This window comes from Equus caballus, chromosome 11 (genome assembly GCF_041296265.1).
Source record: "Equus caballus isolate H_3958 breed thoroughbred chromosome 11, TB-T2T, whole genome shotgun sequence".
NCBI lineage: Eukaryota > Metazoa > Chordata > Mammalia > Perissodactyla > Equidae > Equus > Equus caballus.
The window spans coordinates 57,309,832-57,377,963 of NC_091694.1; the positions used below are offsets into that span (position 1 = coordinate 57,309,832).

The following is a 68,132-nucleotide window of genomic DNA, read 5'->3' on the forward strand; positions in this document are numbered from 1 at the left end:
CCTGTTTTGCTTTATATTGCTCAGAAGGAATAAGAATCTTGTCCCTTTAAAAAGCATCACCAAAACCTCAAAAATAAGAGGCGTACTACTTTTCAAACAGAAAGAACAGACTTAATGAGAGAATTAGGAACAGCTAGAGAAGGCAGCTGTCTCTTTTCTTGTCTAAAGCTATACTAAGACATAATTCTCCTACTGTACAAGTGAGCCATGGAAAATATGCAATTTATTGGTGTTTAGTATATTCACATCCGGGAAAAGATGAGCCACCATCCGCACAGTCCACTTTAGAACGTTTTCATCAACTCAGAAGGAAATATTGTACTCATTAGCTATCACAGCTCTACATGGCCGCCTGCCCTTCCCCACTCTAAGCAACCGTCGATCTACTTTCTGTCTCTATAGATGTCCCTGGACTTTCTGGACTTTCATGGAAATTGAATTATATAATATGTAGTCTTTGTGACTGGCTTCTTTCATTTAAATGAGGTTTTCAAGGTTCATCTGTGTTGTAGCATGTAGCAGTACATCATTCCTTTTTATGGACAAATAATATACTAGCATGTGAATAGACTAGATTTTGTTTATCCATTTGTCAGTTGATGGACATTTAGGTTGTTTCCGTCTTTTGACCATTATGAATAATGCTGCTATAAATATCCATATACAACTTTCTGCGTGGACATATTTGTTCATATCTCTTGGGTATACACCTAGAAGAGGAATTGCTGGATCGTATGGTACCTCTAAGTTTAATCCTTTGAGGAACTGACAGAATGCTTTCCAAAGCAGTTGCATCATTACTTTCCCACCAGCAGCACGTGGAGATTCCAATTTCCCTACATCCTCGTCAACAAGCATTAGTATCAGACTTTTATTCTAGCTAACCTGGTGGGTGTGAACTAGTATCTTGTTGTGGTTTTGATTTGCATTTCCCTGATAACTAATAATGTTGAGCATTTTTTCAGGTGCCTTTGGCCATTTGTATATATTCCCTGGACAAATGTCTATTCAAGCCCTTTACCCACATTTTAATTGGGTTGTCTTTTTATTGTTGAGTAAGAGTTCTTTATATATATTCTGGATACAAGTCCCTTATCAGATACATGATTTGCAAATATTTTCTTCTATTTAGTGGGTTGTCATTTCACTTTCTTGATGGTGTCCTTTGAAACACAATAGTTGTTAATTCTGATAAAGTCCAATTCATTGATTTCTTCTTTTGTTGCAAGTATTTTTGGTGTTAAATCTAATAGTCCTTTGCCAAATTCAAGGTGATGAAGATTTACTCCTAAGCTTTCTTCTAAGAGTTTTTATAGTTTTTGCTCTTACTTTTAGGTCTTTGATCCATTTTGTGTTAATTTTTGCATATGCTGTTAGATAAGGGTCCAACTTCATTCTTTTGCATGTGGATATTCAGTTGTTCCAGCACCATTTGTTGAAAAGACTATTCTTCCCCCCATTAGATGGTCTTAGCACCCTTGTCAAAAATGAGTTGGCCATAGACATGTGGGTTTATTTCTGGACTTTCAATCCTATTCCATTGATCTTTCTGTCTATTGTTGTGCCATCTGAGACCACTTGCTTTCAGCCTGAAGAACTTCTTTAGTATTTTTTATAAGGCAAGTCTGCCAGCAAAAATTCTCTCAGTTTTTGTTTATCTGGGAAAATCTTTATTTTGCCTTCATTTTCTAAAGATACCTTTGCTGGATAAAGGATTCTTGGTTGACAGGCTTTTTTTTTGAGCACTTAGAATATGTTATCCCACTCCCTTCTGTCCACCATTGTTTCAGCTATGAAGTCAGCTGTTAATCTTATTGGGTTCCCTTTTAGTAAGGGGTCATTTTTCTTCCTGTTGTCAACATTTTGCCCTTGTCTTTGACTTTCAGTATTTTACCATGATGTCTCTGTTTGTGGATCTCTGTGTTTATCCTACTTGGAATTCATTGAGCTTTCTGGATGTGTAGGTTATTGTTTTTAATAAATTTGAGAAGTTTTCAGCCATCATTTCTTTGAATATTTTTTGTTGTTATTCGTTTCTCTTTCTCCTCTCCTTCTGGTATTCCCATTACATGTATGTTGGTGTGCCCACTAGTGCCCCATATTTCTCTGAGGCTCCCTTGATTTTTTTTTTTTTGAGGAAGATTAGCCCTGAGCTAATGTCCACTGCCAAGCCTCCTCTTTTTGCTGAGGAAGACTGGCCCTGAGCTAACATCTGTGCCCATCTTCCTCTACTTTATATGTGGGACACCTGCCATAGCATGGCTTGAAGAGCAGTGTGTAGGTCCACACCCAGGATCCAAACTGGTTTAACCCCAGGCCACCAAAGTGGAACATACAAACTTAACTACTATGTCACAAGGCCGGCCCCGAGGCTGTCTTGATTTTCGTTCATTCCTTTTCCTCTCTTCTTCAGCTTGCATAACCTCTATTCATCTATTTTCAAGTTCACTTATCTTTCTTCTGCCAACTTAAGTCTACTGTTGCACACCTATAGTGAATTTTTGTATTTCAATTATTGTACTTTTCAACAATGTAATTTCCATTTGGCTCTTTTTCATAATTTCTGTCTCTTTATTGATATTCTCTATTTGTTGCAGCTCTGTCATCATACCTTCATTTACTTCTTTAATCATGGCTTTTTTAGGTCCATACACGTGTTTACAATGGCTACTTGAAAGTCTTTTTTCTGATAAATCTGACATCTGGTCTCTCACATAGACAGTTTTTGTTGCCTGCTTTTATCCTGATGTATAGGTCTTATTTCTCTGTTTCTTTGCATGCTTCATAATGTTTTGTTGGAAACTGGACATTTTAGATAATATATTGTAACAACTCTGAGCATGGATTTGTCTACTCTGGGGCTTGTGATTGTTATTTGCTTGTTCATTTATTTAGTGAGTGACTGGATTAATGTAGTGAAGTCCCTTTCCTCCTCACAGTGTTCACTCTCTGATGTTGTTCCTAGGGAGGCACCACTTTGGATACGCCCATGGTCATCTGGGGATGGCAGAGCATTTGGTGAGGCTCTCTTTCTCTCCTTCCCTGACCACATCCAGTGGATAGATTCTACTAAATTTCTGCTAATTTCTCTACTGTTTTCAACAATGACCTGGGTCATAAATTGCTCTATAAATTAATCCCATCAAATTCTGACTCCTTTGAAGGAATAGTTTCTGAAATCAGTGTTTGACTTCTGTTCTGACCCCAGGAGGGTTCCTCCTAGTTTTAGAATCCCCTCGTTCTCTCTTGAAAACTAGCCAGCCTACGGTTTAGCCTGTATCTTGAGCCTCCTCCCAGTTGCCTTTCTCCAGAAACTCCACTATTCTTGAGAGCACCTTTAGGCTTAAATTTCTTCATTCTCTTTGTAAATTAAGTCCATTCCTTGGGAAGAGATTAGGAAGCAATTGTTTTATGTCCTCTTTCTCCACTGAGGCAAAAATATCTGAGGCAGGACTCTGGAGGTGGAGGCAGGACCATGGAAAACTTCTCTCTGAGTAATACTCCCACTCTAGAAGCTGAGCACTGGTGGTGAGGGGGACAGGCAGCAGCCTGAGGTCTGCTTGGCTTGCCTCTCATGATGTGGAACCACCACCTCATGAGCGAGGGCAGGAGAGAGCAGGGCCCCAGTATTCTCAGCACACTGCACCCAAGGCAGAGCCTCTGTTCCATGAGCGGGGGCTGGGCAGAAGGGAGCCCCCACCCGTGGACCACACTCACCCAAACTTACCCTCAGCAACAGGGAGCTGAGAAATTCTGACATCGTGCTCCTCCCAGGAGGAAAGGTCTTGTCCTTGGAGCTGGGGGAGAGGGGCCCTGTATTGCTGGTCTGAGGGAGAGGGGCCTGTGTTCTTGTTCTGGGGGAGAGGGGCCTGTGTTCTTGGTCTGAGGGAGAGGGGCTCTGTGTTCTTGTTCTGGGGGAGAGGGGCCTGTGTTCTTGGTCTGAGGGAGAGGGGCCCTGTGTTCTTGCTCTGGGGAAGAGGGGCCTTGTTTTCTCGGTCTGAGGAAGACAGGCCCTGTGTTCGTGGTCTGGGGGAGAGGGGCCCTGTGTTCTTGGTCTGGGGGAGAGGGGCCCAGTGTTCTTGGTCTGCGGAGAAGGGCCCTGTGTTGTTTGTCTGGGGGAGAGGGGCCCTGTATGTTGGTCTGAGGGAGAGGGGCCCTGTGTTCTTGGTCTGAGGGAGAGGGCCCAGTGTTCTTGGTCTGGGGGAGAGGGGCCCACTGTTCTTGCTCTGGGGGAGAGGGGCCCTGTATTGTTGGTCTAGGGGAGAGGGGCCCTGTGTTCTTGGTCTGAGGGAGAGGGTTTTTGTTTTCTTTGTCCAGTGTGGTGGGGCCCAGTGTTGTTTGTCTGAGGGAGACAGGCCCTGTGTTCTTGGTCTGGGGAGAAGGGCCCTGTGTTGTTTGTCTCGGGGAGAGGGGCCCTGTGTTCTTGGTCTGCGGGAGAGGGGCCCTGCATGTTGTTCTGAGGGAGAGGGGCCCTGTGTTCTTAGTCTGCGGAGAGGGCCTTGTGTTCTTGGTCTGGTGGAGTGGGGCCTTGTTTTCTTGGTCTAGTGTGGAGGGCCCCAGTGTTTTTGGTCTTGGGGAAAGGGGCCTGTGTTCTTGATCTGGGGAGAGGGGCCTTGTTTTCTTAGTCTATTGTGGAGGGGCCCAGTGTTATTGGTCTGGGGGAGAGGGGCCCTGTGTTCTCAGTCTGGGGGTGAGGGCCCTGTGTTCTTGGTCTAGGGGAGAGGGCCCTGTGTTCTTGGTCTGGGGGAGAGGGGCCCTGTGTTCTCGGTCTGGGGGAGAGGGGCCCTGTCTTCTTGGTCTGGGGCAGAGGGGCCTTCTTTTCTCGATCTAGTGTGGAGGGGCCCAGTGTTCTTGGCTACAGGAGTTGACGTGGAATCTCTGCCTCACTGAGATGAGGTCACTGAAAAGTCTTGGTTCAAATACCAGACTTTTTACCTTTCCTACCAAAATTCCGTAGATGTTCTTCAATAGATATGTATTCATTTGCTTTTTTTTTAAGACTATTTTCAGAGCATTTAAGTGGCCCCTTTTTTTTTTTTTCGGTTTCCTGCATCCTGAAAGTTGATCTCCCATCTCTTTCATTTTCACACTTAATTCAATACCGGTGATGAAGGAGAGAGCAAAGCTGGAGAACCAAGCTAGGGCCAGATTCTGTGCCAGACAAACACTGAGCATGGGTCCAGTGGTTTGTTTAGCGGCTGAAAAAACTTGAGAGCCACATAATACATAATGGCGTCTGGTGCTCAAAACATGGGTCATTATTTTATTTTATTCTTCGTTCTGGTCCGTGTTAATTTTCAATTTTTAGTTAAATGTTATAAAAGAGAGTTTACGAAATAAAAGTAGACATTTTCAAAGTACAAGCTTGTGAAGTGAAATTCCTAGTTTTTTCAATTACCTGTGTCTCACGTGCATCTCACGGGCATCTGGGCCACCTTAGCCCATCCATCCGAGTCAGACGCAGAGTGAGTTGGTCACTAGTGAAAACCTCAGAGGCGAGAAGCCCTTCCATCACAGATGTTCGAAGACACAAGAGTGTGAGGGGCCTGAAGTGGCTGCATTCTAGGCCGTTGCTACTCCAGGTGTGGCCTGTGGGCCAGCAGCATCAGCACCACTCAGGCACTACTGGAAATGCAGAACCTTCATCCCCACCCCAGACTGCCTGAGCCAGAATCTGCACTTTACAGGTGATGCATTAGCACATCAGAATCTGAGGAGACTGGGCCAGCTCAGAGGTTGTGCTCCTGGTTGCGTGCTGTGATCACCAGCAGGGTTCTTTAAACGGTTCGAGGCACGGTGGGTCCCACCACAGACACAAGGAATCCAAGTCTCTGGAAGATTCTAAGGTGCAGCCTGGTATCGAAAGTTCCCCAGAACAATCAATATTTCCTAATACCTCTTTATTGCAACATTTGTGACGAACCCTAATCTACAGATTGCTTTCTACCTACCAGTCACTATGCCAAGTGTTTTACACATATCGTCTCCTTTTATTCTCTGCAATCCTATAAACTTGGCATTGGCGTCCTCATCTTACAGATGAGGAAACAGAATCTTAGAGTTTAAGTAACGTGTCCAGCCTCACACAGCTGGTGCGGGCAGAGGACAAATTCGAATCCAAGCTGCCTCATTTGTTACCCTCTTCATTACAATGTAGTTGTTATTTGCTTGTGCCTCTCACTAAAATGTGACCTGTTGAGACTGAGAATTACGTTCTTTTTTTTTCTTGATCTCTGGTGCTCAGTTCAACAGAGGGGCTCAGTAAATATTGAAGAATACTGAGCGCATCACTAGCTTGATGTACCACAGATGCACAGTAAAAGGTCAATGGGTAAAAATGAGTATGAGCGAGACACAGCCTAGAAACCCGGAACTGGAGGACACGGTCGGCCCTTCCCTCCCTCAGGACAGTGTTAGGCACTCAGCTGATGCCAACTCATGTTTTTCCTGAAAGTCTGGCCTCAGGTCACCATCTTGTGGGCTTTCCACCATATCATGCCTCCCCTCCTTCTAAAGGTTAGGGATCTGTGCTACTTATGCTAAGATTCCCCTTTTTAGGTGACAGCATCACACGCCTCCGTGGACCCAGGCGGGTCATCAGAGAACAGAGCACAAGAGAGAGGGTTGAGAACATGAACACTCTAGTCCACTTGCAGCTTCCATTTCAGCGACACTTCCTGGCCCTCTCCAATTAGCTCTTCTGGAAGGCACAACATGCTCCCTGTAGCCTGTACAAAAGCTCTGATTTTTAGTCCCTCCACTCTGACGTGTCCCTCGCACTCACCCCCAGGTCCCCACAAAAACCCAGGAGAGATGAGTGAGTTACTCTGATGTTTATTTTAATGCATCTTAGTCCACACAGTTCTGGTATAAAATCAGAAAAAGCAAAGCGAGAGAAAAAAAAAAGGTCTGGAGTCTTAGCATCAGAAGGGCACCGTATATACATCTACAGTTGGTGGCCAATACAAGTCATTGCCAGACAGTCCTTGGAGGCAGAGAACAGTCCAGACCAGCTGAGCCCTGGGAACTCAGTCCCAGGGGGTCTAGAGGCTTGTCCCGATGCTCCGACCGTGAGAGAAATGTGGGGTGATACAGGCTGTGTTTATTATTTATTTATTATAGTAATAATAGCAGCCTAGCCAGGTACAAAAGCAGTTATAAACCATTTATATTACACAGAATTATTCAGGTCTCCATTCTACTTTATGTTGTAAAATTGTTAATTGAATTTCCAGTGAGTCGTTTAGATGATTAGTGATAATAAGGAATGGTAGATACATAGCACCATTTCATAGGTTCGTTGTCACCGATTTCTCATCTAGACAAGTGACCGGGACACCCACCCTCGAGGGCAAGTATTCCAAAGCCACAAGCCACGTTTTTGCTGAGGGCTCCAGTTCGGGGGTTTTGGCCGAGTGTGCGTAAGGATTCACACAGAGGTGCGGGCAGTGTGTGTCTCTGTGTGACGCACGGGGTGACCCACAGTAAGAGAGCTTTGGGCTGTTCGGGGTTTCTACCCACACTTTGGTTGTCTACATGAGGTGGAGTGGGAGGGAGGTATCTCCTTTCAGATGAAAGGGAAGGGGCGAGATGGAGTTATTTTATTTCTGGGCAAAACCAAAAAAACAAAAAACAAAACAAAAATACTGAGCTTGATTATACGTTAGGATGTGAAGTTCCTTAGCTACTTCTTTAAGGTTCAACACAAGGCTGATGGTCAACATATAAAGCAAACAATACTATGTACATATATGTAAAAAGTGTTATAAATAGGTTTTATAAACCATAGATATTATATACATCTTCAATCAACACTAACCCCCCTCAACTGCTTTCGGTTTGGTTTGGTTTGAGTTTGGGTTTTTTGACTAGCATTTTTTTTTTTCTGTTTTCTGGTTTCCTTCCTCCCTTCCCCGGGCTGCTCAGAGCCTCAGACAGCCTGTCTGGGCGCCTCATTCGCGTTTCCGCAAGATCACGTAGACAACGCCGCTGAGGAGAGCCAAGGGGAAGGCCACCCAGGCCAGGATGTAGGCGAAGCCATAGGAGTATGCAGAGTCAAGATGCCATTCTGGGTGCCTCACCGTGTAGATGGACGCTGCACTCATCACGCACAGACCTGCGGAAGGGGAGGACAAGTTGGGTGATGGAGAAGTCATGGTGGGGGTCCTCTCTGCACTATCCCCAATGCACCTTCCACAGGACCCCGGGCACCTGCCCACACCACTCCCTGCTCTTGACCCCACTCTCTCTCTCTCTATCTCTCTCTCTGTCTCTCTCTCCGTCTCTCTCTCTCTCACACACACACACAACAAGTCACTGATCTCTCTTTCTTATGGAGAAGGAAGTGGGCTGCAGAGAGGGCAGACAACACTGTACCACAAGAGCTTGTCTAACTCTGGAAGGAATCTGCTGCCAGATCCAATAGGAACACGGGGAGCCATCTGCTCTCTGCTTCTAATCTACGTGACCCAGGCCATCATCTCCGAGGTCCCTCGTCAACGTCTCTGCCCCATTTCTTTTCCTTTAAGTGTCACCAATTCCCTGTCAACACCAGGTAGCCAGTGAGAATTCGAGTTGCAAGATAAAGGCATCTGTCTCTTTCCAAGGATGGCTGGGTGTGGGAGCCGCTGGAAACCTGCGAACCACTCTACAAATGGGTGGCGGCGTTATCTGAAACCAGTGCAAGTGAAACGATACTTTGCCACTATCAGAGTAGGGCCCTGGCAAAAGCACCAGGTTCCGTGTAGAACGCAGGGGCAGAGCTCCACGCCAGACCTCCTGGCAGGACTGCTACATGAGAAATGGAGCAAGCAATGCCTGTGGGCACTGCCGGGCAGCACAGGAATGAACACAGAGGGAAAAGAAGGTGCGGCGGAGACAGAAGGACAGGACATGAGCGGAAGCAAAACTGCAGAGGAAGGCGACTATGGGGGCAAGCTCCACTGTACCTGGGCCCTTCCAACAGTTCTTGGTGCCCCCAAGGCTGAGTTTGAAGCCCAAAGAGGGGTGAAAGGGTATCGACTACACAGGTGGGTCAGGCCACCCCTTCCTTGCCCACAATGCAGCCCTCCGGTGTGGGATGGAGAAAAAACCCAACACCCTGGGCCTCATGAAGCAGGCAAGTTCAAGCGTGACGGCCCATGCCCACGATGGCTGTCAGCATCCCCTGCAGGGGAGGGTCCAGTGATGCTGGCAGCCCAGCCTGGGGCGGCACAAAGCCTGCTCTGTTCCCTCCTGAAAACAGGGTCATTGAGAGGCTCTGAGTGACTCTATTATAAATCCAACAGGCCATGTGGGATTCCTGTGGTTCCAAAGCTCCCAGCGCCCCGGACCACCTACAGCTAACCTCGCTGCTATTCAGGCTGCTATTTCACTGGACACTGCAACTTTGTTTGAACAAAGTGCAGAAGTAGGAATCCGTCACATTTGCCACCCTGATAAGATTGTCCGTCTGCAAATCAGAGGAGAGAACTCCCACTTGACTGGCCGCTGTTGAGAAAGCCACACAATAGTCTTGGGATTACAGTGGGATCGGATCCAGGACCTACTACCTACAGAAAGTTCAGGAGACAGTGAAGACCTCTGTGTCAGAGGGGAAACCAGAGCTGGCGAATTGTCGTTTGAGGAATACAGCAGTGTCGATCTGCTGGGAACACATTTTATTCGCTCTGAGATCTGTGACCCTCCTGTATCTTCCCCCACAGCTCCGCGGCTCACCTCTCCAAAGCGTTAATTCTTGTCTTTAAGAAATATTGAAGTTGTCTCTTTCACTGTATTGGACCTACCTAAAGAGGGCAGGATAAAAAAGAAGCTCACGCAAGGGAGAGAGTGGGGTATAAAGAGAACAGTAAAGGGCCCACGGCAAGGCTCATGGTGGTGGCAAGGCTTCCAAATGGGGCGATGTCTCACCAGCACCGGCAGGAAAGATGCCATGGTCGCCGTGTAGACCAGCTGTGCCAGATTTCACTGGCAAAGAGAACATTCCATCTATGACCAAGAGGAAGGGAGAAAGGCAGGCTACCCAAGTGAGGTGACTAACTGGATGGTTTAATTTAAACAACATTTGCCCCAGTAGAATCTCAGAAGTAAATGAATTTAAGCTTCACTTCAATAAGCAAGAAGCTTAGACACTTACAAAGCCAAGGAGAGGATACACACTTTATAATTACCGTTGTCAGAAGACTGATGTTTTAGAGAATATATCATTACAAGGCTGTCTGTATAGAACGCAATAGATGTGCCCTGGAATATAGAGTAGGTAATGCCATCCAATAGCCCCTAAAAGGTGAGCACGCCTCCCAAGAAGTGGACTGTGACTCACTTTCTCCACAGCCAGCAGGTGGAGCTGCATTTACGAAGGTCCCTCACAGGGAAGGTAAGCGAGGCTACTGACACACAGGCAGCCCTTCCGCTTCCCCACAGACGAGCAGTGTGTGCTGCGGCAGATGGGGATGCCCTGGGAGGGGCCTGAGTCTGGGAGTGGAGGCCAGCTTTAAGTGGAAGGACACTGACCCTTTCCGGACAACATAAAGGTGCTGGCCATTCAAGAGTTGACAAGAGTTTCTACCTGCCTCAGGATGGCTGAGTCTGCAACAACGCCCTGAATTTCTCCCTCAGGCCCTTTTGAAGAGGAGCCCTCGAGCCCTCTTTAGTAGTGACAATAACCACAGGTGAGCGATTGGAGCCAGATTCTTTGGAAGGGAGCAACCAAGAGGCCAAAGGCAAAGGAAGACATGGAGGGAGTTCTCAATACTTCCTTATCTCCATTCTGTTTGGTTCAGTAAACATGTAGTGAGTGCCTGCTGTGTGCAGGCACTGTTCTGGATACTGAGTATACCAAGACAAATGAGACACGGCCCCTGCCATCAAGGATGAGGGTCATCCAGAAACACACATGTCAGGAGAGACTTCCAATATAATACGATGTGATTTCAAGAAGGGGAAAGTGAAACACACCCAATGACCTCAGAGCACAGGTGGGCGCTGAATCCAAACTGGGGCCTGGAGAAGCCTGAAGGGGGAGATTGTGCTTGACCTGGGTCTAAAGGATGTGTAAGAGGTAGCCAGGTAAAGACAGGTGGGGAGGGTCTCCCAGGTAGAAGAAAGAACATGAGAGAGGCAAGGAAGCCTGAGAGAGCTTGGTGAAACCCCCAGCAAGTCATGATGAGAGTCTCCCGTAACGGGGGAGGGGAGTGTAAGAGGAACTGAGAGCTCACTGAGGCCAGGAGAGAGGGGGCCTTAAGTGGCATGATGAGGAAGTGTGGTGAGAAGAATGTCTTCAGCAGAGGAGAAACATGATCAGATGTGTGCTTTAGAAAGACCACTCCAGCAGGAGTGCAAGAAATGGATTTAGGGGTGAGGACAAGGTGGGGGCAGGAAGGTGCATGAGTTGGCTTTTGCACAGCCGCAATGGTTTTAGTGCATAAAAGAAAAGAAATGGGCACAATGTAGAGGATGCTACCCAGTGTCAGGACGCTGTAGTGGACTGGATATGGAGTGAGGGAGAGGGGACTCTGGCAGGACTGCCCTGGTGGGTTAACTCTATCCGGGAAAACGGTGATGTCTTGGAAGCCAAGGGAATAAACAGTTTCCTGGAGTGAATAGTCAACAGTATTGAAATGAGTGGAGGAATTCAGCAAAAGGCTTGAAAGAGTACATCAATGACCTTCGCAAAAGCAGTTCATTTGAGAGCCTGGAGTGGAAGCCAGAGTGAACTTGACTACAAAGTGAACATTGGATGAGACCTCTGAGACAGTCAGTGGGAGGGGCCTCTGTGGTGTTGGTCTGCTGGGTGAGAGCCTGTGTCTCACCCCAGCTCATTCTTCCAGGAATGAGGTGGGGCAGGAAGAGGCTGGAAGGTCCGGTGCCCTGAAAGCGTTGGGCTCTATGTGTGACCTACACGGAGCCTTCTCAGAACTACTGGCCCAGTTTCCATTTTCAGCATCCATGTGACCTGTGCTGCCCAGAAAGTCACCACTGCACTACTGGGTTCTGATCTGGGCACGGCCAGTGTAACATCGGGAACGACTCACTCACAGCGAGGGTTTCTAATTGTGGAATCTGACTGAAGCTATCTTTGAAGCACTCAGAACAGGGAGGGCACTGGGCTTTTATTCATCCCCCTGATTCTTTTATTCTAAATGCCCTATATCCATATCGATCCATGTAAAACAAAACAAACACGAGAAACAGAAAAAGTCAAAGTCACTCCGGCCTCTCCTTCTACCATCCTTGCTGTTCGTTTTAACCACAATAAATAGTAGCTACGCATGTGACCCGAGTTTGATTCTGCCAAGGGAACACAATCATCCAGTCATCCAACAAGTAGGTACTCAGGGCCTTCTGTGTGGCATGCACAGAGTTCGCTGCTGGGTGTATGTAGTGAAATAAACCAACACATGCGAATGTTTCTTTCAGGTCTGTATCTATGAGAATTTCTTGATGTTTTCCCATCTAGTGCAACCCAACCCAGCAGAGCTAGGGCAAGGATATCTACTCCCTGGGAAGAGATGGCTACAGGGTTCTGAAAATAAGAATGACTCCAAAATCCACATGCAGAATCAGGACGGCCCTTCTCTAAGAAGGGAGTTTAGAAGAATCAATGGCTCATGAATGGGATGAGCTGTTGGTGGGGAAATATCCTAGAGGAATTTACATGGGATTAGGAGCAGTTTAACGGCTACACCAGTGGTTCCCACCCCTGGATGAATCTCAGAGTCACCCAGGGAGTGGCCCCACCCAAGAGCTTTTAAATGGGACTCTCTAGGGATGACGCCTGAGCACTGGCATTTTTAAAAAAGCACCCCTTCATAAAACAGTGATTCTGATGGGTCAGTAAGATTGAAAAGCACTGAACTAGACGTAGGCGCCTCTCAATACATCTTCAGGAAGCAGCCAACCTGAGAAGTATGTAATCAAGGAAAGATAGCTCTTAAATGTGAGACTTGTGGCTTATTATGAAATGGAGAAGGGATGATGCAGCAGACCAGGTAGACCTGTAACCACACGCAGAGCTGTAATCTAGAGCAAGGCAGACAGGTCCTGAATCCACAGTCAGCCCCAAGAGCCCCAAATACCTTCCGCCTGCCTTTCCTGCACACTCGTGTGCGTGATCTATAAAGACCACAGCTGGGCCCTCCAAAGGGAAGCTGTGCAGAGATAATCCAGCCTGCAACAGCCACTTGGGAGACTCAGCAAATTCTGGTGGCTTCCGCTTAAAATGCCTCTGTGTTCAAAGATGCGTCTGCAGGCTCTCTCCTAGACTTTACCTCCCATGACCGTGGGGCCACTTTCTTCCTCCTTCCTCCTTTCCTCCCTCCCTCTGTCCTTTCCTTTCTGTTTTTGTTTTTCGTTTGATTGTTTTAGCTTTTCTCATTTCTCCTTGATGTTAAGCTGTCACTTTTCAAGGCTGTCATCAGCTCTCCTCTCCAACAACGCTCCCCTAATTTTCTCTCTACTTCCTGGCTGCTTAATAGGCTGTGAGGTGGGAAACACACATGACAGAGGGGTTTAGAATCGTCAGGCATTAAGAGTCAAGAAATCTCTGAGTGAAGTCCCTAACCATTTTAGTTCTCAACTTTAGTAGAAAAACCTACAGCAAGTTCAAACGCAACATTCCAGAAACCTGAGGTTCCTAAAAAGACTCTCTTTCACATCATTTTGACTGGAGTTAAGAAGCACAGAAAATTCTTAGGACTTATAAATGACATCTGCTATTTTCGCTTAACATTTCTAACTCAGGAGAACTTCCTGTTCAAATATGGACCGCTAAACTGACAAACTGATAACCAAAAGTGAGGTCTCATGAGAGATAAGAAGCTATATTTGAAGGGGGTAAGGGAAGAACAAATCATGTGCTTTTAAATTCAGAGGTTTTCATAGCAGAGTTCTTTTTCTAAAAGGCTTGTACTGAGTTCGAACGAGAGTCAAAACAGTGAAGCGAGCACGGATTAGTAAACAAGCTGTGGAAGATTAGAAAATCTCAGCGCCTAAGGGTTTTTGGCTGAACTGAAATACTGTCACACACAAGGTGCAGTGACAACATGCGTGACTTAATGGCTCTTATCTCTGGACTTTGGGTTTTGACTGAAAATGATATTGCTAAAAAGACATTTGGAGACATTTAGAGAATTTAAAGCTGAAATCTGTCACGGGAAGAAGGGAGACGCAGGTGCTCTCTGCTCCAAGAAGGCTGTCAACAGGCACTTAGCTCCTCTCAGTCCAATGGTTTCAGTCTGGCTAGTTCTGATGGTGTAGACTCCTATTCATCTCAGATGTTTAAGCCCATGAGAATAATAAATGGTGCAAATTTGCATTGATCTTCCGCTGGAAATCAGGTTCAAAGAAAGATCAGATAAAAAGCAGAGTTTCTGCCTTGGATTTTGTGTCCCTTAAAAGCTTTGCTATCTCTAACTAGAAGGAAGTACCTATCCATATTCACTCCACATGGTATGAGAGGGAGTGGAGGCAGTCAGTGGTCCGTGCATGAGCTGGGTGTTCATTTACGCTTTCCCAATTTCAGTTAATTTATCAGTAAAATAACAAGTTCGTATAGATCAAATATAAGTATTTTATGAAACTTCTGGTTGCTAAGTCTGTATTACTTTATCTTGAGGATACATTCATCGATACAATGGATTTGATTATCATTGATATGGAACTATAAACAGTAAGCCATAAAAGAAATCCAAGAATACATTCTAGTTTTCTATATTACTGCTGGAAACAGAGTGAATGATAACTCTGCTTCTAACGTACCTAGAAATCTCACTGCATTATTAGCAGTTTAACAAAGCTGGCAGCGCTCCGGGAGCCTGGCTTGCTGTAATAAAACCTGTGCAACAGGAAAGCACTATTTGGTTTTGAAATCCCCAAACTGTGCATATTGAAATGTTATATTTAAATATTTAATGAGAAGTGGCTCTCTAGCTTACTTCCTTTTTCCAGGAAAGGGCAACTCTCTGGATTCTAGAAAAGGTCATCAACATTCAACTTCAGACTGTCTTGCCACATAGCCCTGTGTAAGCCATTATTTCTGCACATCCATCCATCCATCCAGGACATATGGGCTGTTTCAACCCTCCAATGACTGCTCCTGAGCACAGGATGGTGACTCAGTACTGGGGACATTCTGACAACTAACTCAAACAAGAGACGCTACTCCCTTTGCCTACTCTGAGGGTCCGAATCCAGAACGTTTCACAGTGCCCAGGTGTTCTCTGGTACCTATGGAGCTTGTGATTTATTCACTTGGACTGTAGAATCCGCCACCACATCTGCCTCTTATTTCTCTCCAATGCCCTGCTGCCTCAGTCCACAGGCAGTCAATGGACAGAAGGACAAGAGTCAATGACATGAGACGATGGCCAGAGTCTAGAGACACAAGTTGGAAGATGCCACCCTCTGTAATAGAAGCTTCTAGGAGTCTGCACATTTTGCATACAGGTAATCTGTCCCATGGGGGAACTTGAAAGCAGTTTAGTGGGGAGATGGAGACCACTCATGTTCTCATGGCCTCATGTTTGGAAATGATGGCACATTATGCAGAGGTGCCAAAATGAAGACACCTGAGGATGACAATAGTAAATCAAAGCCAGTGGGCTCTAGGAGCTGGAGTAAAGGAGAGCAAGAATTTGTCAGCGCGGCTTCATCACCGCTTAGAGGTAGAAGACACATACCTGAGAGAAACCATGGCAGCTCTCAGCAGTACAGCAGGGTCATCTCCATGCTGAAGCAGGGCTGGCTCCTTGGGCAGACTGTAATCTACAGAAATCCGCCCTAAGACTGGCCCTTGCTCTACTGATACCCTCAGCATTTGCCTCTGATCATGTGCCCCCCTTGCAGCTTAATTCCTGGCGATAGGTCTAACTCGGTTAGGGACCTTCCTTTCAGAGCCCCTAAGTCTCGTTTCCTATACACCTCATTCCATGGAGAAGCGGAGATTTCCCAGATTCTAAGGTATATGTACACACACACACACACCCCTGTACTTTACAAAAACCATCCGATGAGCAGACTCATGAACATCAGTCATTCTAGGGCCACATCTTTCTACTTATTGACCATTTCATAACCTCAGATAGGCCCAGCTTCTACTTTATTATGTCCAACTTACCAGCAAGGATCTGGAAGATTCCAGTGATGTAAAACCGACCCCCCTTGGTGAGGGTGAAGAGCTGGCAGAAGAACAGGAACAGGGACAGGACGCTGAAGATGATGGACAGGATCATGGTGGCCTGGACAGACTGCAGCCATTCTGGGGGGAGGAGACACCAGGTTAGGAAAAGCCACCATGGCCAGGGAAGGGCTCTGCCACGAGGAGTGTGGGGCCTGGCGCACCCTAAGCCCTGAGAGCCACAGCGCTCCCAGGCAGCGGGAGCCCTCCTTGATGAGCAGAACTCAGACAATTCGCTTTTGCACTCTTAAAAGTCATTCTTTATTTCACGGCTTCTCTTGGAGAAAAAATGTATAATATATGTTTAACTGTGGACACTGTAAGAAAAGACTGTAAGAAAATATCTGGTGCCACCACCAGGAGTTAAACTCAAGTTAAAATATATCAAATTCCAGGGGCCAGCCCCCAGGTGTAGTGGGTAAGTTCTGCCTTCTCTGCTTCTGTGGCCTGGGTTTGCAGGTTCGGAATTCAGGCACGGACCTACACCACTTGCCAGCCATGCTGTGGTGGCGATCCACATATAAAGTGGCAGAAGACTGGCACAGATGTTAGCTCAGAGCTAATCTTCCTCAGCAAAAAAAAAAAGAAGAAGAAAGAAAGAAATTGAATTCCCTTCCAGTGTTTTTGCCAAATGTGTTATTTACATATATGTGTGTGTGTTAAAGAAGGTCCAAGACCCTCCCACTGCCTCTCTTTTCTTGTCCTCAGGGGTTTTTGAAGGGCTTATTGGAACCCTTACATTCCGAGAATAGTTTAAAACCACTGTTCAAAATATCAGCATCCCCAAGGAGATATAGAGATCATGGGGATGGCTAGGAAGAAGAAAATGGCATTGGAGCCAAAACTAATTTTGTAGAAAATTAGAAGAAAATGCTGATGGAGAACAGCATGCTTTATCTGGCTATTAAAATCCATTTGCTCGGCCAAACTGTATCATGTCTTGGTCAATCTTGATCCTCGTCATTAGCCTCAGCACAGAGCAGTCTGTGCTCAATCAGACCATCAGATAGGACCATGGATTACACTTCTGCATCTTTGTTGACCCCCTAGCCTTAGATCAAACCTCGAAGCTTCCAACTGAAATGCAGGCAAGAAAGAGAATTCTGCAGTTCACCATTGATTGCAAAATAATGTCACTTCAGGAAGGAAGCAGAAGAGGAAACACTGGGTTCAGCACTCAGAGCACTACGTGTCCACCTCGAGAGCCGCAGCGGGCCTTGCCCGCCTGTCACTGCGTCCTTTCTTCCAAGTGCCAAAGAATCGCTGGGGCCGGCGCCGCTCTAAACAAGAAAAAGCGACTGGAAGAGCCACAGGCTTTTACCCCCTCAGCTCAGTAACTGGCTGATGATGGCTTAGAAAAACACGTCAACGCTTAACACGTATTCAAAGGTATGAATCCTGGATGGTTTGTAATCAATAACTGAATAAGATGAACCTGGTTCGAGTTACAAATAGCTCATGGCAGAATTTTAAGGGTGCTGGTGAGAGTAACTGTTACTACTGTTTCACGTAAGACTTTTCCAGGCACCGACTGGAAGCATTTTAGAACTGGAAGAAACGCGAGAGATCCATTAATCCCACTCCTTTGTATGAAAGAGATCTCTGGGGATGTTTCGAAGAGCCCAATTGGCTCAGCCAAATCTGGGAGGCCTTTGACTCCAGTCTAGTATTCTTTCCACTATGACGGAACACGTGCTTCTTTTATTTCTCAATTTCTTTGTCAATTAAGGTAACAAAATAATGTCTGATGAGTTGTGAGCCATCTTGACTTCATTTTTATATATCCCTAATTAAATCTGCTTGACGTTATCAGACATGGTCATTTTTCTGGAGGAGCAGTCTGCAAACTAATGTTGCCATAATATTATTTTTAAAAAATAAACCAATTATCCAGCACTCTGGTAGGTGAAGTTAGCTAATTGAAAGAAATCTGAGACCCAAATCCAGAACTAAAACAAACAATGATTCAGTTTTGCTGGGAAATGTCCTTCAATGTGCCCCCTCATAAGGAGCAAGCCTGGTGCACATGACGTCCTAGATTTCCTTCTCCAATTCCAAGATCTTTACCTTAGCCTTTACCTGCACTTTCATTAACAACAGGAACTTGTATCAGACCTCATATTTACAGGAAACTCAAATCTTACATATTAAATCTACATGAATTGGAAAAGCCTCTTAGATTTAATAGAGTAACTAAATCCTTCGAGAAACTTCTTTTACCTATAATTTGAAATTTAGTACCAACCCCATAACAACTGAGTTATTTTGCCATTAGCTCTTTCTCATATCAGATCAGAATTAGGGGATCAAGGGAATTTTTATTCAGTGAGCATTTGTTGAACACCTACTGTTTTGAGCCAAGCCCTCTGGTTAGCTCTGGGTGATACAAAGTTGAAGAAGTTTTTCAACCACAAGTACAATAAATAAAACACTTACATGAAGATAGTAAGTCCAATTACTTACTATATAATCAATCACAATATATGTGAATGTGTTCAAGTCACTCATTATAAGATGCAGAATTTCATCTTGACTTATATAATTCTCACCTATAGTCTGATACAAGAGATACACCTAAAACAAACAGTCAAAAATCAAAAGATTTTAAGAGGAGGCGCCAGGCAATTATCAGAAAGAAAGCAGGTGTAATAATAATAGCATCAGACAAAACAGAATTTAAATTGAAAAGGATGAAAGCGGTCAAACAGGGATATTTGGTAGCAAAGAAAGATACAGTTTACCATGAAGAAATAACAGTCATAAAACTTTATGCATATAATAATATGGCCTGGAAAAAGCATAAGGCAAAAAATAATTGAAATATGAGAAGAAATTGATAAAGCCACAATCTTAGTGGAAGACTTTAGTGTATCTCTCAGAACAGATAAATCCAGTAAATCAAAAATACAGTAGGACATAGATTATTTCTATAACAGGATTAACCAATTCAATTAATAGATATATCAAAAATTTGTATCCAAAGAAGAAATATTATAAATCAGATTCAAACACACATGGGACAGTTTTACAAACTATGTAGTAGGCAGCAAGAAAATCTCAAAGAAAGCAGACATGATATAATCACAACTAAAGGCAAACAGAAAGTAGAAATTAAAAGCAAACTAGCCAAAATAAATTTGGAAATTTAAAAATAGTATTTAGGCAATCCCTTGGACAAAGAAATCGAGATGAGAAGTAAACATTTCTGCAGCAAGAAGGATATTGAGATTACCACATGGCCAACCTGCAGGTGGTACCCAGGCAGCCCTCAGAGGGAAATACACACCCTTACAGCATTTATGAGAAAAGCAGTGAAAAGAAATGAACTAAACTTTCAACTCAATAAGTTAGAAAAGAAAGAATTAAATCAATCTAAAATTAATTGACAATACTGATAAAAGCAGAGATTAGCGAAATAGAAAAAATGAGACAAAAATACAGTCAATTAAAGAATCTGGTCCTTTGGTGGGGGGGATCAATAAAGTAGACAAATTTTATTAAAGCACATAAAAGAGGTGCTAAAACAGATGGGGCTGGCCTGGTAGCGTAGTGGTTAAGTTTCCACCCTCCCCTTCAGCAGCCCAGAGTTTGTGGGTTCAGATCCCAGGCACGGACATACACACTACTCATCAAACCATGCTGTGGCAGTGTCTCACATACAAAGTAGAGGAAGACTGGCACAGTTGTTAGCTCAGGGTTAATCTTCCTCACCAAAAAAAAAAAGAAAGAAAGAAATGCTAAAGAAACAGAAACATACTATGTTCCTGGATAGAAATGCTCAAAGAAAGATGCCACTTTTCTCCAAAGTAATCTACAAATTCAATGCTATCCTAATTAATATCCCAACTGAAACCGGACAAAATTCTTGAAAAATTTATTTAAAAGACAACGAGCAATAATAGCCAAGAAAAATTTTGAACCAAACACAACAAGAAACAAAACCAGTGAGGCAGGACATCACCTACCAGATGTCAAACATATAGATATACAAAGCTTATATCATATTTATAATATAAAGTTTTAGCAATTCAAACAATGTAGTATTAGCTATGAAAGAAAAATAAAACAATGGGATAGAGTTAAGACTTTGGAAATATACTGTGAATTTAGTATGTAATAAACAGAGAGTAACGTAAACAGTAGGGAAAGAAGAGAACAGATAGTAAGTGGTGTTGGCTATCCATTTGTCAAAAAATGAAATGAGATCTGTAGTTCACATCATTCACAAAATTCAATTCCAGATGCATCGAAGAGCTATGTGTAGAATTAAAAAGGCATGTGATTCACAAACGAGAAATATGCATGGCCAATAAACATACCTAAAGGTGCTCAACCTCACTAGTAACCAGGAAAATTAAAGCAAAATCCACAAGGAATGTGACACCAATGTTTACCCACCAAATCGGCAAAAATCAAAAAGTTGATATCAACAGAGTCCATGTGTGACAGACACCTCTACGCGCTCTTCACAGGAACGATAATATACTAATCCTCTTGTGACCAGCAATTTGGCAGAATACATTTATATTAAATATATATGTAAATAACACAATGGCTACAATCTCACTTACCATATCCTGGATAAATACTCAAACATATACTCAAAGAGAAATGAATAAGGGTATTCATTGTAGCATCATTCCCATGAGTGAAAATAAATTAGGGTATATCCCCACAATGGAATATTTTGCAACAATTAAAAAATCATGAGTTAGAAAATGAATGACCTTTCAAAGATCTCAAAGATAATGAAAAGAATAAGGTGTACACACAACATGATGTCATTCTGTGAATATATACCAAAAAACTATATAGCTAGATATATACACACATAAGCATGCATGTGTGTGTGTTATTGAAAAAAGAGCCAAAGATGTGCCAAGCTGATATCAATGGTTACCCCGGGAACCAGAGCTGGAATGAAGGTCAGTTTGGTCAAGAGGGCCTTCCACTTGATCTATATCATTTGATTTATTTGTAATAAGGAGAATCTTTTCCTGTAATATTTGAATAATTAAAACCAAGTTAAAAGGTTACAAGGTAAAGAAGACACGGCAGTCAATAATAAGAGCCGCTGGACTCCTGGGCAGCACTGAGCTTCCACATGCAGAGAGTAATGGGACTTATCCTTTCCTCAAATGCCATTGAGTCAGAAGGTACACATGCACAGCCAGGGGAAAACAGAGTTGAGCCAAGAGGAAGCAGCCTCCATTCCAGCCCCAAAAGGCTGGCTGAAGATTCAAAATCTCTGTCGGTGTTGTTTGAAGGGAAGCCCACAATGCCCTGAGGAGATTCCGGAATTCATAGGACATTGCCCCAGAGCCAGAGTCATTCTCTGAATGGGACTAGACTAATGGCGGGCAGTAATGGAGAGCGCATAGCACACCCTCGGGCGTGGCAGGCATTTGATCCGTTGTGAAGATTCGCGAAGCCTGACTCCCCCAGCAGGCAGTCATGTGCATGGGTTACAGCAGCCCAGGGACGGCTCTCTAGACTAGCTCTGCTGACCACCTGCTTAACTTGCCACTTAACGTGCTTTTGGCCTTGAACTCCTCTTCTCTAACACGAGGTCCTAGCTATCTCATAGGGTTGTTGTAATGCTCAAACAAAAGAATGGATATAAAAGCTCTGTTAAAGGAGGATGCAAATAATCCTATTTCAAAGGCTGATGTTGAGGGTCGGGGAAAATCAGCACTGACAGACTGTTCCAGGGTATGGTTCCTGGGGCATCTCCATCCGGGTCACTCCAAGAAATGGTACAATGGGGCCCACGGTGTTCACATCAGCCATATTATTAGGGCACCAACCAGAACTCCAAAAAGTACTTTGATGCAACTTTGGGATCAGCTTGTATCTAATCTTTAGCACAAGGGTCAGCGAATTACCTGGGAAGAGTCAGACTGTAAATATTTTAGGCTTTGCAGGTCATACGGTCTCCGTGGCAACTACTCAACTTTGCCATCTTAGCACAAATCAGGCTTAGTCACTGTGTAAATGAATGGGTGTGGCCCTTTCATCCAATCCAACCTTATTTAGCCATCAAGCAATGGGCCAGATTTGGCCAGCAGGCTACCGTTTGCCAACCTTTGCTAAAGCCAAACAAGTCAGATGTACAGAAAATAATTATTAGAGTTGAGAGACCGGAGATGCAAGGGAAAAAGATGCCCATTACAGACTTGTTGTATACAGACGGAACCTAATGACGGAACCAACATTCCAGGTGGCAAACCTGAACTTCTACCCAAGCCCTAGTGCAATTATACTCTTCTTCTCAACCTGCAAATTCGCCATCATTAGCAGAGCCCCTGATGAGCGCCGCTGTCATTCTCCAGGCCTCATTCAGTGCCTGATAAGTATTTGCGGAATTCCCAATGGCAGTGTTTGATCTCCAACCTTGGTGCTGAGCACAGGAACTAAAAGCCCTAAAACTCTTTGCAGTCCTCCTGATCTAATGAGGGAGTCAAGTAAAAGGGCTGCTGACAGCTTTCTGACGTGGGCCGTGGCTGCAAGCAGACCCAGCTCCCCCAGCAGCTAAGGGGAAGCTTGAGTTGCACAATGATCAAAGCTCCCTTCAAGGTCAGATTCCAGCTGCCACAGCAGCTAAGCAATGAAGGAAATACATCTGCCCCCTCAGCTGTATTCTTAGCCCGGGGCCGACAATCTCGTGAGTTAAGGGCTCAGAAAGGATGAAGCACTTTAAATGTACCAGTTCATCTGCGTCTTTCTGCATCCTTCATTACCAGCATGGAGCCAGCCGCCTCTCTCATCCCCGGCCCCACCTCGAGTCCCACTCTGGGCAATTCATAAAAGCTTTCTGACTCAATTAAGAGAACAAATTTTCTTGAAAATGCAAGGAAGGACGGTTGCATGAAAGTCAGAGCATAAATTGGGGAGGCCATTAGGGAAAAAAGCCAGGAGGAAAGAGGCCATCAGGGGATGAATCACAAGTGGAGGAGATAGTGCCACCCGTTTGCATAATGCTGGGCTGTTTTCAAAAGGCACATGACCAACAAGGCCTGCTCCCCACCCTCAAACCTCCCAACCCACTGCCATCACACAAACTGCCATTTTCCCTACGTCTCCGTATAAATGTCATTCCAGAAATAGCTGACTTGCCAAGAGTGCTCCAGCCTAAACAATGTGGCCTTTGGCTTACGCATCGCCCACCAGCTGGAGCATGTGCAGGGCTTCACCTTTCTCCCCATCCAGACCAGCTGGTAGCTTGCAAATGGGGCTCAGGTCTCAGGCCGCCTTTGCCCGTGACCCGTGCAGAATGCAAGTCCGAATGCGGTTCCTGCCCACAGACATTGGCCCGGAGCTCTCGAAAATGAGGAAGGCCACAGGGGAGGCCCTTTCAGAGCTCAGTCATGGGGGGCATTTTAACAAGAGCAAAACCTATGGCTGGCAACTAGTGAACGCAAATGGATCAGCAGGTAGGAAGAAACTTCGTGTCAAGGTGTGCCAGCTAAACCTGATGCCATCACTCAATGGACTGCGCTCCTAATTATGAGGCTCTGTGGCGGGCACAGGAACTAGTTTATCTGAATATAATGCAGCCATCGACGCACCTGAGGTTACCTGAAAATATTAAGCTGTTTGAGGCTTCCTTTATTCACTGGTTGGAAAACTCTAGTGACAGGAGGACCAGCTTGGGCTGTGCTTCCCAAAGGATTATTGTTAGAAGACTGACTCCACCAGTTGATTAACAAACAAACAGACGGAGTGGGTTCCAGGGTCAAGTATATTGACCTTCATCCTTGGGCATTACGATACACCATGAAATAGTAAAGGCTACAAGAACATTTGCCATGAAAAAAAAAAGACAGCTTAACTTTTAAATTTTAGTGTTTTTCAAATTAATTTATCAGAGAACTTTTTGTTTTTCTTTTTGTTTTTGTTTTTAACAGACCACTTAGAAATGCTGGGTTTGGCCATAGAAATGACAATGGAGAGGAGAGAGGCATTTTTAATTGCCTGATCATGAGCTGCACTAGTGGAGAATGTACAGGGGGGATAAGGGATTGACTGGGTTGTTTTCAAGATCTTTGGGCTTAAAAGGCATTCTCCATATAAAAATAATCAGAGGCCCCCTCTCCTTTTTAGTCCTAAAGTATGAAAAAAAAAAAAAAAAAAGGCCAAGCATCATGGAAATTAAGAGCTAGGATCAATACAGACCCCAGCCCACCAGCCACAGTAAACCACCCACCCTTCCCCAAGCACAGTGCCCTTCTCGCCTCCCCTGCCCACTGAAGATCTACCCAGTTTCCAAGGACCAGCTCAAAGGCTTCCTCCACTCAGGATGCCCCGTGTCACAATTCTATCCTGAATATGAAGTGGCCCCGGGACTCACATGACATGGTGGGCCCCCACTCCACGCCCTCCTCAACGCTCAATCCATTAGACAAGCAGGGCACCTGCCCAGGTCCCCAGTGTGTCAGAGGCAGCACCGGTGCAGAAAAGCAAGGGCTCCTGAGGCCCAGTCTTCTGGGCTTTCCACTGCAACACACTAGGGTGCTGAGAAATTCAGTCATACGTTTGACATCTAGTGACGTAAAAGATCCTACTGCTTTCTTTCGGTGTTGAATCCACCAAAGATAGAAAGAGAGGAAGGATAAGGGTAGGGCAAATGGAAAGAGCTTCCCTTGTTCTCTGCTCATCAACCTCCCAAGCCAAACCACTGTGCCAGCTTCAGAGGAGCAAGAAGAGGCCCACGCCTGATATCTGGAGGCAGTACCTTACACAGCTGGCATTTCAGAGGAATCTCGGCGGCACCAGAGAAGCCACTGAAAGAAGGAAGCATCACCCAGAGGAGGGAAGACCGGAAAGATAAAGTGTAGTCTCCAAATATTTCAAGAGTCCATCCAGGAATGCTACGGAGGTTTAAACTCCTTGAGGAAGTCTCCAGCTGGTGAAACCCAAGTCTAGCACATCGGGCATGAATGAGGACAACCAGAAATGACTGCACAAAAGAGGGGACAGACTTGGCTCTAACAAGCTCATTTCTTCATGACAACATTTCCTGGCACGCCTCCCACATCACAGGCCACTCCTTCCCAATCACTTCTGCTAACTCCTTCCTGTCCCCCATTAACACCTGACGATCCCAAGACTGGATTCTGGACCCTGTTCCCTTCTTTCCACCCTGTCCTCTCATATACTCCCCAAGTAATGTTATTCAGCACCACGACATCAGATACTCTCCTGTATAGACTCAGGATCCCCCATTTGAATTTCCAGTGCAGACCTCTCCCCGAGCTACAGATTTCCAAATCTAAGCGCTCTGCTGCTGTCTCCGATGGCCAAAACACAAATCCTAATTTCTATTCCTCCCCCAAAACAGCCTCTTCCTCCCTGTCTCCCCTATCTCAGTCTAAGACCCCATTGTACACCTAGTTACTCAAGCCCAAAAACCTGGAAGTTATCCCCAACAATCCTGTCCTAACCCCCCCACATCCAATCCATCAGCATTGTCCCCTTCTCCACCCCGTCTCCCTACCCAAGCCACCTGACCCACCTCCTACAGTTCTTGTGCGGACTGAATGCAGTGCTCTTAGAAGAGTACTGGGCAGCTACATGAGCCGCTGATATTCTTACCATCATCATCACCGTCACCATCATCATCATCATCATCAATCATCATCACGCCCAGCCTGGACCACTGCCGTAGCCTCCTCACTGGTCCCCAGCCCCACCCTTGCCCCTGCCTGAAATACATTCTCCACATAACAACCAGAATGAGCTTTCAAATCACAAACCAAATCACGCCACTCTTCTGCTTAAATGCCTTCAAGGATGCCCCAGTTGTCCCCCTCAGCACCACGGCCAGTGAGGCCTCAGCGATCCAGCCCCCACCTCTCTCCTCGCCTCACCCCACACCCTTTCCTCCAGCTGGCTCACTCAGCCGCACTGGCCCCCGTCACTGGGGAGCACACCAAAGTCTTTCGTGCCTCAGGGCTTGGCCCTTTCCATCACCTTCTGGAATTTTCTTCCTGCGGTTCTTCACATGACTGGCCCCTCCCTGTCTTTTAAGTCTCAATCCACATGACTATGGAAGGAAGAGGCCTTCTGTGACCAGCTGCTTCCTCCCCAGCGGCGGCTTTCTAGTTCATCACTCTATTTGTCTCCTGCAGGGCAGTTTCGACAACTGTTGATTTATTGTGTATTCTCTGGCTCCCCCAAGGAACTGTGAGCTCCACAAGAGCAGACGCCTGGTCTTTCTGGTTCATCTCTGTGTGCTCAGTTTCTGCAACAGTGTGTGGCACATAGGACGTGGTCAACATATTTGAAGAATAAATGAATGCACCACATTGTTAACTCTTCAAAAATGAAAGGGGCTCTCTTGAAAGGGAATGAGTTCCCCATCACTGGTAGGATGAGCACACGGCGGACATATTGCAGAGTGGCGTGAAGCTGGGTGGGACAGGGAGGAGGGACGGACTTGATGACCTCCCAGGTCCCTGCCGACGTTGGAAGTCTATGTGTGTGCCGGCCACTGCACACTTAGAAGGCTTTGTGCCAGACATCCTTCTCTCAGGCACCGAAAACCAACATCTACAACCTCAGGCTGCATCCTGGCCAATCCCTGCTCCTGAAATACAACGGATGCTTTCTCAACTGTTACCAGATTCCCCCAGCATCCTGGGAATGCAACCGAAATCTTTTAAAAAGCAGAGACTGTAAGCTTCAAGGGCCATATGGTCCAAAAAGCATTCCAAATTAACTCCTGGATGCTGGCATCTGATGAGAGACGTTGAGGGTTGAAACACCAACATTATGACACCACATCCCATCCCCTGCCTCTCCTCGCCTGCCTCGGCATCCCACAAGCGCCTGTCAAATCAAGAGCCATTACTTGGGCAGATTTTGTGGGTTGGCCCGGGGAGCCGCAGAGATTTCAAATTGCAAAACATGAACCCATAAATGCAGAGGGCCTCCTGTGTTTTCTGAAATCTGACCAAAAGTTGAGCCACAGACGAGGAAGTGGTCTGATGCCCTTGCTGAAATGACAATGCCACCAAATGGATAAACAAGATACTCCGGAATCACAGAAGACGGAGACAACAGGAGACCGCCGTGCATGGAATCAGGGGCTCCTGAGACTGGCAAGATTTATTTTTTTCTAATTTTTAATCCAAAATATTGGTCTAATGCTGCCCAAAACCTACTGATTGCCACGAGTTTGTTGTTGTTATTGTTTAGAAAGGCAAGGCGATGAGTGCCCCGTTTCTTGGCTTCTGATCTTGGCTTGGATAATTTGGAGAATTCAAAACAAAATGCATTAGTTCACTCAATGCAAGGCCAATGTTTTGCTGAACCTTCTGGTCAGTAGATTTTAAACTCCCCCATGCTATGAGGGCCTCCGGGAGTGAGGTGCCTGTAGGACTTGGGGAAGAGGAGGCGTGGCACACGCCCACCCCCAGGTGCCAGCCAGAGCTGCTCAGATCTTATTAGCCTGAAAGGCAAGGCTCCAGGACCTGGCCTCATCTGTCTCTGGATGGCTGGCTGCCATGTGCATGCTACCCCACAGGCCCTGCCCTCAGGCCCTGAGACCCCACTTTCTTAATCAAGGCAGAGAGAACCTATTTGTTACTCAATGCTAATTTCCTAACGTAGTTATTTCCTGATTGTGAAAGTAAAAGATCTCAATGAGGAAAATGAGGAGGGCAGCAGAGGAAAAGAAAACCACGGAAGTGCTGAGAACCCCGCGACCCAGGATAATACTGGAAATAAATTGGTGCATTTCTACTTTGTAAGATTTCTGATATGTTCTGTCTTATAAATGCCCTGGACTGCTATTCCAACGTGGAAGAAAATAGACAGTTTAGAAACACATATAAGATAGAATAGATCTAAATGCAATTGTAAAAATGAGAGAGGCCTCCATACACACCAAACTCTGTACCAGAGTCTAGAAGGACCTATGGGATGGCTTGCTATCCTACCCCTTGCTCTCTCTGTTCCCACTATTCTGGACTGCGCTCTGCTCCTCAACTCTGCCAGGTTCCTTCCCTCCCCAGCAATCTTGTACCAAATGGTCCCTCTGCCTGGCACCTGCCACCATGTTCCTTTGGCTGACTCCTGGTCATCCTCAAGGGGTACTCCTCCAAGAGGCCTCCCCTCCCCACCCAAATCCCTCACTGCACATCACCCTGTTTTACTCTCTTAGTAGTTCCTATCACAGCCCCAAAGTATCCATGTTTGTTGACTGATTCACCCAGGAAAATGCAAGCTGTTGCTCACTCTTGTATCCTGGTGCCTACAATGGTGTCTGGTACATGGCAGGTATTCAACGAATAGCTCTGAATGAAAGAACAGAGGAAGGGAGAAGGCACAGCAAGAGGTGGAAGTTCACGATCAAGGAACTAAGAAAAGGCTGAACTTCCAGAATGAAGGGGAGGAGAGATGGGAAATGAGACAATGGGGAAACAGATCATTCAGGTAGATTCCTAGGGACCTTAGTAAAGATTTTCATCTGAAGATTGAGACCAACAAGGTGCCTCTGAAAGATTTTAAATTGGGAGTAATATAACTAGGTTTGTATTTTTTTAAATATCATGCTGGATTCAATGTGAAAAATGAGTTACAAAGAAGCAAGAAAGGCCAGGAGCTGGAAGGCTGCTGCCGCGGCTCTGACAAGTGACTGCAGGCGTGGCAACAGACAAGGACTGAGAGGGGCCTGTGGGACTTCTGATGCTTCTGGGAACGGAGGGAGAGGGAAACCGGCAGCTCGCTGGCCGGGGAGGCAGAGTTCACTAAAATTCTAGAAACTGTCAAAGGAACAGACGAAGTGGAGGAGGATGAAGACCAAGTGGCTTGGCGGTGCCTCTAAGACACCCCAGTGGAACTGTCTAGTAGGAAGCTGGGTATTTGGGTCTGGAGTTCGGAAGAGAGGTCTGGACTGGAAGAAACAGAGATTCAAGAGACATCATGAAACAGTAGATTTCGTTACTGACTGGGGAGGTGGGAGAGAAAGAAGTCTAAGGGTTCTACAGTTTCCCATAACGGGTCACTGCAAGAATGTGGCACTGCTGATGGAGCCCAGGATACAGTAGAGATGGAATATTTGAAGATTCAGAAAACACTTGGGCCTTGCTCTGAAGTAGCCTAGGGCCCAGCAGAGCTATCGTAAAAGAGTACAACTGGCTATGGTCAAAGCCGAGGAGAGAAGCACTTCAAGCCAGGCTTTCTGCGAGGTGCGTGCTATTAAAGGTCTATGAACTGAGAATGCCTGCTTCCCGCGAGGCTGAATGACTGCATTCTCAGCCTCATTATAACTAGATGTGGCTGTGTGACTAAGTTCCAATAAAAGATAGAAACAGAAGTGTGTGGTCTATCTGGAGTTGTTTCATTAAAAGGGAGAGGGACACATTCTTCTCCTTCTCCTTTCTCCATTCAATTGCTTGAAGCATGGATGAGATGGCTGGAGCTCTAGCAGCCTTTTGATCTGTGAGAATGAGGGCCAAACCCAACAGATGGCAAAGGAAGGAGCTAGAAAGTGCCTGATTCTCTGACAATTTCATGGAACTGCCACACCTATCTCGGGCTGCCTACTTCCAGACTTCCTTTAAAAGAGAGAGAAATAAACTATCTTATTTTAAAAAAAACACTGCCATTTGAAGATGTTTTGTTATAGGCAGTCAATCCGAATCCTAACTTGCACCCTAGCCCACTGGTCTACCCGGCCCCTGCACTGCTTTCCTCTTGCTTTAGGTCACGTCACTGCCTTGACAAGGAACATCCTCCTCCTTGCCTGTGTTTATTTAAATCCTGCCCATCCTTCAGAGGATGGATCAAATTCCACCTCCCACACGAGACTTGCCTTCTTCTTCCTCCCCTGAACTCTGGCCCTGCCTGCCTGCCCCCAGTCCTTGGACATCGGCCTCCGCTGCCCTCACAGTGATTCATCCCTGACTCCTCAAAGCGGCTCAGGGCCATCAAGGGCAAGGTCCACAGCTTCCAGGTCCTTGTATTCCCTGAGCCCGGGCCGCGTTCCAGAATATACCCCCGCCACACTTCTTCCTCCTCCACCTGCAGCCAGGATCAGGACGGGGCCAGAAAGTGTGTTAAGAAATTCAGAAAATGGGAAGGCAGGCAGAGTTGAGAGCAGCTGGCCAGAAATCTAAAACTGCTCCTAATATCAAGAGGCAGCTTCGGGGGAAGGTCTGATCCGCCTCCTTCAAACTGTGTAACATTGACTTGGGACTACCCTGCCGTTGACGCGGCACAGGGCACGGTTCATACGGAAAAGAGAGCGACTGGCCAGGCCTGGAGAGGTGCTGTGCCCCGGCCCCACACACACAAAAACGAGCCCCTTCAGAGAAATAGCGGGTCATGCAAACCAACGCATTTTCACAAAGCACACGCACAGTGTATTCTTCACAAATTGATACCCACAAGGAATTACTTTGGATTACTTAAATAAAAAGTATGTTGCAACCATTCTAAGAGCAAATTCAGACCAAGGTAAATCATTTCCAACTCATAGCGTTCATCTATAAAGCAGTCTAATTGTTAAAAATGATGTATTTTTTCAACACATTGTTTGTCACAGAAATTGTTAAACCCAATCGAAAAGGTATGGGGGGCCCTGAGGATTGACCCCCCTCGGATCTGCAGGTGTAACACAGCCAATCTGTCAGAAGATATCAGCAGAGATAAGGACACCTGGGGACGCTTAAATGGAAACTGCTAACTTAGAATAAGCCCACATCCAAATTAACGCAGCTTGCTAAAAGCATATCCAGATTTCCTCAAAATGCCCTTCCCGTGGGCACCGAGAAGACAGATGCAGAGGGACAACACTCAGGGATCCAGCCCACAGAAAGCCACCATGTGGATTTGGAAGCCACGCTCAAGATCCCATAATTATTGTAAATGAACCCAAGAAGATGAGCTTGGCACACAGAGCCAGTTGAGAAACAAGAAGCTTCCTGATGTAAACAACACAAGCGCCTCTTGGAGATCTGCTGCTAGCGTGGTGTGGAAAGTGAGTCAACAACAGGCCAGGAGGCAAAGTTGCTCTCCTGCCTGCTGAAGGCTCCAGCACAATCTCGAGAGCTGCTCCTCTGTCGCCTCAGTCTCTGTTGAGACCCAGCTGGGCTTCAATGCGCCTGCCAAATTGCCCCCTTCCGGGCCTAAGAGTCCAGGATTCTGTGCCAACCCCGCATGGCCAAATGCCTCTTGGGAAGGGCGCCTGTGCGGCTGCCTGGTCTCAGGGAAAGCCTGCCCTTTGGGGCTGAGTCACCACTTGTGACCACCAGGTGTCAGTGGCGAGCGAGGAGACGCCCATCCTAGCCTTCAGGGAACCTCAGCCGGAGCCTGAAGGGGAGACACCGGATGCTGTGGCTTTGGGGACAAGCAGTGCCATCTCCTCATTCTCAGGCACTCATGAATATTTCAGTTACTTGGTTGCCAACTCACCATGCAACCTCTAGGACGGTTTTCATTCAGTATCCTTCACACACACAGAGGAAAGATTAAGGACTGCTCGGTTTAAAGACTGGGGCCTCCCCTCCTTTCCCCCCAGGAAGGTGGAAGAGTAAAGCAGGCTTCTCCGCTCCTTGCCTATCCTCCCAAGACGTGCCAAAAATGACTATTCTAGCAGCTTCTCTTTATACTGAGGTCCGAGCTGTTCAGTTTGTAAGGCTTCAGTGACAGCTTGGGTGCTACTGGGTGCAGGGCCCATGGGAGCAAAGTGCGGCAGAGAAACTGGACTGAGCAAGGCCAGAACTTAGGCCACTTCACTGCCTGCTCTGTGGAGCTGGATCTAAACTGGTTTCTCTCATCAGGTGTAGCATCTTCAACAGAAATACTGGATCTCTGAGTAGCTGCAGCAACACTGAAATCTGTACTGTATTGGTCTTTTACCCCCAGGGTATGTACCATATCTATAGCCCCCTCCTTCTCCAGGCCAAGGGCACATCCTTTGGAACAGGAGACCATGCCGAGCCAGAGCCACTGTGTCCTCAACACCAAGCATTGTGGCCCCTTCCAGGGTCCACGTTACCACTAAATACCACCAACCACCAAAAAGAATGCATGCTATCGATCTCTGCCTCTCCGCACCCACAGACACAGGGCCCCCAGCTGGCACTCCTCCCCTCTGGGTACCTGACGTATCTAGTGGTCACCTCTGCTGCCAATTAACCCCTTAACTTGAATTCAAGTAGACCTGCTTTCCCATGTCTCATAAGCAAAGATGCTGAGGACAGAGGAGAAATACAAACTTCTGGATGAAGGACCCTCCCACACTCAGTTTAGGGTTTTGCAAATAGCTTCAAGTCCCCGTCTTGAACAAGCAAACACTCAAAGGTTTTTTGTTGCTTTTGTTTGTTTGTTTTCTTTTTTGTGAGGAAGATTGGCCCTGAGCTAACATCTTTGCCAGTCTTCTTCTATTTTGTATGTGGGATGCCGCTACAGCATGGCTTGATGAGTGGTATATAGGTCCGGGCCTGCGATGTGAACCATGAACCCTGGGCCGTGGAAGTGGAGCAGATGAACTTAACCACTATGCCACGAGGCCAGCCCCCAAAGGTTTTGATATTAAGTGGCACCACTGAGGCCCAAGACCTGGAAAGGCAGCCTTGTAACTGGGAACCAAAAACTGGCCCAACCATCCTTGGGACAGCCCCACTGTCACTGCAACAGGAAGAGGCAGGACATTTCTGGAGAGAGACAGTCACCAAACCAAAGACACCAGTCGGATCAAAAGTCCCAATGGGGTCTGCCTAAGATTTCACCATCATGCCACCTTTACTGTTTATCTGTGTCCACATTTCTTCATTCCCGAGAAGCCTTCCACCCAGTGATGAAGAGGAAGCCAGGACATTTCTCTAGGTAGAGAGAACGTGCAACGGTTCCCAGGATCTCAGCTAAGCCAGGGAAACCACTGACTCTCTCCTTTGTCTTGGATTCACCGCCCCCTGTCACATTCTTCCCCACCCCAGCAACAACCTTCAAGTTGGTGTCTTCCAAGAACAAGTGCTTCAGGTCTGGACTGAGAACAGTGTCACAGATAGAAAGGAGGGGCTTGCAGAGCAAAAAGCCGGTCTCACCGTTTGCTGACGATGACAAACAGTGTTGGACGTTGCCTGAGGTAGTGCTACAGTTCTGCCAGAGGTCGGTCGCATGTCCATTGCCCACGATCCATTGCTAGAAAGAACCAGACAACAAAATCAGGGGAGGTAGCGAGGAGTGAAGGAAGGGGGGAGGAGAAGAGCAAGGGAAGGCAAGGAGCAGCCTCCTCGACCCATCTCCCTGGCCTGCCCCCGCCCTGCCTGACGTTGCACAGCCAGAGGCCCAGGCACGCTGGACAGAAGACCGAGGTGGCGGTCTGGCTCAGACATCGGGCTCAGTATTCAGGAGGGCCAGTGTTTTGCAAGTGAAAAGCACTTTGTAAACGGGAAAGGACCACACACAACAGAAGCTATTACATGCAGAGGTGTGTACTACAGCAGAAGGGGCCATGGACTCAACCCAGGACACCTGCATCAAGTCATTTCTTCTGCCCAGATCTCCTTCGGTGACATTCCCCAAGCCACCACCTCTCTGAGCCTACACTCTGACATAATTACTTCTCGACCTTTGAATCAGACAAGAAGATCAAGGCCAGGACTTGCCTTATATTAAGAGGCGAAAGCCACAGTCACTGGCTGCCTGAGTCTGTGCTCATCTTTAAGAAAAGAGTTTCAAATCTAAGGTTCTTGACGGTTGATGGTTCTGTAACACGAGTTATCCTGATGACCTGCTCACAGTGTGGATGCTCTACTAAAGAGGTCCTGTTTGCACATCATAAAGCAGACCTGGGACTGGGAACTCTTTTCTAGAAAAGCCGAGTTTAACTTTCCGATGGCAAGTCCTAAAGGGTGTTTACCAGCTAAGCCACCCATCTGAATTATGACATTTGGAGAAAAACAAACCTTCATAAATACTCCACTTTCTTTCTCAAGAACCAGCATCAAGAAAAAATGCTAAACAAACCTATCAAATGAAGGCGAGGGACCCTGGATCTGCACCGAAGTTATGGGGCTTGCAGAGAGGTCTGCACAGCCCTCCTAGTCCAGCACCTGCTTGCTTCCTATCCCTGAGTGTGCTCTGGTTTTCTCAAAACAACCGAAAAGGGGCAGATTGCCAGAAACTGCAAAACGCCCGGGGATGTCTGAGCCTTCTCCTTGTCTGCAACTGTCACACAGTCCTGAACTAGAGGGAGCACAGCTGGAATCGCTGCCCCGGAGGCCCAGCACTGGGTCAGCACTGGGCGCCCCGCCCGCCCGCTGCCCTTCGGACACTCACGCTGACGATCGTGGCGACGAACAGCAGCACCAGCACGGCGACGTGGAGGACAATGATACCCAGCAACAGGAGGAGCATTGTAGCGGCAAGTTCTGCTCAGCGGAGTTTCTGCCTGCCAGGAGAGAGAGCCGAAGCCGGACGTGAGGCCGATCGAAGCGGCGAGGGAGGGAGGAGCGCGCGGAGGGTCCCCGCGCGAGCAGAACGCGCGGGCCTGGCACTGCGCCCGCCCCCCGCCCGCCGCCCGCCGCCCGCCGCCCGGGTTGGGGCGCCTCCAAGCCGCCCGGCGGCCGGCCGAGAGAGGGCAGCCGCCGACCGTAGGATCCCCGCCCAGCGCTCAGCGGGGCCCGCCTGCGACAGAACATCTTTTGCTTTTGGAACAAAACAAGTGGTACGCACGTCTAAGTCACCCCAGGAGAAGAGGTTTTTCCAGAATAACGACCAGAGACCACAGCAGCCTCCACCTACCCCGGGCGCCTCCCGGGGACAGCCCAACTTGGGGAAGGGGACAGAAAGAGGAAAGCGCACGTTCCCCTGTGGGGTGGAGATCGGGGAGAGGGGTAGGCGCCCAGATTCCTGCGAGAGGCCTGGGGACACCAGCGGCGTGCTGTGCGGGAGCGCGCGGCGGCCAGCTGGTTTCCCAGACCCCAGTGCGCTCCGCGTTCCGTTAGTCTCCAAGTTTCCACCCAGTTCTGCCAGCGCAAGGGAGCCGTCCTGGCCCCAGCCGGGCCTGGCAGAGACACGGCGGCTCCGGAGAGACGGCGCAGAGCCGGCCGGGAAGTGTGGGGAGGAAAGAAAGGCCTGGGAGAGTGGCCCGGACCCTGCGCTTCCCGCCCGCCGCGCGCTTCCCCGGGCAGCCTCGCGGGCTGGGCCGTGCCGCTCCGGGCTAGCCCCACGCACGGTCGCCGCGGGACGACCCTGTCCAGCCTCGGCGCTGCGGGACACAGGCCCAGGACTCTGGATGGAGAGGAGCAGATGTCCGGTGGGAAGGAGAGGCGGAGGGTAAAGGGTTGAGTCTCAGGAGAACTGCAGTTGGTCGGAGGGGGCAGGACATCTTCTATCCGAAGTTGTGCGGTCCTAGCCCTTCGTTCTACAGAGTGCGGAGCTGAAGACAGGGGTAACCTGTCAGAGGATGTGCAGGGCTGTGAAGGACCAGCTGCGTCCTGGGGACCATTTCAGGACAGTCTCGAGCCAGGGAGACAATGTTTCTGTAACTCGGTTTTAAAAGTACCCAATCCCAGACCCTTCCCTTCCGCTCCATAAGCAATACATTCAAAGGAACCCTGGAATGTTCGGGAAGAAATAAGCACAGTTTTCTGATGTATCCCAGAAGGTTTAAATTAAATCCAGTGGCTCCCAGCGCCGGAGAGGTACCAGAGAGGGAAGATCGGGTATACGACTAGAAATGGGGAAACCACAGGCGTCCAGGACCCCCGGACGTCCACCTCAGGGTCCAGTACCCCTAGATGTCCACCTCAGGGTCCGCTTTGCCAGTGAGTCCCCGAGTAGGCGCCTCTCCAAGAGGCGAAAACTGCTCCGCCCCTGCCCCATATCCGGACCCCATCACCCGCGCCCCTTACGGTTTACAGAGCACAAGGCACTCGGCACTGTAATCCTACAGGCCTAGTAGGAACGATACGAGACAGACTGTAGTCTGTCTGCCGCGCTCGGGACAGAAAGCTCGGAGACCTGGCCAGTCCAAAGCCCGCGCCTGCTCCGCGCTTTCTGGCACCATCGACGGAAGATGCCCACGTTTCTCCTCCATCTCCTCTACTTTCTCTACCAAAGCACTTACAGCCCAAAGGGATAGCTGTCGCCGATCCTCAGAACGGCCTCAGGCGCAAACTCGGTGCGTGCGCTCGGCTGCTGGCGTCCCCAAAGTCAGCTGCGCTGCGGGGCTGCGCGCGCGAAGCAAGGGGCCAGAGGGAGGCTCCCGGCGTTCCCCTTTAACGGGAACAACGCCCTGTCTGCGTCGCTGCAGTAGGGTGTGTCCCTGGGTCGGCGTGTGCTGAAGGGCGGGACTCGGGGAGGAGAGAGGGCAGGAGGGAGGGAGGGCAGTGACAGTTACACGGCCTTAAATATGCCTCAGGAGAAAGTTGATCAAAACCCTGCGACTTTTACTCGAAACTGGGAGGCAGCTGAGCTTTCTCACCTCCGCTTCCCCGGCTCCGCCGAGTTCGTGGAAACCAAGTATTGACCAATAAACCGGCCCCTCCGCCCCCTCCGTCCCCTCCGCCCCCTCCGCCCCCTCCGCCCGCGCGGGGAGAGCCCGCTAGAGGTCGCCCCCGCCGGGGCCCAGCGCCGGGCTTGGGGCGCGCGCACGCGGACAGCGCCCACGCGGGGCCCGAGGCTGGACTCCTCTCCTGCGGGGAGGGAGGAGCTGGCACGTCAGCGCTGGAGGACGTCCCTCTGCTGTCGGGTCCTGGCGCACCTGGCCTGCCCTGGCGTCTTAGCTGGGCACACCTGCACCACGCCCGCCCGCCCACCCTATCAGTGTCTGCTCCCCGGCATTGTACCGGGTTCCTAGGCTCTCAGGGGACCGATCGAGCGGGCCCTGCTTGGGTGAGAGTTAGAGGGAGGAGGGAGAGTCTGCCAACTATGAAACTGCGGGCCCTGGGGTCGGGCTCCTCGCAGCCTGGGTAAAACCAGACCACAACCGGGTATGCTCCAGGCGAAGTTTCCCTGGCTTGGCTCCCAGCCTCGGCGGGCATCCCCGGTCACAGGGTGGGGAATTGGCCATTTGAGGTGGAGGAAGAGCAGCCAGGGAAATCAGCTGATTCGCAGCCTCCTGAACCTGGTGGGTCCGCATTACAGAGATAGAGGCTGACCCTTCCGGGCGTGGCGCCGGTGCGCTGGGCAGGCCAGGCTTGATGCGAGAACAGGGAACCCGTCTGTGGGTGTTAGAGGCCTTTGCCTGCTAAGGACTAACGCAGCCGTGCACACACACACACACACGCACACACCCCTCTACTGGCTAGTGTACTCTGTCATAAAGCCTCCTCACTCTAAATGTCAAACAATTCCATACTATTTTAGTTTTTATTTGAAATAGCTGCTTATTGTAGCTAATTGTATATTCTTATTCTTATTTTTAAGTAAAAATAAATTATTTGAAAAATTCTTCAAACAATGGTCTTTTCAAAATTCTTATATTATCAAATTGAAAAAGAATACTTGTAAAACTCTTATTCAATGTCCGTCGTCTGGCGGTCACTTCAGCAGGACTTTACACATGTCCCTGAGGGGTGGTGTGGTCCGATGGTTAGGCATCCCGGCTCTGGGCTCAGACAAACCTGATTACCTGCTTGCTCAGGGCTGTGAATTTGAATTTGCCAGAGTTTGCTGAGCTTGGGTTTTCTCATCAGCAAATAGGAAATAATGCCTATTTTAAAGGGTTATGGTGATGATCAAAGGAGAAAAGGGTGTGAAGCAGTTAGCTAGGGGTCTGGAACATATTAAGGGGCCAGTGCCCAATAAGTTCTTGTCTTTATTATTATTATGTCGCATTTACCCCTCACAACAGCCGTTCCGGACAAGCCTGACCATCCTGAACTAGAATAGCTCATAACTCCCATAGGCTGGGAGCACATGTGTGAGCAGAATAACAAACTGAAGAAACGGAAGGATTTTCTCTCCTCCAGGGGTCATTTTATAGGTCAAGTTTGCCCTAGGAATTATTGCCTTGCTTTATGCCATCCAGACTTTTATTTATGTAACCAACATTTATGTGCTCACCATGTACCCGGGACTATTCTAAGCACTTTACAAATATTAGCATATTTAACTCAGGATTTTCTTTCTCTTCCTTTTTTTCTTCCGAGTAAACTTTTTACTGAAGTCTATACATCTAGAAAAGCGTGCATATTGTAAGGCACAGCTCCTTTCTTCCTTTCCTCTGAACCCCATATTGTAATCAATAACCAGGACCCAGCACACCGTGAGCTGCGGGACATGGGAACCCATCCATCTTTCACTGTCTGGCTGGGCTCCCAGTGGTGGAAGACGAAATGCTGCCCAGGGCAGTGCTGAGCAGGCTTGGCCACACCCAGGGCCGGCCAGGGCCCGCTACAGGTGGAAGCTGCTCCCCAACCTGCTTCCAGTCTGAGGTCCCGTGCCAGCTGTGGGCACAGAGCGGTTTCCCATCAGGGAAGAGCACCTGGACCCCTTTCTCCCTTCAAATCTGGATGTACTGGAGTTTCTAGATGCTCTCAGGTGGTTCTTCTTGCCACCCCAGCCAGAGTACATGTCCAGCTTTTAACCAAGGATTTAAAAAATCCTCTGACTCTCGAGCCAGTTCCAACACAAATGCACAGTCTCCTCTGCAATCCTTTCCATTTGCGGTTTGCAGGGGTGGAGGACCGGGCTGCTCTCCGTGCAGCATAAGCACACACCACCCAGAGGCACAGTTTGCCAAGGAAACTCACCGGGCCAAACAGTGTAACCCCTTCCTCCGCGCGGCTTTCTTTGCAGTCAAAAGCAAGGGATGCGAAGGCAAAGCCCTCCCCACAGGGCAGCGGAGAGACCAGCGGCTGGCTGGCAGACTCTAAGCCCCACAGCTTCCAACCAGGCTCCCCGAGATGCTCCCTGGTGGTGCTCCCTGTAACTGAAGCCAGACCAGGCGTCTTTCCAGTTTATTCAGGGGCTGGTCCAATGCTGGGATATGTCATGGTGGCCTGAGAGCTTCTCAGCCTCTACTATTTAAAGAGACAGCGCCCAGCTTTGTGTACTCTGCAGAACACATCCCAAGAGACCCTGCAGGGCATGGAGAACCTGGAATCAACGGCGACAGGAGCTTTAGGTATGCCTGAAACCTGTGGTGCCAAGGCTGTTCTCACTGCCAGAGCCAGCCCGTGTAACAGCGAGAGGCCCCCGGGTTCTCAGTGCCCTCCCCTCACCTCCAGGGAATTCTGCAAGGATGAAATCTATGTTGTGAAGGGTCCGTGTGCATAGTGTTATATGTGTGCAGATAGGGTTCCTTTTTAATCAACATCATTAGAAAGAGCTCAAACATTGCACAGATAATCTCTCACAGCACCGCCCAGGGAACCAAATGTCTCCAAGTCACCACGTCAAGTCCACTTTGCTCTAACCCCCAGCTGGAAAGGGCCCCTGCTACCTGCCCTGTCTGTCTAGACCCCACTCCACCTTGCCACGCTGGCAGCTTATTAGAATGAAACTTGAGGAAATGGGTTCTTCTGGCTGTCTTTCACGTGCCCTTAAATCGAGTCATTATTAGATGTTGATCTTCACATAAATTCATGTAAACTTCTATTGGAAACTTTCTAACCTGTCCGGCAGGATAGGCTGGAAGAGCCATGGAAATGTTACGGGGAGGGAGACAAAGGGAGGCACCGTGTTCTTCAGGCTCTTTGCAGCTTATACCCCTGCAAGCTCTCAGAAAGAGTCCTCTGCTTCTAGCAAGTTCTCCCGGGTGGAATTTCCAAGACAAGGGGACTTGGTTTCACTGAATGAGTTTCCTGAAATTCTGGCAATTTCCCTACCTCTTATGTCAGGGGTCCCCAATCTGGAGCACCCCGTAGAGTTTGGACGAGTCCCTCTTGGCCACACTTTATGTCTTTTTGGGCTCCACAGTCAGGAGGGGTCCAATTGGCCTCCTCCCCTGTTTGCTCTGCTCCCAGCCAGCATTTCCAGTCTCAGTGAAACGAGTTGGCCTTCTCCCTTTGTGGATGCCAGTTTTATTTCCCCAGCAGCGGTTGTGCTCCGCAGAATCACCTGAGAGCTTTGCAAACCGCCTTGCCCAGGCCTGTGCCCAGAGCAGCTGACTCGGTGGTCCAGGCTGGGGCTCAGGTGTGGGTACTTTTTAACGCTCCCCTGGATGTTCCCGTGTCCAGCTAGATTGTCACATGGTGCCAGGTGGTCTCTGGTTTCCTTCCAGTTGTCTTTTGTTGTCGAGCCCGAAGCGAGTTAAGGCCCGGAGTGGACTGCAGTGTTACACAAGTTATGGTTCACAGTCTTGCCAGACAACACAGGGGCGTGTATGTGTATATTTGGGGTGTGCGTGTGTCTGTGTGTGTGTGTGAGAGAGAGAGACGGGGGCATCCGTCAGTCCTCTCCTGACACGGCAGGAGGCTGTGAGCATGGTTTTCCAGCCTCCCCAGACAGCGCCCTTCCTGGGTGCTCCTCATAATCAGACTCTGAAGGCTGCATGACAGAGGCTGCTGCCCCTCAGGCCGGGACTAAGCCTGGAGACATCTGAGAAGATCATTTCTGCTCAGAAGAAGCAGGGTGGGTGGTGAGGAGCTGAGGGTCATGGATTTTGCTTCTGGCTGGATAGGGACGATCCGATCAGCCCTCCACCCTTCACGAGATCCACGTTCCGGGACCTGCTCTCCTGCCGCTGGATTGCCTTCGATTCCCCCCGTCTCCTGCAACCAAGCCCTGAGGACCTGCTAGCTTTGGCTGTGACCTGGTTGACATCATCCTCAAGGCTTCAAGGCACCAGAGCTGTCACTGCTGCACTTCACTGGCCCCATCCTCCACGTACCAACTCACTTGTCTCCACCCGCCTGGGCCAGGCTCTCTGCCTCCCCACTAATTCAAGAGAGGACAATGCCGTCCTGGTCCTCTCTCCCCATTCTGATGGCCCTCTTCTCAGCCAAATGGGACCCCATCCCGGGCATCTGTGTTAAGCAACGTGTCCTCAGATACATGGGGAATATCCACTGGGCCACTTGCCATATTAATGGATGCAATATTCACCAAATCACATTTATTATTATTATTATTATTTCCCACACTTTATAGATCGAGAAAATGAGAATTAGGCAAACTTCTGAGGAAACAGTTAAGTCACAACAGACTGACTGATTCTAGCACCCGGGCTGGTCTGCTGCACCATACCGCCTCAGCTTCTTAGCAATAAATCATCCCTAAGTCGTTGATAAAAATCATAATAACAATGATATCTCATATTTACTTGATTGCTACTGTGTGCCAGACACCATTCTGAACATTTTACACAAATCAGACCATTTAATCCTTACAACAACTTTATGAAATAGGAATGCTATCATCCTCTTTGATATGAGGGGGAGACTGAGGCACAGCAAGACATTGAGTAACTTTCTCAAGACACCCTGTAAAGAAATGACAGAGACCAGATTCCAACCGGCGTTCTGGCTGCAGAACCCGCCCTCCATTCCCTGGGCTATTTTGCACGCTCCCGTGCTCCTCATTGTGCCCGGCATTCATGGCACATCTATACCTCTTCCATGGTGCTTCCAAGGACCCTATTATAATCTAATTTCCTTTTTTCACCAATGATACTGACACATTATACCTATTTACACTGTTTACATGTTTCTTTTTCCATTAATAAAGCAAGAAAATGTCCTAAACCCTCCACCGATTGCACCATTGTGAGTCTCCCTTTCAAGCGTCCTGCCCTATCCTGCCGATGGGGCCCTGGTGTCACACACCCATGCAGTCCAGCGCTGGGTGGATCCTGCACATAGCTGACAGCTCGATTTCATAAGACCGTCACTGTCGTCCTCAGGGAGTGGAATCTAAGCAGACTCTGGAAGTAGGAGGCGGCCCTTTTTTTCTTCACTTATAGTTACCAAAATCCTGTCCCATGTAGTATCTTATTTGACAGGGAATCATTATGACCATTTTCTGCGTGAAGAAACTGAGGCTTGGAGAATTTACAGTGTTTCCTCCGGGGACCAGCGAGTCAATGCCAGGCCTGGAACTTGAAAGCACTTCCTCTGATTTCTGAACCTGTGATTTTTCCATTATGCGGACTCGCCAAGAGAAAACGGAGGGGAGTCTCACTTGGGCATTTGTCCAGTGGATGAAGCTGTCGGAGCGTCTGTCTCACCAGGCACTCGGTCAGTATCTGGCGAGTCTTTATACTACACACGAAGCCTTTCCTGTTTCCTCACAGCCAGCAGCCTGTGTGGGCGTTCTTGGCGAGGCCCAGACACAGCTGGTCTGAAAGGGCCCTCAAAAGTCAGGTTGCTGTCTCATCCAGACTCATCTAGACTCTTCTGAGCAGCTTATTATTAAAGGGGAAGGAAGGAAGGGAGGGAGGAGAGAAAGAGAGGGAAGGGGAAGAGAAGGGAGAAAAGAAGGAACAGAAGGAGCCAGTTTGACTTCCATGAGCAGATCCTTCTATAAATGGACATGTTTGAAATTACGTCATCTCCGAGTCCCCAGAAGACGTTCTCTGTGAGCAACCCAGAAGCAGGTAGAAAGCAGCCTAAAGACACACAAACTCAAGTTGGCACGGGGCCATTCCCTAAGTTACATCTTTAAGATTTACAAATTTATCTTGGGATAAATTGCTTCTTTAGCTCCTTCACCTGTGGGAGAAACCAAGCACAGAATGATTATGTTGTGCTATTGGAATGATATAGAGTACAAAGATTTCTCTGTTCCCAAATGCATTGTTGCTTAGGAAAGCCAGATTCCACAGATGCAAGTGGAGGGGAGAAAGCGGTCTTTTCTCTGACATCTTATGAGCTGGCAGAGAAAGGATTCGGGAACAGTTTAAGCAAGAAAGGGTCTGAAAGAACTGATTTGTACTTGGATTGAAAACTCTGAAACTCTTCTAAGACTCTTACTCCTAACGGACATGTTTCTGCTCCAGCCAGGGAGAGGCTCAGTGTGGTGGGGAAGGCAATCGATTTTGCCACACAGCAATGATGGAACAGGAGAGGAATGGACAGATTTTCTCGGCCCTGCAGACAAGGTGTGGCAATGCAGAGAAAGGCAGCCTACGCTTGAGGTCAGAGTTGTCCTTTTTGAAGGAGGAGGACAGGAAAAGCCACCATAAGCCAAGGCAATGCTTGATTCAGGCAGACGAGGTCACGCCAAACCATGGGGCATTAATCTTCCTCGAGAAGAACAAGGCGTACACACACGAGCAGTTCTGGAAGAGAATCTGGGCGAACAATCTTCGTCCCCCGTGGTGCGCCGGTCTGTGAGCACCTCTGAGCTGGAGGAACAGCGGTTGCACTTAAAATGAACTTGAGAGCAGATGTTTTCTTCATCTGGAGTCCCTGAACCACTTATCAAGTGTGAAACCTCAGCTAAAGCCAGGGAAGTTCACAGAGAAAGGTCAGATCCTTTTGAGAGGTTCAAGGCAGAACTGGGCAAGGCTTCAAATATTTTTACTCTTCATTGTTAAAGACTAGGAAATATCCAGTCCAGGCGACTTCAGTGGGAAGCCTGGGCCTCATGTGACAACGACCTTAGAAATCTGACTCAGAAATTAAAATTCTAGAAATAGAATTAAAACTCTAGAAATAAAATTCTAGAAACAGCTGGCAAATGGTGGAGCCAAAATGTAACCTTTGACAATCTGGAGCCAAGACCACTAAACTCTACGAAATGCATAGTCTTAGACACACCCCACATTCCACAGTGACAAAAACAAAAGCAAAACCTGCAAGACTGTGAAGCATGGAAAATTCAGTACAACAGAATTCTTTCGACACTACATTTCCAAGTTCTACCATAAAATGGGAAAAATAAATTTGCATGAAACCAAACATATCACAGGGTTAGTTATGATTCATAATCACACATCTTAGTCTCGTGCCTCCATCATGATGAATCTCTGACTTTCTGGCTTATGTGGAGAAAATGGGCACTGAACCTACCCCAGGGAGGGCTCAGGAGGGCCACGGGCCAGACATTCCCTCATCTTTTGTGCTGTCTCCAAATGGGGTCACATACCCAGGCACAGAGGTAGAATGGCGGAATTGAATTAAGTTGTGCAACTCACAATGAAATACATTGTGCATCTTACAATTCAATGGTAAAATGTAAGCATTTATATGGACCAAGAACTTGGTAACCTTATTTTCTACTTATTTAAATACATCAGAAGACTCAGAAGAAGAAAAAAAGTGGCTTGGACCTTTATTGATCTTGAGGGACCCTCCAGGGTTTAAGTATGTGACTTTGAATCTGAGAATCCCTACAACCGACAGCAAAAGCATGGTCGGATATGGTTCAGATGAGAAAAATGCACTGAAAATTATGGTCCATTTGACCAAGGGGGAAAGCCCTTACAGCATTGTCTCACTTCTCAGGCTCTCTCTCTTTCTTTCTCTCACGCCTCTTCCATCCCCATCATGGTGTGAAACCATAATGAAACAAACATACCAGTAACATCTGAATTTCACTGCCTTGTGAGTGCCTCCACCACTGGAAGACCTCAGGATCATTTTGAGTCTTCCTTCCTAGCAAGGCATTTTTCAAGGGCCGTCCCAGAAGACGGTTTACATCGCATGCTCACTCCTATATAATCTTGGATCGTTGAATACCAAACTGTGTCTTGGGGACTAGATTATGAAGTATTTTCTAAATTTACTGGACCGTGGAACTTTTGTTCCCAGATTCTCTCCAAGACTTAGGTTCCATGGCACTTACATTGGAAACCTTGGGCTACATGTCCACTCCAGCTCTGACATTCTAATATCTATCAAAGGAGACAAATGGAAGAAATGGCATTTCTTCGAACTGACTATAGACATTTCAGGAAATGAAAAGGCAGATTAAAGGCAGGAGGCATCGCTAAGGACTCCAGGCCAGCTAACTTTCCCCAGTCAGGGAAGAGAAAACACCCATAGAAGCCAGCAAAGAGATTTGTTGCTGTGATCCTGAGTTAGGAATTGGGTGGAGGTCGTTCCCAATAGCCACTCAAGTTCTCCTTTGCTGTATATTTATTCTCCTTTTAGGGGGACCACAGTGTTTCAACTCAGGGGCTCTAGGGGTGGCCTCATCATGGTCTTTTGAAGAACACCCAAGAACCCAGTTATAGCATTATATGAATGATCCAAAGGTGGCCTCTGTGTATTGGCCCCTATGTTGTTTATTTCTTTACTGAAAGCTGAGAGCTGTTACCTCAAAAGCTCGCTGGCATTTAACTCAAAGTTTTTCACATCCAATTATTTTAAAAATAGCCCAAACAAGCAGATTTTTAGCTATGTAGAATCTGTCTGCTTTGCATGCCCCAGGAAACCTTACCCCACATCTGCCGGCCAAGGATGAGGTAGAGCCTCGTGGTTATAAGACCCCAAGCTGCTATGGCCCTTCAGAGTTCTCTGACTCAGAGACTCCACACCGTGGAGCTGAGCAACATCACCTAGACACGTAAGTGCCCTTTGAAGACACATAAGTCCCCACTTCCCCAGGAGTTCCCTTTCCTACTCCTCTGGATGGTGGCCCATGTGCCCGCTGTGGCCTCTGGTCAGTCTCCTGCTGTGAAGGACCTTGCCTCTCATGCAACCATGTTCCATCACCACCCAATAAAGTTTGTTGTGTGTCACTGCCTCTTGTGGTCATATCTTTTTTCCTAGATCAGTCCTAAGACCCTCTAACAAACCCTCACATATATAGAGAGAGGTGAGACACAGAGGAATGATAGGGCTGGCACAGAAACACAGTGATAACCTTAGGATTCATGCATGCAAAGAAGGGCAGGAAATCTTCCAGAGAAACAGAAGCATTCTGGTGGTATTGTCACACAGGCCATTCCAGCTTCCTCAAATAACCCAGCTGAAGAACTTCTTCCAGAGGATCCAGGGTGAAAGTGGGTGACACGGATTGCCAGTGATGGGCTCCCAACTGGAAGACCTCCTGAAAAAGAATCTTCACACTATCAAGCTGAGAGAGAAAAGACCTGTTGTGAGGCTGAATGTGTGGACTACTCAGCTATGGAGCTATGGAAAATAATGACCTGGTACATAAATCTGTACATGGGCCTGGTGGCAGTCCACGAGAGCCCTTCACTCAGACAGCACACAACTGGGTGTGCTCCCGCTCAGGTGACTGATGGAGCCATTCTTCATCCAACAATTTCAGTGGCTGATCCTTAACCCTCACTCCTCATACACAATGTGATGTGTGAATACCTGGGTAGAGTCGAAACTGGCTGGTGTAGTCTTAACAGCTGCACACTGACGCATCAGCTCCCTGTCTCCACCAGTGTTTGCTTCTATAAAGGAAACAAAAGCCATACAGTTCCTCTTGCTAAGGTCACTGGACTTCGCTGGCTTCTTCCATGATGACAGAGTAAACAAAAGATGACTAAGTGTTTTTGGCATCCAGGGCCATCCAGGGCCATCCACAGTCAGAAGCAGACTCTGGGAGAAGTATATTTTGAACATCTTAGCCTTAAGTATGTAAGGAGAGGGAAAACTGAAGGCCTCTTAAAGCAATATTCATTCAACAGCTATTTATTGAGCACCTACTACGGGTCAGGAGGAAACAACATCACTGCCTCTTCAATCTTCATTAGAAGTAAAAACAGTCATAAAATCTTCCCATCCCTACAAACATGCCTTTTTGCAACGTAGCTTTTCCATTCCCGCCACGAAAAGGTGCGATCTATTCCTCCACTCTTTGAATCTGGACCTGGCCACGTGGCCTGCTTTGGCCAACGGGACATTAGCAGTATGACACAAGCAGAGGCTTAACAAGCACTTGCTCTTTAGAGTGTGCCCTCTTACTGCTGGGGGTTATTCTCCCATCATCTGAACAAGCCCAAGAAGCCTGCTGGATTTTGAGAGACCACATGGAGAGCAATCCCAACCATCCCAGACAACCCAGCAAAGACCCTGGACACGTGAGCCACCCAGGGAAAAACAACGGATCCTGGACCAGACAGAAGGGATGCCAAATGAAGCCCAGCCAGCCCTTTGGACCATGAACACCAACAATGTGTTGTTGGAAGCCACGAAATTTTGGGGGGATTTTTTACACAGCATAAAGCTAACTGATACCTAGGAATCCTAGAGTTGGAATTAGGTACCAAACATGTTATATTTAGAAGTAGGACTCTTTGCCAACAGGGCAGAGGCAATTCCCCTGGCAAACTGACTTCCACTCACTCTTGGTGCTCTGGGGCCTAGAAAACTGACTTTAGTAGTTGGCTCAGCTGCATCTCTGAGGAAGGAGAGTGGTAAGGCCAGAGAGATGGTGGAGATCCCTGAGGTTCTGTGGGAATCGCTTGACTCTGTGGAGACTGTCAGTTATTTTCTGAGGGTCTTGTGGTTCTACGCAGAAGCCCGTGGACCTGTAAAGAGTCTGTGTATCTGTGGGGTGCTCTAGGATGCAGCACAGAGCAGCACTTCTCAAACTTGCTGTGGAGAAGTGCCATTTTTGTTTGTTCTTTATTTCTAATCCATCATAATCAGTTACATGATCCTACTTGGAAACATGCAAGATGGACATGTCCACTGATCATGCACTTGGATGTCATGCAACGTAAAATTGCTATAAAAATTTTAAATTCTTACCCTCAATTTCTCTACTTACATCACAGTAGCCCTGTAACAGTTTGTGAGCTGGCATTGGTCCCATGCGTGGATCACAGTTTGAGTAGCATAGCTGTAGAGAGGGCTGAGGCTGACCCTACAGTGCATGCAGCCCCTGGCCTAGAACCATGAACTTTCATCTGTGGCATGAGCTTGACTATTAAAATTTTTCTTTGAACACTAAACCAAATGGCATTTCTTCAATTTCCAATGCAAAGCCTATGGAAAATCAAATAACAGGAAAACTTTTATGAAGAACAGAACCCTTACTTGGGAAGGGCGCTGAATAATGAAAACCATAACTCTCAACATTTAGCGCCTCATTGCCCAGGAGAAGCAGTTGCACTAGGAAGCATTGTACAGATATCCGTGAGCCACGGTCTTGATGGCAACGCTGATCTGAGGGTCAGCCCTGCCCTGAATGCTGGTGCCAGCCCCGCTGTGGGAGAGTCTACTCCAGGGTCTACAGGAACAGAATGGTGCTCCAGCCAGCGGAACCGTGCACCCCATGCTCTGAGCAGCCATTCCCATCCACTGAGCCATCACTTTTTTTAACAACCTGCAGACACCAGGAGCATGAAAGGTATCATTTCCAGAAAAATCTACGGGGTGCTTTAAGGAGTGTCCCTTAAAGTATCTTGCTGAGGGAGGGTCTTGCAACATTAAGATTTTCCCCTCACAGGCCAGAACAAAGGTTGACATATTTGCATTGTTCTACAGAAGGCGTGAGAATGAGAAGAACAGCATCCGACCTGTCAAAGAGGCAGGGCTGCCGCAGCTCCTTGTCAATAAGATTCTGTTGGGGCCCAGGACATTCTAAAGCCTCTTTTCCTTCATCTGGAGAGGATGGTCACCTCTCAATGGTGCCACCGTCAATCCAATGTCAAAATCAGAACCTGGAGCGTCATCCCAGACTCTGCCCCTTCTCTCAACTCCAGTCACCCTACTGGTCACCAAGAGTTAGCAGCTCTACCCCCGAAATGTTTCTGCTACCTCCATTCTCACTGCAACTGCTCTGTTCCAGGCTGCGGTTTCATTTGAATTACTGCAAAAGCCAAATGCTCTCCCTGCCTCCATTCTGTCACTATCTAATTACCATGAATGATAACTATCATCACCAACTTACTATGTCCTGAAGATTGTGTTAAGTACTGAACTTGTGACCTGAGAAATAGGTACTATTATTTTTCCCCAACATTTTATTATGAAAAAAAATACAGAAAAGTTCAAAGAACTGCGCAGTGAACACCCAAATACCTACCACCTAGATTTCACAATTGCTAACCTCTTCTGCAGTATCTGCTTTATCACATATCTGTCCATCTACCAACCCATCTTAGTTTTTATTCATTTAAAAGTAAGTTGCAAATATCAGGACATCTCATTCAAATATTTTGGCATGGAAATCATTAACTAAAGCTCAATATATGTTTAACTGTTTTAAGATAAAATTTACATACAGTAAAATGTGCACATCTCCAGTGTACCACTGATGAAATCCGATGATTGCTTTCACCTGTAAAGACAGAACATTCTTATCAACCCACAAAGTTCCTTCAGGCCTCTTCCCAGTCAATCCCCAATCTCCAGGGTGGCCACAGTCGACAACTACAATTTTTGGGACTGTCATTTTTTATTGTTTTCTTTTAACCAGTGAAGAAAACAATGCTTAGAAAAATTAAACCATTTGCTCATAGTATCAAAGTGGAAAAGCCTAGATCTTTCTAACTTCAGAGTTCACTTTCTCCTCCCAGCTTTTTCTCTGTGCAGCAGCTGAGTGCCTTTACCAATGCAGCCTGACCCACCAAGGGCTCCATGGAACACACTCAATAGTTCTTGGGGAAAAAAAGTCCATTGGGGGATTTCTTACGGACATGAGCATATAGAAGAATTCTAAAGGATCTGAGAAGTCCTACAATAAAAAAACAAAGCAGAACAAAACAAAAACCTGTTTATAGCCTGTTTCTTGGCTGATTAAAATCTTCTTCTCCTGTAACAAAATGTAGCATTGATGGTGCTTGAAATGCTCCCCAATATGTTTTCCTTTCTGGGTAACAGGTGGGTCACTGCCTAGCTTCTCCAACATCCGGGTTCTATCCTGCCTTCAGATTTCTGCTCAGCCCCTTCCCACTGCCTGGAATTCTCTCGTGGCCTCCATCTACTCTTTACCTCTCTGACTGTGCTTGTTCTCCAGGCCCCAGCTTATTATTTTTTGGAAAGTTCCCAAACTCCCTAAAAGGACTGGTTAGGAATCCATCCTGTGCATTCCTGCGGTGCCCTGCACATCTCCACAGGAAAGGAAAGGAGGGGAGAGGAAGGGAGAGGAGGGGAGGGGAGGAGAGAAGAGGAGAGGAGAGGAAGGGGAGGGGGAGAAGAGGAGAGGAGAGAAGATGGAAAAGATAGAGAAATACCTTCACTTCAGATTCCCCTTCTTTGGCTACAGCCTCATAACACTTTGGCTTAAAGCTTCTGAGACATTTATTTCCACACCAGTGTTCCACATAATTGTTGCCTTTATGTCGAAAACTACAAAGATAATAGGACGTTAAGTTTGTAAAATACTTAGACTAGAGGGACCTCAGACATTAGAAATTGGCAGCTAGTAGGCTGAATCAGCCCACTGACATGTTTGGTCTACACAGCACAGGGCCATGGTATTTTCAAATTGAATTTGTTGCCAGCATTTCAAACCTGGAGTCACATGAAAATTGCTATTTCTAGCTTCTCTTGGAAAACTGGGATATTTGGCAACATCCAACCTACATTACTGTATAACAGCAATCGTTTGGAGCTAAGTAGTAGCTCACAATGAAATAGTATATTCGTCAACATAGGATGGGCTCTCATGAAACAGCAAATAAAGCCCCAAATCTCGGTGACACAACCCAACAAAAGGTTGTTTCTTATTCATTCTAAGGCCAGTGAGAGTTGGTGAGGGCTCTACTCCAAGCGGTGACCCAGAGATCCAGGATTCCTCCTTCTCGTGATCCATCATGTAAATGTGTCATCCAAGGTCACTGTGGGAAGGAAGGAGAGGTTGAAAGAGGCACAGTGGCTCTTACCACCCAGCTTGACATGTGTCTTCAGAGTCCACTGACCAAAACTATCAGACAGATCCAATTTAGCTGCAAAGGAGCCATGGAAATGTGGGCCAGCACATGGAATTTGGTGAGAATTGGCTCTACCACATATGGATGTGTTCTTTATTTTGTCAAATATCCACAGACCATATTTTTCCAGACACTGACATTTATATGCCACTCATCACCATACACCATTCCCCTCACTCATTACATTACCCTGGTTAAAAGGAACTGTATGGAATTGGAGAGCCTCTGGGTCCATAATTATACTCCAGCTCCTGCTCAGGACTGACACCATCTGAAGCAGCCAGGAGGCTTGGACAGGCCTCCCCAGGGAGGAAAAATCCCACAAGCCCTAAGACAAGCCCTTCATCTACTGGCCAAAAGACAACCTTGGCTGAAACACAAGGGATGCCCAGCTGTACCCAGAGGCCAGACCTGTATCCAGCACCTCTTCATTTCCATTTCAACACACACCTGGCAGCTGGTGAAGGGACTTTTTGAACAAATACGGTTTCTTCTCTCTACATGTCTCCCAACATCTCCCCCAGGAAAACAAAGTATAAAATGGTGACTGTGTCTTCAAATCAGGCCACAAAACCTACTTAACACAGATGTCATTGAAATTTCCCCATGTAGCTGAAACAGGCTTTTGTGAGCTGGCTGGAAATGAAACTACCACTTAAAACCAATTCTATGGGTAGAGATGTTTCAAGGGCAAGCAACTGGCTTATGAATGTTTATAACGTTTCTTGCCATTATTACTTTGTAAACTAGAATACCTATATTGAACAATCTGAAACTGGTTTATTAAGGGTCTTTTTTTTCCCTTGAATTAAAAATTTGATTTAAAATTCCTCTTACTCTCAGGATAGAAGAAACCTTCAATAACTACTTAATATCAATCAAAAGATTGGAAAGCCATTTACTGTCTTCTACAATTGCAAAAGAATCCTCTAACTCAGTACTGTCCAGATCAGTACTGTTCATTTTCATTCAGTTCCAAATACTTTCTAACTTCCCTTTTAATTTATTTTTGGATCTATGAGTTATTTAGAAGTATATTATTTTTTTACAAATATTTGAGGATTTTTCATAGCTTATTGACTTTTGTGTAATTCAATTGTAGTAAGAGGACATACTTTGTATGATACTAGCCATTTCAAATTTATTGAAATTTGTTTTGTGGCCCTAACATGGCCTATTTTGGTTAATGTGCCATGTGCACTTGAAAATGTTATATATTTTGCTGTTTCTAGATGCAGAGTTCTACAAATGTTATTTAGCTAATTTGGCTGATAGTGTGGTTCAACTCTTCTATAGTCTTCTTGATTTGCTGTCTACTTTTTTCTATCAAATAGTGAGAAAAGGGTTTGTAATATCCAACTATAATTGTGGACGTGGCTATGCCTTTTTCAGTTCCATTAGTTTTTGCTTAATTTATTTTGGAGCTCTGTTACTATGTGTATAAACATTTAGGATTGTTAGGTCCTCTCAATGGATTATTTTTATTATTTATTATTATATATTTATTTTTATTACATATATATTTATATATAATATATCATATTATATATTTTATTATTTATTATTTTATAAATTTATTATTTTATTATTATAAAATGAATTTTTATCTCTTTGTTCTGAAGTCTATTTCATCTGATATTAACTTAATCTCTCCAGCTTTTTAAAAATTAGTTTTAGTATATTATAGCTTTTTCACCTCTTTGCTTTCAACCTATTTGTGTATTTATCCATACAATGGGTTTCTTGTAGTCAGCACATAGTTGGGTCTTGCTTTTTTATCCAACCTAACATTCTGTGCCTTTTAATTGCTATTTTAGACCATTTACATTTAATGTGAATATTAACATAGTTAGATTTAAGTCTATTATCTTACTATCTGGTGTCTGTTTGTCTTATCTGTATTCCATTTCTTTTTTTTTCTCTTTTTCTACCTTCCTGTAATTAAGTATTTTTTTGTGATTTCATTTTTATCTCTTTTGTTGGCTTATTAACTATAATTGTTTTGTTATTTTAGTCATTGCTTTCAAGTTTATAGTATCCATCTTTAACTTATTCACATTTTACTTTTAAGAGATATTGTACTATTCCATGTATAGTGTAAGATCCTTATGCTTCCATTTATCCCCACCTGAATATTATGCACTTGTTTATATGCAGTCTACATTTACATATGTTATATTATAAATCCCATGATACATGTTTTTATTTTGCTTAAACAAGGAATTATATTTCAAAGATATTTATATAATGATCAAAACCTTACATTTTTACCCAGAAAGCTATTGCTTCTAGTGTTCTTCATTCCTTCTGTTCATTCGTATTTTCATGTGGTATCATTTTCCTTCTGTCTGAAGACTTCCTTTAACATTTCTCATGGTGTGGGTGTACTGGTGATAAATTCTTTCAGTTTTTGGATAATTGAAAAACATTTTGCCTTTGTTTTTTTGAAAGATATTTTTTGCTGCGTAAAGAATTATAACTGACAGGTTTTTGTTGTTTTTTTTTTTTTTTTTTTGGTCTTTCTGTCTTTTAAAGATATTGCTCCACTGTTTTCTTGCTTGCATTGTTTCTGATCAAAAATGTGCTGTCATCCAAGACCACAAGATAATTTGTGAGGCCTAATGCAAAATAAAAATGCAGAGGAGGCTTTGTTCAAAAATTATTGAGAATTTCAAGATGGCAACAGCAGAGCATTAAGCAATTGCATGGGTTGCAGATCCATGAAGCTGTCCCTGAAGTCATTCTTTTCTTTGTACATCCAAAGGTAACTTGTCTTTTTTATGTTTGTTTTTCACATTTTCTCTTTATCACTGATTTTGAGGGGCGTGAATATAATATGCCTCAATGTAGTTTTCTCTCATTTCTTGCACTTCAGTTTCATTAAGTTTCCTGGATCTGTGACTTTACTGTCTTCATCAAATTTGAAAAATTTAGGCCATTAGTTCTTTAAGTATTTTTTCTTTTACCCCTTTTCATCTCATTCTCTTCTTAAGAGACGAAAAGTATATATATATTATACAACTTGAAGTTGTCCCATAGCTAACTGATTCTCTTCACCTTTTTAAAAGTATTCTCTGCGTTTTTTATTTGGGATAGTCTATTGCTATGTCTTCTAGTTCACAATCTTTTCTTCTGCAAAGTCTAATCCATAATTAATCCCATCCTGTTGTAGTGGCTATTTCTATAAATTTAACTTTTAAATATCTTCCTTGTCTCTATTTAACTTTTCCAACATCTGGAATACAGCTATAGTAACTGTTTTAATATCCTCTTTGCTAATTTTAATATCTGTGTCAGTTCTGGGTTTGTTTCAATTGATTGATTTTCTTCTGATTATGGGTCATTTTTCCTACTTCTTTGAATGTCTGGTAAATTTGTTTGATGCCAGACAATGTAACTTTTACTTTGTTGGATGCTGGATATTTTTGTCTTCCTATAAATATTTTTGAGCTTTGCTCTAGGATGCGGGTAAATTACTTGGAAACAGTTTGATCCTTTATTGTTTTGCTTTTAAGATTTATTAGGCAGGTCCAGAACTGTGTTTAGTCAAAGGCTAATTATTGCCCACTACTGAGGCAAGACTCTTCTGACTACTCTGCTCAGTTCCCCATGAATTATGGATTTTTTTTTCAGTTTGGATAGTGGGAACAGGCATTATTCTCAACCCTGGTGAACACTGAGTATCATACCTTCTAATTCTTTCAGTGGACCTTTCCCTGGATCTCAAGTGACACATACACATAAGCTGATCAGTGCTCTCCTATTTGATGGTTCTCTCTCTCTGTCTGTCTCTCTCTGCAGCTCTCTTCTCTCTAGTTTTCTAGTCCTCAAACTTTAGCTGCTTTAGTCTCCTCAGACAATCGGCTCTGTCTCAACTCAGTTCTGTCTCCTCTGACTCTTCTTGGGTTTCTCCTTTAATCCTGGCCTGGAAACTCTCTCAGAGTTACAAACAGGGGCTGTCATAAGGTTCGTTATTTATTTCTTGTCTCTCAGGGATCAATGTTCTTTGCTGCCTGATGTCTACTTTCTGTATATTTTGGCTTTTTTTTTTTTTATTGTTTCTGGTCAGAGGGAAATCCAGTCCCTATCACTCCTTCTTGGCCAGAAATAGAAGTCCCTTTGTTTGATTGTTGACCAGAATTTTCCAAACAGGCTAGGTCTTTCTCAACACTTGACCTTAGTTGCATGGTTAGTACATGACTTATCTTTTAAGAATCTGTTCCAAGATTACCCCCTTTTTGAAGTTTCTCCTGACACATTCTCCTTACCACTATACACTTTACATGGAACAAAGCATGCCTATTCATGAGGAAAACATTCTGAGCACTTCATGAGTTTCCATATTGGGGTCCACCAATACAGTATACTTGTTCTCTCTAAATGCTCTGTTTTCTGGATAAGAACAATTACTTCCTTAAAGGTCTTTAATTTCTCCTCATTTCCATAATTGCCACCAGCAGCTGGCTTTTGTCTCAAGGTTGTTTTTCACAATAATACTGAGATAGGATTTTATCACATTGCGAAGATGTCTGTGCTAATGGCCCCCATAGAGAACCAAGCATCTCTGGGACTCGGGCAGTGGGCAGTTAGCCAGTCTCCTCACTAGTTAAGTGACTTGCTCCTGCCCATGTATTTCACACTGTGCACTCAGCCAACAAGTTCATACCATGTCTCACCAAAATTAAAATCACTGCATGCATAAATGAACTATGGTATATCCAGACAGAGGAATATTATTTAGCACAAAAAAGAAATGAGCTATCAAGCCATAAAAAGACATGGAGAAAACTTAAATACATATCGGTAAGTGAAAGAAGCTAATCTGAAACGGGTATATACTGTATGATTCCAACTATGTGATATTCTGGAAAAGGCAAAACTATGGAGACAGTAAAAATATCAGTGGTTTCCAGGGGTCAGGGGAAGGGGGAGGGATGAGCAGGTGGAGTACAGAGGATTTTTAGGGCAGTGAAGATACTACACTATAATAATGTATTACATTATTACACTATAATAATGTATAGTGTTACACTATGACAATGGATACATGTCATTATACATTTGTCCAAGCCCAGAATGTACAGCACCAAGAATAAACCCCAAGGGTAAACTGTGGACTTCGGGAGATGATGATGTGTCAATGTAGATTTACCAACTGTAACCAATGTATCACTCTGGTGAGAGATGTTGACAACGAGGAAGGCAGTGGGTGTGTCAGGTAGGAGGCATACGGGAAATCTCTGTACCTTCCTTTCAATTTTGCTGTAAACCTAAAACTTCTCTTAAAAAATACAGTCTTAAAAGAACATCACTGCATGTCACAGACCTGTGTGACTACTCACAGGCTGGCAACACTGTGAATACCAAATCCAGTTGTTAAGGCTCTAGTTATTCTTTGAGGCGTCCATTTCTTCATTTATTTCTTTATTGAATGCCTCCTTCTAGGCTATAAGCTGGTAGAAGGCTAGGACTTGTCTTACCGTTTTCTGATTCTCATGACTAATTACAGCCCCTCGTATAAAATAGGCACTTTATTAATACTTGTTGAATGACTGAATGAAAGTGCAGTTAGAAAAACATGTATATCTCCAAATCTCAATTATTACTAGAATGCCTGCATCGTGGTGACCTCATGTTTATATGCACCACACTTTGGCTGTTAAATATTGCTTCAAGCTGTTTTGCAACACATGGATGTTACTTTAAATATTTTACATTTCCAACCTGATGGTTCATCTAGTACCCATTCTGTCCCTTGGACTTCTCTCTGGTTCCCTTTATCTCAAAGGATAAATACTTCACTGTGTTTGGTCACTGGAACAGCGGATCTGATAACGCTTGACCAGCCGCTGCCTGGAACAGGCTCAGGATTTGATGTGAGCTATTTGAGGGCCTCTGATGAAAGGCTGTGCAGTATGAACATTCAGTCATGTTCCAAACATCTGAGGGACTGAGCTATGTTTATCCAGACCTGGCAATTCCTGTGTTCAGAACTATTTTCCTGGAGCATTTGGAGGGGTTAGGCTTTGCCAGGGAATGTTCCTATAATGTTTCTCTCGAGTCGGAGGGAAGCACCACCCATGCTCTGGACGTGCGGGGCCGGCAGCTGCCTGTTCTGCCGCACTTGCAGGCAGCCTCCCGGGAGTGTTGGAACTCACAATTTTCATCCGAATGCTTAGAAACATCTCTTTCTTTCCACAACCCTCCCAGCATATGCATGGGGACACCATCGCCGTACAGATTCCCCAGACTGGTTTGTGGACAAGCCCCAGGGTTGTGACACCGGGCTCAATGGCTCCTCTCTTTGCCGCAAACTCCAGTCACAGTCCACTTAGATTCTGAGTCTTAAGCCTGCTCTCAGCACCTGTGATCACATGGCTCCATGACGAAATGGTGGGGCTGTCCTGTATGGCTCCCCTCTGGATGCAAGAGTCAGGGAGAGGGTCCAAAGGCGTCGATCCCTGGACAGATCCTTTTATGAAAGGGATGGGCATTAGCATCTTAGAAAGCAAGTCATTTCTGTGTATCATGACCTAGTTTTATCTCAGTTTGTAAGTTTGGTTCCCTTTTCACCTCCTAAACTTTGCGAAAGCCTACTTTAAACGTGCTCTCTCAGCCATGCTGTAAGACATTGAAAGAAGTCACTTTCCAGACACGCTTATTGGTTTGCCAGGGCAGCCATGACAAAGCACCACAGGCTGTGTGACTCGAACAACAGAACCTGATTTTCTCCCAGTTCTGGAGGCCAGACGTCTGAGATCAAGATGTCAGCAGGTTGGTTTCCTCTGAGGCCTCTCCGTGGCTCGTGGCTTGTACTCTCCCTGTATCTGCACAGGGTTCCCACTGAGTGTCTGTGTCTAAACATCCTCTTCCTCGGAAGACACCAGTCAAGGGTTAGGGCCCACCCTAATGACCTCATTTACCCTAATTATCTCTTTAAGGACTCTGCCTCCAAATACACCACATTCCGAGGTACTGGGCTTGAAGACGTGGACACGTGAATCTTAGGGGCACACAGTTCAGCACGTCACTCATCCCCACACAGAACAGTGTACTGGGGGCTTTAAGGGGGGCTCTCCAAAGGGGAGAATAATTTGGGGGAAGAGAACCGCAACTTCAAGTCTGACCCCCCTCTCGCAGAATAGATTCTTCCTCCACTTGGAGATTCTGCGTTTCTTTTCTTTTTCTTAAATGAGAATTATATTTCTTTTCCGTCCACCTCCTAGCCAAATTCACTTTCTGCCAAACCTTATCCCACCCACCACTACTTCTACCACCCCCACCCCTCCCTCCTTCCGTAGACCCCACAACCACAGCCAAACACATCTTCCCAAAGCACAGCTCAACCCCAATATCTCCTCGTGAACTAGTCAAAGTTCAAAAGACTCTCCCATATGGCCCCAATATGCCTTTCCAGGCGTGTCCTCCCCCACTGCCCTCCTGAATACTTTGTTACAGCCAACTAGAAAGCTTACCCCCTTCTATACCTTTATTCGTACTATTCCCTTGCTGCTTCTGTCACAAGTCATCCTATTCATCTGTCACCACCTTTAAATTCCACCTCCTGTATTAAGCTTCTCCTGATCCCAAAAGCAAGAGCTCCTCCTCCCTTCCCCCTGCTATCTCTTACTTTGTGTTTCTTGAATGGCACTTATCCTTTATCTTCCGTGAACCACCTCCCACGACGCCTTGAGCACAGGAGAAGCCCTGTTTCCTCTTCACATCACTGTGAAGTGCCCACTGCAGGAGCTGGCCTATAAGGATGCAATACAAGTTTCATTGGGTAGAGTGCTGCCCTTTCTGTGTGAGCCCTGCCACCACCTTCATGTTCTTTACTGACACCACAATCTTCTGAGACGATGTCTTAGTTCGTTCAAGATTCTATGACAGAATACCACTAACTGAATGGCTGTGAACAATAGGAATTTATTTATCACAGTTCTGGAGACTAGAAGCCCAAGATAAAGGTGCCTCCAGATTTGGTGTCTGGTAAGAACCCACTTCCTGATTCATGGACAGACGTCTTTTTGCTGTGTCACCACGTGGTAGAAGGGGCAAGGGAGCTCTCTAGGGCCACTTTACAAAGACACTAATTCCATTCACGAGTCTCTGCCTCCCCAAATCCCCACCTCCTAATACCATCACCTTGGGGTTTAGGTTTCAGCATATGAATTTGAGGAATACACAAACAGTCCAACTGTGGCAGTCAATAAACACTAGTGCCTGATAGAAGGAACATTTTTTCTACTTTTTCATATTTTGGTTCATAGAAGAATGGACTTTTCGCTCTCCTCCCTATAGAAGAGTGTTAAAGAGAACGCAGCTGGCCTTTCCCCACCCTCTTCCAGGATCCTTCCTTGGGAGGAAGGATGATCATTGATTCATCGAAATCTGAAATTTATTATGTCTACTAGTGGGCAGGGTCACTGGGTTAAAGTCAGCGCTCATTTGCCACATTCTCTTTCTGGTATTTTCAGTGGTACCTAAAGCAAGCTAGCTATCCTCAATACTGTGGGAGAGTCAGTAGCTGAGTCGGGAACTCTCTTGAGGCCCTCTCTCTCTCTTTCCATTGCCATGTGAGAATGTAGATCCCCCAATTTCAATTCTGGGGTAAGAGTCAGGAAGTAAGACACCCCCATCTTGTCCCAAGCTTGAAAACTCTCCTCCAGGTACCTGCAGTTTGCATTCAGATATTGGGCTCTTAATTGGTATACCCAACATCCCACTGAAAAGGAATCATGAAAATAATGCTTCTCTGGTGCTTATTGAGACCCATGTCAGGAGGAGGAGAGAATGGTCCTCCAGACCTATATTTATGCCATGATAACTAGTCAGAAGTTTAAAGGGAGGATCAATTAAATAATTGGGGCATCTCTTGCAATAAAGGGCAAAAAAAAAAAAAAATCAAAACCAAAACCGGTTGGGAGTACTGATAGTCTGATAGCATGGGTGAGGGCTGGGGAATCACATTCTCTGGAGATTACAAGCTTTGAAGTTTTCAGGTTGTTCCCCATTTTCTGAGAATCAAAGAAGTAAGATTTTCTACATTATCTGTCTCTGGGGATACAGAGGCCGCTTATATTGTCTTCACAAGTCACCCAAATACAGGGTTTCCGGGACACATGAGCTCCCTCCCACCTGAATACTTCCCTCAGAAATAGTCTAAGCTTAATTTGCTAGTCAATTACCTTCTAGACACACCCACTCAATGGAAAAACATTTCTTGTTGAAGATTGTAGAAGATTGGAAGGACTTTAAAGCCGACTTTTATTAAATATATCCATCCTGTACAATGAGGTCTACTTAATTCATTTAAGCACTTAGTTTTATTTTTCTGAAAATTATTCTTTTTAAAAAATTTATCCTTTGTTGTTGTTGTCATCACTATTCTGTTGTGTGAAATCCCTAGTTCACAAAAAAGAACCAATGACTCAAAAGTGGTTTGTTAAAGAATAAGAGGGTAATGAAAATAGTAATATAAACACTACAGCTGGAAATAACCTCATAAATATAAATAGAAAAGAGGACTCCAGTCTAGTTCAAATGTAGACCATGAATCTGCATGTGCCACAACAAGTGATAGGCAAGTCGACTTCCTGCAGACGACCCCAACTGGCGAGTTGAACGGGAAGCCTGACAATTAATTTTTAAATTGGATTTCATGAACCAGGGAATTTGTTCCTATTCTGCAGTAATTTGTCTGTTTAGAAACTTTGTTAAAAAGGATTAAAAACATTTTGCATCATTTTCCAGCACTGACCTTTTTAATAAACCCATTAAGAATACTTTTTCTAGAACAAGCACAAAATATTGCTTTTCAGTTTTAAAATGAATGTTTTTATCTAAGGAGTTTAAAACTTCAAAGCCAACATTCAAAGCCTTCTCAAAAGCATAAACAGATTTGAGTCAAAATATTTTCCCAAAGTTTGTAAAACCAATTTCATAGCTCTTGACACATTTATGCTCAGAGAGGCAGCTGAATGAGCATGTGGAAGTCATTAGTACTGTTCACTACCTATTTCCAGTTCTTTGCCTTCTGTGTGCATGACCGCATTACATCTCTCTGCTGCCTTTGAAGTTAGGCATGGCCACGTGACCTGCTTCAGGCAGAGAAATGAGAACGGAAAAACAACTTTAAGAGCCAGTGTGCAATTCCCCATGCTCTCTCTCCCTCTGCTGCCGTGACAACTGGTCAAGGTTCCAACAGTGGCTGTTCCACCAGCATGGATCCCAGAGTGAGGAGGACACACAGCAGGGCCTTTGACTCACCTGCCCAGGACCTGAACTTTTGCTGGATGAGACTTGGGGGTCATTTGTTACTGCAGCATGACTTAGCCCATCCTGAGTGATACATGGTGATGGAATTCCTTAATCAGCAGACACAAGTAGAGTGAAGCAGAGTATTAGTAGCGTATAGTATGGAAGAACAATGTCATGAGGGGTGGTAGTAAGGCTTGTGTTTGTTTTTGGTTTGTGGTTGGATGAAACCACTGATGTACCAACTTTGAACTCACTCTTGGAATATCAGTGACATATAGTCAAGGATGAAGAGGCTGGTGACATTTTTCTGTTGGAAACTCGTAGTAAGGAGAAGAAGTGTTTATTTTTGTTAACAATTATTGTGTGAGTCATGGTGAGGATTGGAAAATGTGTGTTGGGATCACAGTGCGTGGAACACTGACGAAGTCAGCGCTGAGGAAGGGAGTCGCCATGAAAATAGAAGGTGTTCCTAAACGTCCGTCTTCTCAGTACTCAACATCATGCACGCAAATCATGATGCAATAGTACAGGAAATACACTCAAACTGGAAATTAAAATCAAGCGGTGCCCATTTGGTATGTCTTTCCAGCACACAGTTTGAAGTATTGGCAGGAAGTGCAAGACTTTATTTTCCACACAGACTGTATTGGATAAAAGGCTCTCAAATGAATATTTGAAATTAGGAGTGAGTTTTTGGGTTTTTTAAACCTTACTTCATGGCATTGATAATATCAATTAAGGCTATCTCAATGAGGTCAAGTGATGTGCCCATGTGGCATGTGGAATACCTTATTTGGCAATTTATGATGATTCTTAAAGAGATGAACATTTGGTGCAAATGACTTAATCACAAGGAATTTGACTCCTTCCCAATATTTGATGAATTTTTCAATTACTAGAAGAAGAGAAAGATGACATGTTTTTGGGCAGACAATATTTTAGAACTGTAACCAAATGATGCCACAGAATTTGAAAACTTTCAGAGCTCAATTTAACCAAAAAGTACGTTAGGAGCCATTCGTTGCTACCTCGCAGCTTTTGAGTTTACCATACACTGATTGTGTGTGATGTTTGAATAGATGCTGAGGATGGAAGGGTTCTCACCATAGCTATTTAGTTCTCCATCAGGTGCTTTGCTTTTAGTTTCATTGGCTTATAACTGTGAGTTAGAATTTTATGCTTTTGAAATATTTAGATTACTATTAAATTTACCTACATTTTATTTTAGTACTTTGTTTTTTTTTTAAATCTACAATCATCTAGAATTTGTTAGTATATCACATGAAATTACATTACAATTTTTTTCTCAATAGCCAATTATTGAATAATCCATTCTTTCTGCCTCTATTATGAAGTGTTGATTTTATTAGACCCATATATGTGTGTATATATATATGTATGTGGACCTCTTTTTGGGCTTTCGATTTCATTGATCTGTCTGCCTATCCTATAATTACTATAGTTTAAAAACACTGCTTCTGGAATAATAAACAAGTAACAATGACTGAAACGTTTTTAAAAATGATATTGGTAGAAGTCTTACCTTACAATAACTTTAAAATTGCTATCAAGAAATTCATCTATCACTATGAGATAATACATGCCATATGATTCTTCCAATATCTTTAATTTCTCCCTCTCTCCATCAGCATCATTCTCTATGCTTTCAAAAGCGAACAAATTTTTTCTATCTGGAAGAAATTTGCATTGTCTTCTTTGTGTTCTTCCTTTCGCTGGGGGTCAACCCCTGTTATCTGTGGAACATATTCCTCTTTCCCTTCCATCTCTGTGTTATCTGGCTGGCCTATGCTCCCCAAAGAGAACGATTAAAAGTTATCAGCGACCTCCTTCGTGCCCTTCAAGTCTGTTTCTGATCTTCACCAGACTGCCTGGACTCATCTGCACGTTCTATGGCTACTGCCCTATTCTGGACCTCCTCTGACTTTTCTGGGGGCAACTTCTCTGCCTCCTCCCTTGCCTCCTTGTTCTTCCTGTACTTTCTCTACACACTTCTCTTCCAAGAATGGTTGGGTGGCCTTGCACACTTTACTTAACTTCATTCCCCACAAACCCAAAGAACATGAGGTGGTTTAGTCCATGAGGTTTAGCTCACATGCCTGTGCTCATCAAGCGCCAGTGGAATATTTCACAGCTCCGTCTACCATCAGTTAACATCTTCCTGATCTGAAAATGAACTGCTCATCTTCCTCTGGACTCCCAGAACATTTCTTCTGCTTGACATTCCAATGCCACCATCGTCCAAGGCACCTCTGAGACATCTTCTGGGTGTGAGAGAAAGGAGCCCCTAAGTTACAAAACTTTGACACATGGTTTGAAGCCCTCCCCTCTTTCCACTCTAGCACCACCATGAGCTTCTTCTTCCTATTTCCTACCTCTTCAATAGCTTCCATTGAGAAGTTCATTAAAAGCTTCTCTGGCTTTCTGCTGTCGATGGATCAAATCCGGATTTCTTAGCCTGGCACTCAGGACTACCAGAGTCAGTGCAAAAACTGTTGGTAGCACCTGCACCCACCGGTACCCTAATTAATATTTGGGTCAAAAGGATTTGGATTTCAATCTGAACTTGTTCTCTCATTAGTTGTGTGAGTTTGGGAAGGTTATTTACCTGATTCTCACCAAATCCAAGACCTTGGAGGGGCACAACCTGTGAGATTTACCAGCCTGTGTATGTCAAGCACTAAAGAACTTCAGTGATCAAGAGCCTTGCCTGTTGAGCACAGAGGCAGAACTTCACACATCTTGTTCAACAGCAGTCGTGTCACTGCTGGATGGCTACAGGTGAACACAGGGACCCTCCACTCCTTCTTTGTCACTCTAGGAGGTCCACATAAGGACTCTGCCTTCTTCTTCTTTGCTCTTAGAGGTCAACAAAGTGATTCTGCCTTCCTATGGCTCACCCCTTTTTGACCCAATGGAGCTATTTTATTTCTTGGCACCCCCAAAATACTTACTACAGTTAATAGATGTTCTGTAAAACTTTGCAAATAAATGGTTGTATGAGACCACACATTCTTACTATAGAGAAAAGATCACTGAGAGCCAGAATATCTGGGTCTATATCAAATTTCCCTGATTCCGGCTTTGTGACATTGAACAACTAAATGACTTTCTTTTTTTTTTTTGAAGATAATTTTTTTTATTGAGTTATTAATAGGTTACAATCTTGTGAAATTTCAATTGTACATTAATGTTTGTCAGTCATGTTGTAGGTGCACCACTTCACCCTTTGTGCCCACCCCCCACCCTACCTTTCCCCTGGTATCCACTAAACTGTTCTTGGTCCATAGTTTTAAATTCCTCATACGAGTGGAGTCATACACAGATTATCCTTTTCTCGCTGGCTTATTTCACTTAACATAATTCTCTCAAGGTCCATCCATGTTATTGCGAATGGAATGATTTTGTTCTGTTTTGCAGCTGAGTAGTATTCCATTGTATATATGTACCACATCTTCTTTATCCATTCGTCTGTTGATGGGCACTTAGGTTGCTTCCATGTCTTGGCTATTGTAAACAGTGCTGCAATAAACATTGGGGTGCACAGGACTTTTGGGATTGCTGACTTCAGGTTCTTTGGATAAATACCCAGTAGTGGGATGGCTGGATCGTATGGTAGTTCTATTTTTAGTTTTTTGAGTAATCTCCATACTGTTTTCCATAGTGGCTGCACCAGTTTGCATTCCCACCAACAGTGTATGAGGGTTCCTTTTTCTCCGCAACCTCTCCATCACTTTTTGCTATTAGTTTTAGATATTTTTGTCATTCTAACGGGTGTAAGGTGATATCTTAGTGTAGTTTTGATTTGCATTTCCCTGATGATCAGCGATGATGAGCATCTTTTCATGTGCCTATTGGCCATGCGTATATCTTCTTTGGAGAAATGTCTGTTCATGTCTCCAGCCCTAAATAACTTTCTTGAGCTTTAGTGTTATAATGTTCATGCGGAGCTCTAGTCAGTGTTCAATAGCCACACGTGACTGGTTGCTACCATTTGGGACAGAGCAGATATGGAAGATTTTCATCATTGCAGAAAGTTCTATTGGACAGCGCTGATAGATAAAAACTCCATGATAAGGGTGGTGTGGCTAGCAATAATGTCATGAAATAGTATTTATGGGAAATGCCTAGAACAGAGGCTTCACTGACCACAGAAACACGGCCACATTAAGTGGAGTAGACAACCAAATGGGATGTACTCCAGTGTATCCGAGGAGTTAGATTAGTGGAGATTCAAATAAACAACAGAAAAGCCTCATCATAATCATCTGGGAGTTATCTGGGCTCATTGAATGATAGGAAGGGAGAGGAAAAAGTAGCCCCACCCTATGTGAGTGTCTCTAGTATTAAGCCAAAGACATGAGGTAATTCCCAGAGATATTACAAGGCTCCAAATAGGAGATGGTGGTTTTTAGATCTTTAAGCTGCTTAATTGATTTAATAAATGGAACCTTGATTTGAAGAGGCAAAAGGAACTGCATGGTATTTAACTCAGAAAAAAAGACTGGGAGGAACTGTGTAAGAGATTATAGTTTTTCCCAACCAGGAGACTTTCTTAGATGACCCTCCTCTTAATGTCCCAGGGTCCTCTTCAACATACTTCCACAGCATGTTGCTTTTAATAATACCCCTTGGCCAGATTTGCTTTCACCAGTGTACTATAAGTTCCTAAAGGGCAACAATCATGTCCACCCTTCCATTCTTCACATCACAACCAGAGTGGTAGCTTAGGAATTGAGATTGTGTCCCTCTTTATCTGAAACCCTCCAATGGCTACATACTACAGATGGGACCAAGATCAAACTCCTGCAGCTGGGGCTGCCAACATACTTGGAGGAGCCCATTGCAAAACGAAAATGCAGGGCTCCTTGTTCAAAAATTATTAAGAATTTAAAGATGATGACCCCTAGAACATTAAGCCAAGCATGAGCCCTTCTGAGCCCAGGGCCCAGAATAGCTGTACAGGTCTCATGCCCATGAAACCAGCCCTACCCATGTTTAACTCCTGTATATAGCTCATCAAATTTTCAGTCTTTTAAAATGTGATTTTCTTTCCCAAGAATACCCTTGGGGATCTCCCACCCCTGCCACATTCATACTGATTTCTTACCTTTCAGATAGTTGCTTAAATGTCACAACTTCAAGAAAGCCTTTAAAAGTCCAGTCCCTCTCAGAAATTCTCATAATTGACTTAGTTCTTTGTGTGACTGTTTGATTGTCAGTCTAATCCACTGGACTGTAAGCTCCATGAGGGCTGAGACCATGTTTATTTTGTTTATCATATTAGATACGATGCAGAGTCAAATACAGCACTACCACACAGTATAAAATTCTGTTTAATGAGTGAGTGAATAAATGAATGAATTGCAATTTTCTGTATACTATGTCTTCAGAGAATTGATTGGTGGGGACAGGAGGAAGATGACTCTGGAGGAGAGCATATCACAGTCCCCAGCCCAAATCTCAGTTCCTAGCATAGTTTGACCCCATAGAGCTTGCTCTGCTCTCCATCAGGGATTCAACTAGCCAGCAAGCAGAGAGACAGAGTAAGGCCAAGGTTTGGATTACTTAGGATTGAACCATCCTTCCATTCCTATTGGGTCTCAGTGTATTCTTCTCGCTTGCCACTGGATTTCACTTGTTTACATTTTGTTTAGGGATTTTTAATGGTTACATAAAATAATTAGTATATTTCTTAAAAACCTATGGGTTTTTAACTCCTGCTTTGAAGGACATAGTAAGAGCTTCCAAAAGGCCAAACAAAGCTGTCTTTACAATTACAAACATGAGACTGTCTCACCTAACTGATAATAGTACTTACCTCTGGGGAGAGGGAGGCTGGGAGTGGGGAAAGGTCAAAGGAGGAGTTAGCCTCATCTGTAACGTTTCATTATTTTAAAAGAATAATGTGTTTCTATGTTATCATATAATGTTAAATAATATTAAAATATAAAATATAAGTCCTTTGCTTCATTGGCCTGGCCATACAAAATTTAAAACTCAAATCCTTAAAAAATAGGATGTCCTAGCCAAAAGAAAGTACAGATAGATAGTTTTAATGCTAAAAGTAAACAGCTGCCTTGATATATCAGTCACATAACTGACTTTACTGAGCTTTTCATCATTGGATTGATTTTGTTGGCAAGTTTAATTTTCTACGTGTTTTGATCTCTTTACTAAGCCAGTGTGATTTCAGTAACCCCAATCTGGTTTTCAAATTTTTATTTTGTGTTTCTGCATCCCCCAATTCCACTCTAACCATGCAGCCTTCTGTAAAGTCATGCAGGGAAAGGTGCCACCAAGTCCTTCAAAATGGCCAGTTTGGGATTGTATGAAGTCCTTCAACTCTGGGTAGCCTGCGTGTGCCTTTCCCTCTGGTTGTCCTGTTGCCATCTCAAACTTAACATTAGAGAATGTCAAGCTCCTTTCATTTTTCATAAATAGAATTAAATTACATTATCACTCTACTTTTAGACACGGATGTAGGTGTATTGCACCCTGGGTTAGGTCCTATCTCTTGATTTCTAACAACTACATACTTTTAAAATTATTTTATATGTCTTAGCTCTCCTGAATGTTCTTTGATCCAATTTCCCATTTTGTAATGGACTTTGTATAAGTGCAGTGAATTAAAACCACATAATGTTACCTGTCCCAATTGGTACATTCTTGCATTTCAAGAGTTGGTTCATCTCAGACCCAATGTGGCCATAAACACTATAATTTACAGTATGAATATAATAAACCTAAGCTCCAGGTTAAATCTGTGTTCCCATCCCTTCCACCATTATTAAGTGGCTTTGTCAAATAAGCATCTGAAGATATATTATGATTTCAGTCTCGTCCCCCTTCATCTCCTCAAGCCTCCTGACTGACAAGGGTTTCAATAACCATGGCAGCAGGGCACAGAAGCTCCAGCTGCACAGGGCCACAGCTGAGCTCAGCAATAATTGGCCAGAGCAGAATAGTGGCTCCCTCCTTTAGACTGGGCAT

At 45.4% G+C, this 68,132-nt stretch overlaps 1 protein-coding gene across 3 annotated transcripts; it reads right to left on the minus strand.

Annotated features, from left to right (window-relative positions):
* Nucleotides 1-6,818: 6,818 nt before the first annotated feature.
* On the minus strand, nt 6,819-39,136 carry PMP22 (peripheral myelin protein 22). 3 transcript variants are annotated; one of them, XM_005597021.4, is made up of 5 exons: nt 38,887-39,136; nt 34,466-34,577; nt 33,229-33,325; nt 16,115-16,255; nt 6,819-8,116 (listed from the first exon to the last, which is right to left on the minus strand). In XM_005597021.4, exons 2-5 carry the CDS (start codon nt 34,541-34,543, stop codon nt 7,953-7,955), a joined length of 480 nt encoding a protein of 159 aa, XP_005597078.1. In that variant the 5' UTR covers nt 34,544-34,577; nt 38,887-39,136; the 3' UTR covers nt 6,819-7,952.
* Between the last annotated feature and the right edge of the window lie 28,996 nt (nt 39,137-68,132).

Excerpts from the sequence above, each read along its gene's own strand:
- PMP22 (XM_005597021.4), bottom strand. The coding sequence starts at position 34,543 with ATGCTCCTCCTGTTGCTGGGTATCATTGTCCTCCACGTCGCCGTGCTG. Across the intron at positions 33,326-34,465 it reads TCGTCGCCACGATCGTCAGC|CAATGGATCGTGGGCAATGG; the intron begins GTGAGTGTCCGA and ends GGTTCTTTCTAG. Across the intron at positions 8,117-16,114 it reads AATCTTCCAGATCCTTGCTG|GTCTGTGCGTGATGAGTGCA; the intron begins GTAAGTTGGACA and ends CCCCTTCCGCAG.